Source organism: Chelonoidis abingdonii, chromosome 2, assembly GCF_003597395.2.
Source record: "Chelonoidis abingdonii isolate Lonesome George chromosome 2, CheloAbing_2.0, whole genome shotgun sequence".
NCBI lineage: Eukaryota > Metazoa > Chordata > Testudines > Testudinidae > Chelonoidis > Chelonoidis abingdonii.
The window spans coordinates 162,069,125-162,133,866 of record NC_133770.1 but is presented as its reverse complement, the minus strand read 5'-3'; the positions used below and the strand labels follow the sequence as shown (position 1 = coordinate 162,133,866).

Sequence of the window (64,742 nt, the reverse complement as noted above, 5' to 3'; positions counted from 1 at the left end):
TTCTCCTCTCTTGGTTTTCACACCTCAGCTGCTAGAACACGGCCTCATCCTCCCTGATTGAACTAACCTCGTTATCTCTAGCTTGCTTGCTAGCATATATATACCTGCCCCTGGAAATTTCCACTACATGCATCTGACGAACTGGGTATTCACCCACGAAAGCTCATGCTCCAAAATGTCTGTTAGTCTATAAGGTGCCACAGGATTCTCTGCTGCTTTTACTCTAGAATTGTGACTGGGTTTTGTCTGATTTCTGGTGAACTGTAGTTACAAAAGATCTTTGTAAATGCTGATCTAGACATTCCACAAAGATTAGTTCCTGCATGCACGAGTTCACAGAGCATCTGGACTAGCATTTACATCATGCAGCAAACGCGAGTTAGCCACCAATTAACTGGAGTGACAACAGGACCACAGACTCCAGTCTGGGAAAACCTAGGTGCTACTGTGAAGAGGGCCATATAAGCAAATATTTGGCAGGTGAGGAAACAGAGGCACCAGTTGGGGTTTGGGGATTTGCCTAAGGTACCACTGCAAATGGGTGGCAGAGAGTAGAACTGGAGCTCCTGGGCATATTCCCCCAGGCCCAGCTGCTTCTCAATCTGTGTGGCAGTATCATAATTAATGAGCTGTGTCCCCATGCACAGCAAGAGAGTGAAATATGCCTTTCATGTTATTGCAGCTAAAACTCACTCTGAGTCCCTGGCAATCCATAGGCAGCTGCTCCACCAGCTGAGTCAGAAAGGGGAGGAGGAGCTGGTCTCAACTGGATGTCATTCTCTGCACAACTCACATGTACCACAAAGGGGGAAAGGGCTTGATCGCATTCTCTAGGCGTACCCGGATCAAGGACTAGCCTCCTTGTGGCTGGTGAGCCTGGCACTCGCTGGCTCTGCCCTGCAGCTGGCAAGAGAACTTGAAATGGCAAGTGCTGGGCACTGACCTGTGCTGGGGATGAGCTCTCGGGGGTATGCGTATGGGATGGTGGATGGGGTGCAAGCTTTTGCCATGGGAATGTACTGAGCTGCATAGAGGAGAAGCAGTGGTAGAATTATCACAGAGAAGTGAGCATGCCTGTTGGACAAACCTCGGTACCTTCTCCATGCTCTGTGCTGCTCCTGTCTGTGTGTCTTCTCTATCGGCTGGATATAGGGGAAGGACCTAATCATAGCAATCCCAGGCTGTTCTCTGCTCCTCCTATCTCTGTGGAGAGGTTTAATGCGTCACGGATCCCTCAGTGCCTGCTGCATGTGTGGGAGGAAGCCCTGGCTGCTCTCCAATCCCTTCCATAACCCATCGTTATTTTTGAGTATTTACTAATATAACTGGATACTCTCCATATCCCTATAAAAGACCAAGAAAAGGGGCCCTCTTCTGCAGAAGGAAACTAGGCCAACCTGCAGGGGTTGGAGAGGACTTCCAGGCAACAAGAACCTGTTGCCTGCAGAGACAGCCTGACCTCGGGCAACTTATTACTCTACCACAATCCCCCGGCACACATTCTTGAGGTCAGATTTGCAAGAGCTCAGCTCCTACTTAGGCACCAAATGGAAGGACAGATTTTCACACAAGTCCAGGACATTGGATGCAGGTTGAGCACTAACCTCTTTGAAAATTTGATCCAAAGTGTCACAATGGGAGCTGCTGGGTGCAGGTTGGGAAATCTGGCCTTTGTTTAGATACCTAAACAGGAGCCGGGCTCCCTTGAAACTCTGGCACTTAATAAAAGGTGCATTTCCCTGTTCTGATCTGGGTTGTTTCCTGCCCGCCACCACCCAGGTTTCTACTCCACAAGACCATGATTGTTGGGGCTATATTTGTTTTCCAGCCCATTCGATCCAGCTTTGGATAGATTGATATGAAGCTTTAATCAGTGTAATATATATAAATCACGTAATTTGCCTTATTAAAACTCTGCACTCTGGATTCTCAGGATCTAGGAAATTAACTTGAGCACCTCAAAGTTTATTTGATTGAAAGAGATTATAAATAATTCAAGCCTTTTTTAAAGTCCTGGCTAGGGGATGGGGGAGGATATGCATTTCGGTTTCATTACTACCCACTGGCTGATATCGACTTTGGCGAATTCCTGTGATTCATTGGCTGTGCTCGCTTTAATTATTGTTGACGGAGCCCACTTGCTTATGAGGCAGCGTGGTCTAGTAGTCGGAATAGAATGGTAGGCCCCAAAAGCGATTGAAGGCCCTGACACCAACACGCCATGGGCACATCCCTTGTCCGTCTCTGTGCCTTAGGTTAGTCTTGCGGTCACCAGATCAGGATTCAGGAGACTGGGGTTCCACTTCCTACTCTGCTACAGACTTCCTGCATCACTGGGGGCAAGCCACTGCATCTCTCTGGACCTCTGTTTCCTCATCTGTAAAGCAGGGGTGATAATCCACCCTCTGTCATCTTTACAGTGTGAGCTCTCAGGGGCAGGGCTTCTCTCACTCTGCGTCTGTAGTGCACCTAACACAACAGGGCCCTGATCTCCGCTGAGGCCTATAAGTGCTAACGGAAAACAAATAATTTAAAAAATGTTTCTCCTCTCTTTGTCTCAGCTTTCCCACAAGTAAAATGGGGATAATGTTCCTCAGCCTCCTTCGTGAAGTATTTTGAGATCCACCACTGAGTGCCAAGCATGATTAATTACTCCCTCCCCTCTGGGACAAGGCACCAGCTGCTCAGAGGCTCAACTTCAGATCTTCTTGACTCGGAAGACACCGGTTCCTACCGTCCTCCAAACTCCATGACTGCTGTCCTTCCTCATCTGCTCTTTCCACTTTGGGTTTTTCAACCCAACCGGCCACAACAGTAAAAATGCTGCAACTCAGCCAGCCTGACTCACTGGGTCCCTGAAACAGTGTAGGCCAAAGAAATTGAGTCCCTAGGGCTGGACAAAGCATTGAGTTATCAGCATTCAGCACCACAGCCAGCTCACAGATGCTGCAGCCTCTACCCGAGGGTGATGATACTGAATTTCCTTGTGTGGTGGGGGTCAAGAGGAATCACTCATTAGTGTCTGGAAAGCCTCTGTGATCCTCAGATGGAAGGAGCTGTTGGAATGTAATGAATTATTACTCACCTACCAGCCCTATGCCAGGTCTTGGCTCCTCCATGTCCTGTCCTTATAGAGAATAGTCTTGGTTGCTATAAGCTGATAGTTGAACTTCTCCAAGCCAGCCGAGCCTCTCGCTCTTTCATCCAGTCATAGCACTGTACAGGAGCGATCCTGCTAGGCTTGGGCCAAGAATCCCTTAAGAAAGCCAAGGTGGCCATCAGAGGCTGAAAGGGGGAGACTGCCCCCTAGAGCCCGTTAGCAAGAACTTCAGGCCCTACATGTGGGATCCTGCTGTTTCTATTATGAGGAGAAATTGAATCTGGAACTGGTGAGGGGAGATAAGAAAACGTGTAACAAAGGTGTGGAGAGTGAATGTGAGCTCTCGGAGCCCAAGGAACAGAATGGAAAGTTGGGGACCTGCTGATTTCTATAATTTTACCAAATAAACAAAAGAACCTTTGAGGGGGGTAAGTGGCTGTAAATGGCCGTGCTGCTGTGAGGTGCATCAGGCAGCGTGAGGAGCTGGGGCCAGGGTCTCGAGTAAACAGGGAAGGGACTGAGGACAGAGCTTTGGAGACCTTGAGGGAGGAACAGCAATGAAATCCGGCAGCAAGGCTGCTGCAAACACCATGGGTTAAAGTCTGGGTATGGCCAGAAAAGAGCCTGTACCAATAGCCTCTTTAGATGCTCTTTCTCAGATGCCTGCACATTCTCAGCCATGCAGCTTGCTGGCAAGCCAGACTCTCCCCTGCCTCCCTCACTACAAGCACTGTCCACTCAGGCCAAACTTTGAAATCTTTATTATCAGTGAGGATGTGAGAGGCAGAAAGAACCGTATTAGATTTTCAGAATCCAGGTTACCTTGTAGTTAGAAATAATCCCCTTTTAATTTTTACAGGAGCACTGAGAGAGTGAAATATGGAGCGTCATACAACAGCATTTCTGCTGAGTGTACCTGCAGCCCATTCCAGGGGGGCATCGAACTCCAGTGCCTATTCTTCTCTTTAGCTGATGGGAATGATCGGAAAGCTGATGTTCTTCTCCCTGTCTGCTATTAGCTTGCTCTGGCTTTATGTGCTTGATAGCTTGGAATTTAGTGTGCTGGTTTTGTAAGCCAAGAGTCATGAGTTCAATTTGCAGCGAGACCCAATTATTGTAAGTGCTTAAATTCTGGAGTGATGGACACCACGAGAAGGATCTGGGTGGCTGGCTTCTCATTATCAAAATAGAGGCAGAGGGGGCTGTGGCTAGCTAAATCCCTGGAGTGGGACTCAGAAAATTTGGATTCAATTCCCTCCTTTGCAATTCCCTGCCTGCGTTGCTTCAGGCACCTTGCTTAGGCCTGGTCTACACTAGAGAGTCATACTGCATTAAGGTTTTATATGGGTAGCCATGTTAGTCTGTATCAGCAAAAACAGCAAGGAGTCCTTGTGGCACCATATAGACCAGGGATAAGCAACCTACTGCACGTATGCCGAAGGTGGCACGCGAGCTGATTTTCAGTGGCTCTCACACTGCCCGGGTCCTGACCACTGGTCCAGGGGGCTCTGCATTTTCATTTAATTTTAAATGAAACATTTTAAAAATCTTATTTACTTTACATACAACAATAGTTTAGTTATATATTATAGACTTGTAGAAAGACATTTTAACATTTTTAGAAGGTATTACTGGCACGCAAAACCTTAAATTAGAGTGAATAAATGAAGACTAGGCACAACACTTCTGAAAGGTTGCCAACCCCTGATATAGACTAATAAATGTTTTTGGGAATAAGCTTTCATGGGCTAAAACACACTTCATCAGATGCATGGAGTGGAAAATACAGTAGGCAGGTATAAATACACAGCACATGAAAAGATGGGAGTTGCCTTACCAAGTGAATCACTACAAAAATAATTTTCCCTCTGTTGATACTCGCACCTTCTTGTCAACTGTTGAGAATGGGCCACATCCAGCCTAAATGAATTGGCCTCATTAGCACTGATCCCCCACTCAGTAAGGCAACTCCCATATTTTCATGTGCTGTATATTTATACCTGCTACTGTATTTTCCACTCTGTGCATTTGATGACGTGGGTTTTAGCCCACGAAAGCTTATGCCCAAATAAATTTGTTAGTCTCTAAGGTGCCACAAGGATTTCTCATTGCTTATACTGCATTAACTATACTAGTAGAGCTAAATGGGACATGTGAAGGGAATTTTATCAGTCGAAAGGTGGTTCCTAGTGATATAGCTGTTCCTGTATGGGGAGGGGGATAACTATCCCACATTAGGACTAGTACCAATATAATTATATTGCTATATATATATATATATATATCACCCCTATCTAACATAGTTATACTGGTATAATTTTCAAGTGTAGACCAGGTCTTAATCTTTCTGTGCCTCGCTTCCACATCTGTCAATGGAGATAATAATCTTTCCTTTGTTCCTCCCTTTGTCTGTCTTGTCTACTTAAACTGTAAGTGCCAGATCCTCAAAGGTATTTAGATGTCTAGCTCCCACTGATTTCAATGGGAACAAGGCACCTAAATACCTCTGAGGATCTGGGCCTGAGCTCCCCAGGAAGGGACTATCTCTTACGATCTTCATGTTCAGCCCCAGCAGAATGGGACCCGAATCTCAGATGAGGCTTCCAGGTGCTGCTGCCACACAACCAGTGATGAAGGCTGAATCCCCTTTGCCAGCTCCAGGGCAATCCCCATTCAGATTATTTTCCCTGACACGAATGGCTTCTGGCTACGACTCTAGTCTGAGATGAGATTAGAGACAGACTATGAAGCAAACCCATTACTGCTCGTTTAATTGGTTAAAAACAAAGCACATTACTGCTCGTTTAATTGGTTAAAAACAAAAGCCACCCCAAAAAAAAATGTTTTTCAACTTGAATTTAAGGGAAAAAAATTGTTTTCCCTAAAGCCCCTTGAAGTTGTGGCACTTGGATGAAAGAAGGGTCTCCTGCTGCGCTGCTCATACACCTGTGAAGCAAGCCACTAAAATAACCATGACAATAAAGCGGAGGGTTTCATTTATAATTCAGAGGCAGCTGGAAAGTGGTTTAAAAAAAAATGGCTGAGACAGTAAAAATTGTGTCTCTTTATGCGAATCCATTTGCAACAAGAGGTCTCCATGTAACGAGTGTGACCTTCAGCAGAACGAGCTATCCCCAGCTGCCATTACGGGCCCCACCAGAGGCCTCTGCTGATGAGAACAGACCCATTTCCAACCAGCATGTTAAAAATACTCTGCTGTGATCTCTCGGAGCCTGACCCAAAAGCCCTTGAAGCCAAAAGGGGAAAAAAGACAAAGTCAATGAAGCAATGCTGATTTACACCAACTGAGGATGGGGTCTCTAATTCAGAGGTAGTGTGGCTCAGTGACTAGGACTGGTAATTCAGAAAGCCTGGCTTATATCCCTCACTTTGTCACTGACCTGCTGCATGACCTTGGACCAGTCACTTGAACCAAGATCCTCAAAGGCATTTAGGCACTTAACTCCTGCTGATTTCAGTGGGAGTTGGCTGCCTAAATACCTCTGTGCGTCTGGGCCATCCTGTCTCTGCTTTTATTTCCTCCTCTTTTATTACTCTTTTGTCAGTTTAGATTGCAAGCTCTTCATGGACTGGTTCTTGCTATGTGTATGTACAGCATCTAGCGCCTGATCCCAGCTGGGGCCTCTGGATGTGACTGGAATAGAAAGAATAACAGGGGAGACTTTCAATAGACTTTGTCTCAAACAGGCCTTTAGTCAAATAATATAAAAAGCTAAAGTTGTTTGCAGTGGTGTTGTAACCATATTGGTCCCAGGAAATGAGAGAAACAAGGTAGGTGAAGTAATATCTTCTTCAGACCTGCAGAAGAGCTCTAGGTAAGCTCAAAAGTTTGTCCCTTCCACCAGCAGAAGTTGGTCCAATAAAAGATATTAACTCCCCCACCTTGTCTCTTTCATACAAGCTTTTGGTGTCCCTAACCTCTGTTTGCCGGAAGTTGGGAATGGGTGGCAGCGGATGGATCACTTAATGATGACCTGTTCTGTTCATTCCTCTGGGGCACCTGGCACTGGCCACTGTCGGAAGACAGGATACTGGACTAGATGGACCTTTGGTCTGACCCAGTATGGCTGTTCTTGTGTTCTAAGTCTTTCTGGGCTGGGCTAAACATTGACTATGGTAAGGAGATGAGGGAGAGCTGTAGGGTAGAAATACCTTGGAGGGAGAGGAGTTATTTAGGGCCGGGAGGGGGGAGGAAGGAGGATGTTATTAGGGGCCATGAGAGAGGGAAAAATTAGACTGATTATCTGGGAAAACCTCATGCCCGTGAGATCAGTTGTGATACTTGAGCCTACAAAAGTGCACTAATTGTGAGCTCAGCAGGTGAGAAGTGAGTGAAAGTTCATGGAATGTCACAACAACATCGAGTGACAAATGTTGGTGGGGAAAGTTGCAAAGTGAGACAGAGTGAATTAGTCCAAACAAAAAGGCCTCCTGCTATATATAATTCAAGAACAGTGTTGCTCAGATCATCCCTGGTAAACAAGAACTGCGGAGACCTAAAATCAGTTAACCAAAACCTGTGTGTTGGAAATGAGACCTATTGGTGGTGGACAAAATAATGAGTGGATGGGCTGTTCCACCCACCATTCCCTTCTGGGGTTATTAAACTTTGGGGGGGATACAGAACAGCAGACTGAGGCTACTGCTACACTGGATGAAGAGGAAGGAGCAAGCTTCACCATCATGGCTGCTACCCTCACTGTCTCCTGGGACCCAGTACCGTCTTCATCCTAATCCTGAGAGATGTCCTGACCAGACCAGGCCAGAGAGAGGGAGCCAGATGACATCTCCACCTCCACTAGCTCCAGCTAAAACCTGAGCACCACCTGGGAGGACTAGACACTTATTATCGCCTTCAATACCAACTAAAAGATTGTCAAACGATGGGGATGGGCGGGTTTCTTTCTAAAAACTCTCTTCAGCTACAGGTGAAGGGAACAAGGGCTGTTGTTAAAATGAAAGCCTGATTCATTTCAAATGCTTTCACTCTTTTCCCTTCTTTTCTACATCTTTAATAAAAGATTGATGTAATAGTTAGTGGTGTGTTTGCCAGGGTGCTAAGCAGGCTGAGGTCTCTCTACTGACCTCTGAACCTTGTTTGAAACTGGTTAATGTTGGGCAGGGACTGGGTTATGTTAACACCTTTGGCTCTTTGAGCCCATATATTCCACCTAAATTAAGATAACAGATTTCTCAGGCTGTGGGGTCTTCTTCCCAGGGAAGGCACTTAAAGCTAGAACATACTGTAGTAGTCACAGGGAGATGGATTGGGTGATCATTCTATCTAACCTATGCTAGGTATTTCTATAGGTATTTCTAAAGGCCTCTAAATGCCGCTTTGATAGGCAGGTCATAATGGTCTCTCCATTTGCTGAACCTACAGTGAAACAATGAGCACTGTTGATGTCAATGGCGTTGAACTGGTTTACACCAGCTGAGGATCTGGCCTCACTAAGGTAATGGTTGGGTTTGTTCCCATAGGCCACTGGAGTTACACCAGTCCCACTTTAACCCAAGAGAAAGAGTAACCCTGTGGACTGAGAGGTGGGAACTCCTGCCTTTGAAGGCTCTGCCCCAGAGTCAGTGTCTGACCATGGGCAAGCCACGGCTCGGCTCTGTGCCTCAGTTTCCCCATCAGTAGAACGGAGCTCATAAAACTGACCTAGCTCCAGATGGTTGAGGATGAATTAGTTAAGGTGTATGCAATGTAAAGTGTTACACACATGCCAAATACCATTTTTCTAACAGGATCTGTAAACTACACAAGAGCTGGGCTCCCCAGATGCCTGTCCCCCCTGGCCTGCAGCCAGCCAGGCTGAAGCACATCACAGATCCTTGGAAAGAGAAGGTTTGGCTGAATAATGGATCAAAACAGACAAAGAAACCAAAATTTTAGTAGGAAAAAACACAAAGAAAATTGCAGAGGATTAGAGAACAAACTGGGGGCAGTGGGAGAAGCTGAGTTAAAAACACAAACAATGGAGTGTAAATAGGAAGGCAGGTGTCCCCCGGGAGCACACAAAGCAATAAGCTCTGAGCGCTGTTGACTTCAAAACCATTGTTGTGTCATTAATTTATTTGGGGGAAGCGGAGGCAGCAACTGTGCTTAGCTCAGAAGGGGTGCAGATGGGAGCTTAAAGTAGTGGGCTGGAGAGGGGTCCAGGGGTCAGGACTCCTGGGTTCTATTTCCATTTTGGGGAGGAGAGATTGATGTCTAGTTGTCAGAGCAGGGAGTGTCTGGGAGTTAGAACTCCTAGGTTCCATTCACAGCTCTGAGAGCAAAGTGTTATCATGGAGTCAGAGCTCACAAGTCAGTTATGAAACGTCACTCATCAGCAATGTTTCTTTAACTCTGTGGTTGCTGGTACACACCCAGCTCCCAATAAAAATGGGCATGTGAGTACTAGACAAATAGACCACATGCTCCAGTGTGAGGGAGATGTGGGTGGAAGGCTCTAATAAGGCTAGGGAGCTTTTCTGTTGACACACCCTGTTCACAGGTGTTAGAAACCTGCACAGTCCTGCTGGGTCACGGTGCCAGGCACACCTTTTTACATCCACCAGTGTATAGGAGAGTGGGTGGGACCTTCTGCTCACGGCAAACCAGAGGTAGATGAAGGGACCCATAAGACCAGCTGGGCTTGAGGGGACATCTCTGTGCAGGGTTTATGTTGGGTTGCAGTTTGAGAAAGCCAAACCCTGGAAATGGGCACATCTGACCTTAGCCAGGGTGTGAGGTCTCTGTCTGGCCGCTTGGCATTGGCAGGGGAGTTGGGGAGAGATGCTGCTTCTCAGGTGGAGATTTGAGGGGAAAACCAGCAGTGTCTGGGCTCATTCCTGCTCCCTTTCTGTTTGTTTCCTGATAAGCTCCCATTCCCTTGCTCTCTTCTGGTCCCGCTCCTATAGGGCCCTGCATTAGATGAGGTTTTCACCCTCAATCCTACCTCTGTCTCTATCACCGTTTCCCCCTACTGATCAGCCCATTATGGAGATGGGATCAGACCCGGAGCTCCAGTCTGCAGAGAGCCATCCCCACTGGCCCACATCCAGGGCCTTGTGTCACACCTGCACTGAGCTGCATTGGCTGCTAACCACTGATGCTCCTCTCCCACGGACCCAGCACCATTGACCCATGCTGCCCTTTTAAAGGGAACAGAAATATCCATTCCAATCAGGTTTCATAGATTTTTTCCCTCTCTCTCCTTTCTTTTCTCCTGTATGTTCTATTTCAGAACCTCATGTTTAATTATGTTATCTGAAACCCTGCTGCAAAGGCAGTTTCAGCCCAGTTCCCCTTCCCAATGGCGCTAGAGACCTGGCTGAGCATCGTATCATGGGCCAACACTGCCCTCCAGTGGGAGAGAGGCAGGCTGGCTGCCCATATGCTATCAGCTGAGAAATAAACCTACAGTTTAGATGCTCCTGGGCTGAGGAGGGTTGAAGACGGTGGGATTAATGCCGAACCCCGGGCAGGTTTGCTTTGCCTGGCTCTCCCCTTTCAGAGGCAGTGAGACAGTCTACTTTGGGGATGAACCCTCCAGGGAGTGGAGCAATGGGGATGCACCGCCTGGGGCAGCTGGCAATCAAGTCCACAGTTGTAATGTCACAGATGAATTATGCCTGGCACCACCTGGGCCAGTGACTCGCCAGAGCAGCACTTTTGCTGCCACCACATCTGCCCCCTCCCCAGCTGTCAGTGAACAGGTAGAGTTGACCCGGCTGGCCTGCTCCATCTGAGTCAGTGTCCCAGCCAAACTGTCCTGCCTGTGTCAATGGCATGTGTGAGATGTGCTATTGAAATTGCTCTACAGAGACAAATATCACACCTGCCCCTCTGCAGCATGGCCAGTTTCACCTGTGGGCTATCCTGCTGAACCATTGTCTCAGCTTGACATCCCACCTCTTCAGCCAATGTCACACCTGAACCTCATGCTTGGCCCTAAGCTTTCATCTCCTCCCGTGAGCTCACAAGGACACTGCATATGTCACAGGAAGATGGCATCAGGCGTGCTGGGGAAGGAAGGTTCATAGATTCACCTTAGATCATCTCTGAGCTCTGCAATACCACAGGCGGTTACATTTCACCCAGTTATACCTGTATTGATCCCCGTAACTCGTGTTGGACTAGAGCATAACTTCCAGAATGGCATCCCATCTGGATTTGATGACATGAAGAAACAAAGGCTCCACCACCTATAATACTGGGCCAGAGAAACTGATGTAATGGGGAAAGAAGCCACAGGTCACTTCAGCAGCTGATTTAAATGCTGTTTTTAATAGAGATGCCCAGGAATATCTTCTGGGGACGGGAGAGTAACACAGACCCTTTGGGACAGCATTATTAGTACTCTCTATATTAACTGCCATCACCGTGCTGAGTGCTGTCACACAATACATAGCAATGCACAGACCCCTGCTCTAAATCTATACAGCCTAGGCTAAGGGAGAGGGCACTTGAATTCTATCATCCCCCCCTCCTGGACAGCCAGGCCCGAACAGGCTTTCAGTCACTAGTGAGATGAGTTTGACAGACTCAGCTTTCACCCTAAGGGACAGCTGAAGAGCAAAGGCTCTTGGAAATGTCCACTCCGGCCATCTCCAGGGCTAGAGAGCTGGCACAACCCGGGGCCAACACAGAAAGTCCTTTCTCTTGTTCTCTTTCCTCTTCCCTCTCCTCCCTTTTACTGCACATTCTTCTTCTTGTTCATGAACCTCAGGGCCACATTGTCGTATTCAGTTTCCCCAATCCAGTCTCCCCCTTGCCCGGCAAGCGGAGGCAGGGTGGGCATGGCCATCTTGGGCACAGAGTAGTCATCCCGCTGGGGGTTGTAGGGGTACTCATGACCCACTGGGTCCTCTGCAGTGGCCTGCAGCTTCCAGGCCTCCCCTTTGACCTCCTCAGGCTCATCGTACACGGTGTGGGCAGACAGGCCCTCGGGCTCATCATAAATGTGCTCTGGCTTGGTCTGAGTGGGTGGCTGGCTCCGCTTCCTCACACCCACTTCATCTATGCTGTCATACAGCACGTACGGGACCTCTGGCTCCTCAAAGCCGCAGAGAAAGCTGCCAAACTCTGTGGCCATCAGGGACTTGGCGATGGTGTCGAAGGGCACAGCATATTCAGACTCAGGTCCCTCTTTTGCCTCTTTTGCCTGAGCCACCACCTTCCTCGCCTGCTGCAGGGTCTTGGCTCTGCCCTGCAGGGGCAGCCGTAGGGAGTCACATGGCTCCGCGTAGGGCAACTCGGAGTCAGCAGGGGAGATGAAACTGCTTGTGGGCTCCCCGGACAGGGGGAAGCTGTTGGTGAGCTTCACTGATTTGCCTTTGGCTGGCTTCCCCTCCAAGCTAGACTCCAGGGAGAGGCATTTGGTGCTGGCCATGTGGTGCAGCAGGGATCCCCCAGCTGAAACCCTCTCCTCGCCATCCCTGGCTCGGCTCACGGTCCTCAAAGGAACGGGAACTCTGAGGGCATCGTCAGCAGGGCTGACCCACCGCGGCTCTTCTGCTCCAAGGCCCCTCTGCACGTTGATGGCTGACTCAATGACCTGGAAGATCTCGTTGCCCTGCGTGGTCTCAAACTCAAAGTTGCCTTCTCCAGAGGTGCATCTTCGACCAGCTTCGAAGGAGAAAGTCACCTAGCACGGGTGCAAAACCAAGCAGGGTCATATCCCCAGCACTGTGTGAGTACAGCAGCCCCTGCCACATTGAGGATAACAACATACTACAGCTGCTAACTAACTCTCATTGCTTTCAAGTGCAAAAGGCCTATGCTAGTGACTGAAGGCTCTAGAATCAAATCCAACTGATGACTCATACTGAGGGCTGTTATACCTGCTCCCCACATGGCAGTATTTGTGCCCCATGGATAATTTTCTCATCTAGCTACCTGATGTGTTTGTTCCCAAGAAAACTCTCCTTGCCTGCCTTGATGTGACCTATGCAAGAGGGACAAGTATGTCCTGACACAAAAGGGGGCTCAGTCTCCCTGCAGGAGCTCTGGCTTGTGCAAGGGGGATGTCACAGCTACTCCAGTCCCTGCCTCCCCCAGCAAGACAGTGCACATGTATTATCTTGGAGAAGCTCATAAACTACCCCAGTTTTAGCAGGGTGCTGGCTGTGGGGAGAGCTTCCAGCTCCCAGTAGGTGAGGCTCTAATGAGCAGGGCAGGAGCGCTGGCTGTGGGAAGCACTCACCTCCCAGGTACTGGCAGAAGGGGCTGCAGCAAATGGCATGTGAGTGCCAGCTGACAGCTACTCCTGGCCCAGTCCTTCTGACAGGAGGATGCTTGACTTTTAACAAACTTCCTGCTCTGATAGCCCCCATCCCCACCCTTCACATCAGAGGAGCTGTTCCCTCCCTCTGGGTCTGCATTTACCTTATCCCGTCCAAATCGCCGCAGGAACTTATACGGCCAGGTATAGAGCATGCCCCCCGTCTGCAAGTCCTGAAGCTCCAGGGCCTCCTCCTCAGCTCGGAGGATGAAGCTGCCCCAGAGGCGGCAGCGCTCGGTGGCCTCCGTGGCCCTCACGGTCACTTGGAACTCCTTAGTGGCCGTGGCTGCAAAGGAACACATGCTAGAGGTGATCCTGCTGGCCACGCTGCAGCTCACAGCCCTTCCGCACGGCACCTCGTGAATTTTGCATGAATACATGAGCTCCCCAGGTCTCCCTCATGCTGTCAGCCCTGCTGCTGGGAGACTGCGGCTCAGCAGCACGTACCCCAGCAAGCCTGTTATCTGCTAATGTAGCAACGCAGAGGTGGGGGGGGTGCAGTTACCATCAGGCCTGGCTGTGTCCTACATGACCAGCGTGGAGTAGGACATGCCACAGAAAATGCAGCTGAGCGCTCAGCCTGACAGGGATCCAGTACGGCCCAAGTTCATATGGGCCAGTGGCACCATCATACAATGGTTAGACTGGGGATGATGGCATGTGGCATGGTAGGTGGCTTACCTCACAGGGGGTGAGGGGCAGGTGAGAGGCTAAAGATCAGGGAATCTCCAGCCTTCTTGAGAGCTGATGGGTATTAGTGAGGTGCTGCCAAGAGTTTCCCTCAGACTCAAGGAGGCTTTGGGACCAATTCATCTGCCTCTGGCTCATTCCTGGGGCTCCTCAAAACCCTCTTAAAAGGCAAATGCTTTTCCCTTGGGATGCACAGCACTCGAAAGCTTATGCTCAAATAAATTTGTTAGTCTCTAAGGTGCCACAAGTACTCCTGTTCTTTTTTCAGAAACGTCCCAGAAACTTCCCCTCTCCCCAGAAGGAGGGGCAGAGAACCCCCACAACCCCGGATTCCCCTGCAAGATCTTCACACGCAGAGTCACACTTGCGCTCCCTGTCCCAGACGCAGACTCACAGTTGTGCACAGACAGATGTGCATATGCAGACAGCATCTCTCACACACAAACCCACTTCCCCCATTTCAAACCGCCCAAGCTGAACGCTACAGTGTGCTCGCCTATCAGCTCCCCGCAGTTTGCTTGCTTGGCATCACAGCTCTGTCCCATGGCAGTGGATTGGAGACAGCACTCGCTTTTCAGTAGGAGATCAGCTGACTTGATTCCTCATCTCCTGTAGCACCCAGGACCTTGGGATGTTGGTAAAGGGCTTTCCAAGAACTCTTTGTTAAGAGATCAACAGTGCATCAGTGAGGGGCTGTGCCCCTAGTCGGAGAACCAGGCCTGCTATCTCTGAACTCCTCCATGCAGCACGCCCACGGACGTAAATTCCCCTCTCTTCCCCCTACTGCACCATCCTCACCCCGGCCCTGCGGTGTGACACTGCTGGCACAATGCAAGGTGAATTTTCCTCGAGATGAGCCCACCACATCCTTCCTGTTCCTGCCAAGGCTCCCTCAGCTTAGCAAGTGGGGACAAGAGATGCAAATGCTCCCGCTGCCAAGCCGCATACCCCTCCTGCTCAGCGCAGGTGCTGTAACAACCACGAGGCCTCACCAGGATCCTTGTGTCCCCCAGCTCTGCCAGAAGCAGAACATGGAGCATGTCACTTCAGCCGCCTGAAAGGGCCACAGAGCTGGGATCTGCTAGGGCTGTGCCCAGCCCTGCACTCACCGAGATCTTTCAGCAGCCACCGTGGGAGCCAAACTCTGATCCAAATGCACGTGAGATTCACACTGTGCTTTCAGCTGTGTGACGTAGGCACATGGATGGCAGACTTCCAAAAAGCCCACAGTGCTGTGATAAGGGGTGCGGGTGACTCAGGAAAGAATGCTCTCTCTGGGTCAGTGCCCTATGCTCTCGTGTGATGACGGAGGTGATGCGGCAGAGAATAAAGTCAGTGACTTAGCAGGGGGCACTCTCCCCTTGGAGTCAGTGCTGACTCCATTACCCCAGAAGGATTGGAGGAGGGGTGGGGGAGCTGTCCAATCTGTCTGGACCACACTCACCACCTGAGCATGGGATCTGTTAGAGAGGAGGGGGCTGATTCTTGCCTCCCCCTGGCGCTTTGTGCCATCATTCACAGCTGGGCACAGTGGGTGCCAATCTGGAATTCGCCACTCAAACCAGAGCTCACGTTTGGCACTCACTTTGCCCAAGTGTAAATGACTCTACCAGGTGAAAGACAGAGGAGAAGCAGGCCCATCCTCCATCTTTCAGAAGTACACAAACCCCAGGTCCTGAGCCCAGGGCACTTCCCCCAAGGACAGGGATATTCTAACCCAGTGTCCTGTCCAAATTCCAGTTTGGCCAATTACATCCTCCATCTCCCTACATGCTCCCTGCAGTTTCAACTGGATCCTGCTTCTTCTCCCCTTCCTGTCTTAAGCTGCCGGGTAGGGTTCCTGGGCCTCTATTTACCAGCTGCCAGGTTCCACCCTGGAGGCAGCAGCATTTCAGCGGTTCTTAGGTTATTGGTTTGCAAAGAGCTTTGTGAGGGAAAATCCTAGGCATGGTATTTATTCTTATTACGAGGCCAGCTCCCCACTGAGAATGCAGGTCAGCCGCTCCCCAGCGCCATGCTGGATGCCGGCAGCCTTGGGACACGACTTGCACCCCCACTCCATGTAAAACAGCCCTCTATAGCCAGGGCACAGTCCAGGCAGCAGATCTCCCCTGCTGTCCTGCCAAACCAGCAAGACCATTCCCACTTCCCTACCACCTGACTTGCCCCGAGTTCAGCTCAAGGCAGGCTTGTCTCCTGCAGTAGTTTGCGAAATGCGATGCAGCTCAGCACAATCTCCCTGTGGCTTATCTGCTCCCTGCAACATGCCCCTTGGCCCTCTCTGAGAAAGAGGGAGGTGAGTGTGCTGCCTTCTCACTGGCTGATAGGAGAGCAGATCAGCATCCTCCAACGGCAGGGACAGGCTATCCCATTCTCCTTTAGAGGGTGGATAAAAAAAAGTGACTCACCATCTGAAGAAGCCTGAGACAGACACAGGCTGGAGATGGGACCAAGGGAGACGTGCAGGCTGGATCAAGACACTGGGCCAGACTCACCCCTGGATTTACATCAGTCATGAATTTGGCCCTTTGCTCTCAATTCTCTGCCAATGCTGTTGTTTAATACTGCAGACAAAAGGCTTCCTTGTGTGTGTGTATGTGTGAGAGAGAGAGAGAGACTGCGCCTGCTCACACATATGTACATGGATGTGAGTGTGCCCATGCAAGTGAGTTTGTGTGTTGTGATACAGCATGGCCAGAGGGCAGCATAAGAGTGTTAGCAGGGGGCCTTATTCCCTGCCAAGGGAGGAAGGTTTGCTTTAGATTAACTAGAACAGCTGTGGCCAATTAGAGCACCTGACTCCAGTTAGAGCACCTGACTCCAGTCATGGGATATAAACCCCTGCTTCAGTCAGACAGGGGGTGGTAGTTGAAGGAGAAAGGTTGGATTGGAGCAGAGTGCAGATTGCAGAAGAGAAGAGTTTGTCCAGAGAGAAATAGAAGGTTTGGAGGAGTGCTGCGGTGGATTGGGAAGCCCAACAGAAACCCTAGGTAAGGGGCACCAGGCTTGTATAGAAGAGAGGCGAGAAGCCCTTCACAAGCTGACGGGTATGAGAGGGAAGTAACCCAGGGGAAGAAACCGCTAGTCAAGTGGTTCACCACAACCCCAGGGCCCCTGGGTTGGGACCTGGAGTAGAGGGCGGGCCCAGGTCCCTCCCTCTCCACTCCCCTCCTCCAAGGACACTAGGGGAGTGATTAAGAACTGGTTCAGAGGCAAGCAATATCGCCCTGAACCTACCCCAGAGAAGAGAAAGCACGAGACCCAGCAGAACAGTACCGGCAATTTGCCACAGTGTGCGTTTGCATGTGAGCATCCCCAGGTGTGCAAATGTGCAACTGTGTGCATATACATGAGCATGTGAGTTAGCAAGTGTGCTTGGCATGCCTGTCCTCAAGACAGGAGCAATGCCCTGGAGTGCGGGTGATTTTCCTTTGCCAGCCACCCTATGGGTTCCTGTAAGGCAGGGACTGTGCTCTGGGAGGATTAGTCTCTGCTTCTTTCCCAGCTGTCCGTGGGGCCTTCCACTTCCCTGAAAGGGTCCCAGATCCATTACTCAGGTTGCCTGTGACCTGAAGAGGTTGCTATGTTGATGATCGAGCAGGATGTTCGCAACAGGCCTACATCTGCAGGTCAGTTGGTAAACTAAGCCTGAGCCAAGTATGTGTGACACCAGCTTTGTTAGCTCCCCACATGCCTTCCTAGCAGCACACAGGAGGCGGCAAGACACAGAGATGAAGGCAGAGGGAGAAAGTGCCCCTTCTGGCCCCTGCATTTCAACCCTTTCCCTATATAAACATTCCCAATCAGAACACTTGGCCCTCAGACAGGCCCTTTCCTCTGAGGATCCCTGAGCTCTGTGCAGTGCTTCAGTCACATTACCCTCATTGCACGAATGGGGAAAGTGAGGCATAGAGAAGCGACTGATCCACAGTCATCCTGCAAGTCAGCAGCATAGCCAGAGCCTCAATTTCTCTTTCCACGTGGCTGCCAGCTGTCTCATTCTCCCACCCCACGCTCCTCTCCCTTCACTCAGATCACCCAGCCCAGCTGTGCTACGTGGCATGCAGGGTTGATAGCCTGTTCCCGTGGCATTGTGGGAGTGGATGCAGGGTTGAGGGGCTCTCATGGGAAATGGTACAAGGCCGACAACGGTTCTAAGCGCTCTGGACAGTTGCGAACGGCCGGTTATCAGAGCAAGGCACAGTTCTACCAAACCACAAAGCAGGAAGCACAGGAGGGCTATTTATGAAGCTGATTTTCCATTACACTTCTTGCAAAGAGCAGGGCTGAGCTGTTGTTGCAGCCATGTTCCGTTTCAAAATTAGCAGCATCGCTCACCTGGCTCATGGGCTAAGGCTCCAGGTTTAATCTTTAACTTAGCACAATGGGCTCCTGATCTGTGACTAGGGCTCCTAGGCAACACAAATAATCATAGCCAAGTGATACTGACAAAGGTCTCCTCTGAGCTCACCGTTATATTCCTTTCCTTCCTACTTGGGTACAGTGCAGTGCTCCAGTGAGCCTGGGATGGTGGGCCAGGGAATTTCTCCTTCCTGATGTCTGTAGCTGCCTTCCCTCTATCTGTCAGGGTGAAGCTTTGCACACAAGTTCAGCATTACCCCTTTAGTTAAACTAGTGCAATTATGTGGCCTGGGAAAACTCCCTTTGTTCTCCCACTCCTGGCGGCTCATGGCTCAGAGGGGCTGGGACCCACCACCCTGCATGCAATCTGGTACACGAGTGCAAAGTGGGTGTGAGCATCTGCTACTATGACTGGGTAGGACCAGACCTCCAGCTGGCAGAGAAGAGGAAGTCAAGGGGACTGTGCTGACTTAAACTATATGAGGTTCTGTTGCCATGGCCTGAGACGCGCTAGCAAGAACTGTGTTCAGAAACAGTGATCAGGAAGAACGACATGTGTGAATGGGTCTCCAGCACCATTGCTGCTAAAGCAATTCAGACACAGTCTCCCTGGCCTGGGCAAATCCCAGGACCGTGTTCTGAGAACCATGCTACGGATTCTCTGAACATGGCTGTAACTGTGGCTTCAAATGTGGACACAATTCTGATTCTCTGCAGCTAGTTCTGCAACAGTTTCGAGTGTGTTCCCAATTCGCTGAGGGGCACTTGGACCCAGAGGCTGGCTGCAGGCTTCTGGTGTCTAATGAAGTCACGTTCCCCCACGCGAAGAGTGTCACAAGCAAAAGCTTGATTCCCAAGGGAAGGGGGTGAAGTAGGAGATAGAAACAGGTTAGAAGACCCCAGAGAATAAGGGTCCCCCAAGAGACCAAACATGTCACAGGGTGTGAGACTTGGGGAGCATTGCTATATTCAGCCTCATCATTATGTCAATTTGCTGCTTGGTTATGAGTCAGTGGCATGGTGGTGGTGATGTGAATGAGGTGATGCTGATGGTCCCTAGATCTCTAGGCTGCTGGTTTTAGCCCCAGTTAGGTCAGCTATGCAAGTAGCAGGAAGTTGTTACTCCATGAGAGCTGGTCAGTAGTGGAGTCTACTTAGAAATGGGACCTGGTGGGTTTAAAAGGCAAAATGTGCCAACGTGTGCACTAGGAGGCAGGTCTGATTGCTGATAGCCTGGGAACTGTGGGGTTAATGTGGGGCAATGCCATTGAGTCTGCCAGTATGCAGAGGAGAGCAAGGAACAAAGGGGCATGTGGCAGCCAAGCTGGGGCTGGTGGTGAGAGATAAGGGGCTGATCCAAAGCTCACAGAAATCAATGAGAATCTTTCTATTGATTCCATGAGCTTTGACTCAGGGCCCTAGGGCTCTGGGATATTAAGCTCCCACCTGTGTGTGCGACTGTCCCCCAGAGTAAGTACAGGGCTGGCAGGCAAAGGAGAGGGCATGTCCCTTTTTGGAAAGAGGAGGCATGATCCTACATTTCCCATCAGCCCCAGCAAGAGCTATCGAGATGTCTGCTCCTCTGTAAGCACCCAGCAGGCTCAGGGATCGTGGCTGAGTCACACTTGACTGTGGTTTCGGATTCCGCCAAGGCAAGGAGTTATTACTCCATCACCCTCCTGCTGCCCCCACCCTCTTCCTTGCTTCCCCTCAGAAAGAAGAAAGCAAATCCACTTCAATCACTTTGCTGGGGCTTCATCTCTGCTGTGCCCTGCCTCTGCCCCGCTGTGCCCACTCCACTCATCTGGCTGGCTGGTAGGCTTTCGCCACACATCGCCTGTCTCTCTGCAGACACACATATTCATCCTTATACCCACACCATGCACATTCAACTACCAGTCTATCTGATTTCTCTCTCTCTCTCTCTCTCTCTCTCTCTCTCTCTCACACACACACACACACAAAACTGCATCTATTTACCTGCCTGTTCATAGCGGCTCCATCCATGTCTCTAGGTATCTCATCTTCTAGCCTATGAGTTCTACAGAAGTGAACAGACAGGTCCAGTCTCCAGTGTCTGCTGACCCAGCGCCTTCCACCAGAACTAGATGCACTTCAAACACACATGCACGCACGCACATGCAGAGCCAGGCTCTCTCATTCTCACCCTACCTTTGGCCCTCGAGCTGTACAGGGAGTTCTCCTCCATGGATAGCGAAACTGAGTGGCTGTCCTTCCCCACTGCTGCCTTCTGTTCATCCCTGCTCCTCTGGAACCCGCAGGGAAGAGAAATGGATGAGCATAGGGCAGCCCAAGTCCAGCCATGCTGATCTGTGCCCATGTGGTGTCTCCTCCCCAGCGCTGAGATCCAGATGCCAGAGCTGATAGAGAGGGCGTCCCCCTTCCTGCAACCTCATCTCCCAGTGCCTGGGGCTCTTTGTTGAACTGCCAAGGCTCCTCTCGCTCCCCAGACCAACAGGGGTTTGGAGACCCTGTGAAGGACACAGGGGATACCAGAGCTGGCCTGAGAGAGCACCCTGAGGACTCTGAGAAACACTTCAGCGTGTCCCAAACCTCAGTACTAATGGGCAAAGCTGGGCCATCCATTCTCCCTGGTACCCTCCAACACCCACCTCCATGGAAACCCCAGCTCTTGGAGTCCCTGATCTCTCCAGGGCCCCCTTCCTCCTAGATCCTTGGTGCCCAATCTTTCCAAGTCGCCCACCCCCTAAACATCCCCGTCCAGATCATTGGCATCTCCCTCACTTCTAAGGACCCCTCCATATGCCCCCATTGCTTTCCACCACCACAGGGAGCACGCCACCACTCTCACCGCAAAGGCCAGATCGCAGAGGGTGAGGACCCAGTTGGCCACCTCGGTGCTTTCAGCTGCCAGCAGGTAGCGCTTGTCCGTGGTCTCCAGGATGAAGGCGACAGTCTCCTTGGGGCTGCTGGTGTCCCCATTAGCCTCAGCCACATGCACACAGTTACTCAACTTGATGAGTTTCTTGCCACTCTCAGCCTTCTTGGGCTTCTCGGAAGTGGGAGGCCCAGAGCCCTCAAAGAGCTCCAGATGGGCACAGGAGCAGGCGCTCTCCCGATGCAGCACTGCCCAGAACTTCCTCCATTTCTGACCGGGGGGAAGGAAGCAAAATGAACAGAAACATGCGGGTGTTAGTCAGCAATGCCTGACTCTCATGCACTAGCCCAAGGCTGCAATGTCTGGGCTGTAAATGGTCTCCCGGGGACAGCTGGTTTGTTTTACATGGAAAACGAAAGCCATTCCCATGTCTTCATGGCAAAAAAACAGTTGTGTTTTTACATCAAGACGGACCTAGAGCCATGGACTATTTTCACTGCAATCAGAGGTGTGTTTGCATTGATAGCTAGCTCAATGCAAACCCTACGGGAGACAAGCCTCCCGCAGTTTTTACCTTGGTGTAACTAGTGGAGTTTAACCATATATCAGCATAAACTGAAGTGCCTTCTCTCCACTAGGGTTTATCAAAGCAAACCCATCTCTTATTGCAGGGATGACATGGTCCATGTCTCCACCCTGGAGTGCTGTTTTAAAAAGGGCCATGAGGGTAACAATTTCAAAAGCACCTATGCCTTAGGAGTCCAAATTCCACTGCAACAAGTCAACAGGATTTGGGCTCCTAAGTCACTTAGATCCAGATCCTCAAAGGCATTTAGACACTTAACTCCCATTCTGTGACTTAGAGGCTTCTGAAAATTTTCCCTTAAGTATTTACTTTTAATTGGCTCCTGTAAACATCCCAGACAACCCTCAAAGACACTAAGACTCAGGGTGCATCTACACTACTCGTGGAAGTGAGCCTCCCAGCCCCGGATGACAGATTTGGGCTTGTGTGGCTCACACTATCACATTAAAAATACCTAGGTTGAGGCTACAGAGGTCTGAAGCCTAGGGAGGGGGGCTGGCAGCAGAGCCCAAGCTCCAGCCCCAGCTGCAACTTCAAACTGCTATCTCCTGTCTTCACAGCTATTCTTAGCACTGAAGCACAAACCCTGTGAGCCTGAGTCTGTTGACCCAGGCTTGGGAGCTCGCTTCTTTGTTGGTTGCTGGCTGTGTAGCGGTACCCTCAAAGGGCTGGTCTAAACACACATATGCTAGACAAAAAACACCAACACTGGTTTTCATTCAGACCTTTTGTTGTGTTGGTGCAGGTTATGTTAGCTTGAAGGGCCAGAGACTCCACAAAGTCTGCTGGAGACTTCACTAGTGCTCTTGATTTTATGTGGAAGGAGCTCAGATACTGTAGTGATGTGCAGCAGGATAAAATCCTTTGATAGATAGATAGATAGATTAGATTAGATTAGATAGAGGGGGTGTATGGAGATAGATGAATAGATAGATACTCTTTACCTGGACTCAGAATGGTTATACAGATAGCTATGTGTACATGCCCTGAAATGGCTCTGTCAGAAATACTATTGCCAAGTTGACCTGCTGAACTGCTGCCAAGACAGCAATTTCGCCCTGCAAATCATAGAATATCATAGAATCATAGAATATCAGGGCTAGAAGGGACCTCAGGAGGTCATCTAGTCCAACCCCCTGCTCAAAGAAGGATCAATCCCCAGACAGATTTTTGCCCCAGATCCCTGCCATTTGCCAATGTCCTTGCTAAGGACCAAGACCTGAGTCTACTGAAGTGAATGATGACAGAGCTGTAGTTGAGTTCAATGGCAAAAAACTTGCCCCAGTAAGATTTCTGACCCAAACTGTAAGAGTTAATGGATTAACTGTTTTTAAGTAATTACCTCCATTCTGAGATATTAGGAGGGGAATAGGGTATGTGTGTTCATTCATAAACAGACTCCTCTCAGCTGCCTTACTGTTAGCTTCTGTAATTTAAATATCCTGTGTTGATAAGAAACTGCTATTCTTTCAGAAGTGTCCTCATCTCATAGTTTTTATTATGAAAGATTATCCTCTCTAGACAATATAACTACCCAGAAAACTAATTCTGTTTTACAAAAATTTTCTAGGTTTTGAAATCTGTTTTCATTCTGAGGAGGAATAAAAATTAGACCTTTTGAAATTTCTTAGGAAGAAATATGAGCTAGAGAGAAACCCACTCCAGAACAGCCAGCAGAGAGGGCACTCGCCTGAGCTGTGGGATACCCAGGTTCAACTGACTACTCTAAATAACGCTAGCAGGGACTTGAACCTGAATTTTTCACATCCCAGGAGTGTTACCTAACTACCAGCCTATAGTGTCAATCTCACTCTTGGCATGGTCCAATGAATATTTAGCTATACAAAGTGAAACAGCCCCAACAGAAAAGTGACTGTAGTCTGAATCAGGCAGAGTGCCTATGATCTCTCTCTCTCTCTCATTTTTTTAATCAGAAATTCCATTCTGAACTTGACAAAAGCTGTATTAAAACTTCTGTTTCTGAAAAGTTTAAATTTCAGTGAATTTCTATTTTTGACATGATGTTTGGGCTCATATTTCTTATATTTAGTCTTGGTCTAGAAGGGAGGGTTTCGGGAAAGCAGTGTCCTTTCTTAGGGCCCAGTTGATGCCTAAGTGCATGACCTAAAGGATCCTGAAGTGAAATGGACTCTTGCCATTGACTATCATGGGCTTTGGATCAGGCCCTAGATTGTTTCCGATTCTGTAAAAACAGGCAGACGTCACTGCATCAGGGACACTTGCATCATGATTTTGAAGCTAGCTCAAAAACCAGAACAGCTGAAGACTTCCTTTTTGTTACAAAATGAACGTTTAGATTCTGGAGAATAAGTAGGCAGAAGGAAATAGGGTCCAATTTACCTCCCCACTGTGCACCAGCTGAATCAAAGCCCTCACTTTAACTGAGAAGAACCTGACCTTTCTGTGTACATGGCTCTAGAGCGGTGCCAAGGACAATCTGCAATGTGCATATGTGGTGCACCAAACAGCTTCCCCATCTCCACAGTGTCGCCACAGGCTATTTGCTTGGGTTAAACTTTCATGAGGGGACAGCTGCCACAGGTCAAAGATGATGGTTATCTGGTATCGGGCCTGCTCTGCTCTAATGTGTTACAACGTCACAATCATCTTCCTTGGGTGGGGAGGGGAGGCCAGGATGCTCTGTCTAGCCCAGCCTTGGTGGTGGAGGGGTGTTTCACTGAGTGGGCGGAGAGCTATTGACAGTGACAGAAATAGCAAGGGTTGCAAACATTTGTTTGGTTATCTGCTAAGAAGATATGCTCCATCTGTGCTCGCGGCCTGTTAGCTAGGCAATCACACACACGGCGCTGACATTTGCAGACAGGGGGGTTACTATTCAATTTCACGTGTACATCTAGCGCTGGTGATTGGAATCTGCTGCTTAGCCACGAAACTGAAGCCAAAGCCAGGCAACCTTCCGGACCCTGGCCTAGAGCTGTTGCCAGTTTTGGCTGGACATATTCCTGAAGGTTTCATCACATGAGCTAATCTTTAATTAAAGATTCATATTTAATTCCTGGAGACAATCCTGGAGGGTTGGCAACCCTAGGGAGCCACTTGGAAATAGCAGAGGAACTCCAGCCCCCCTTTAGGCTGCCCACCCCCAGAGGGCTATGATTGTTTACTATGATTGTTTTGTGCAGTACTATGATTGTTTTGTGCAATGCAGACTCTTGAGGGCAGGGATCTGGACTGAGATCCTTTCTCTCTGGCTCCTGCAGGCAGCACACGGAAATGCCTTTCGGTTACCACTAGCATTGGCTACATTGATCAGCTGACCAACAGGAGAAAGAACCTGTTTCTGTGAACAAACCCGTGAGTTCTCCCATCTCTAAATGTGGTACAGGGGCCTAACTCCCTTCTCCTTCACGCTGGAGTAAAGCAGGAGTCACTCCATAGTTACACCAGTGCAAGAGAAAGGGGAAACTGAGGTTTCTAACTGTGGTGCAAAGGAGCATTTCCAAAGAAAAGGTCTGGGGGAAACAATCACCTCTCACTGTTCGTTATAGGCTAGACATTCAGCTGGTGTTAATCAGTGAACCCCAGGGAGCTTAGGCCAGCTGACACCCACTGATGATATGGCCCTATGTCTTTCTTTGAAAGCTAGGCCTGGGCCCAGGAGCCAAAGCCTGCACCTGGTTCTGAACTTCCCGGAGTCTAGGGGGATGTTGGACCCAGGAGTCCATTTAGGGCCCATCTCTATTAACAGTGCACTTCCTGCATGCCAGGGCTCACGCCCAGGTATCTAAGGGTACGTCTACCCTGCAATAAAAGACTGCGGCGCAGCTGCAGCTGGCCCGGGTCAGCAGACTCAGGATGCAGGGCTCAGACTTTGGAACCACAAAATTGCAGTATAGATGTTCCTATGAGACCCCACGGGGCGTAGGATCTCAGACCTTGGGCTCCAGCCCAAGCATGTACCCTGCTTTTAGCCCCACACGTCCAAGTCAGCTGACCCCAGCTCTGAGACTCAGTGGAGTGCAGGGTTTTATGGCAGTGTGGACATATCTTTGGGGGTCTCACTGTGAGTTTCCCCTGACAGCTCAGTTCCCACAGGATATGGCAGGCAGTGATCTGGGGTTTGAACTCCCATTTTGGTCTGGCTGCAGCATTTCCAGAGGAATCTTCCCAAGAACTAGCATGTGCTGCAAGCAGGTGAAAACTAGCTGTGCAGACTTCTGCTTTCAGGGGAGCTCTTTGCAACCTGAGCCCAGCCCGGATCCTTGCAACCAGATCATCTTGAGATCTGCCCAGAAACTGGGCAGGAAGTACAAAAGCTCCTAAAATGCTGCAAAGAAGCAGGGGAATAGAGCCAGGGTGGGGGAGAGCTAGGGGCGCCCCTGCAGCAGAGCAGGTGGGTGTGAGCAGAGATGCTGAGCACAGGGGAGGTCCTGTGACACTGTAGATCAGAACTGAGCTGAGGAAGCAGGGGTCTCCTGCAAGGTAGGAGCAAGCAGGGAGTGCAGCGTGTCTGGGTGGGGGAGCTCCTGCTGCAGTTGCAAAACAGCGGTGCTGGTTTTTTTTTAAAGCCCAGCCTATGTTTATGCCAATCACTTTCAGGTCTCTGGCAAGTTGCCTGTGTCAGTGCCATGAAGACAAATCCCTGCTGCCTTCCTCTTCCCCTTCCCCAGCATAAATTGTCCCTGTCTCTGTACTGAGAGTCTCAGGCCCTATATGCCTTGAGCCAAGAGACAACGAAAGCCAGAGACCTCAGCTTCTGCCTATGCCAGGGCTCTCATCGGGAGGGGTGTGACTCATTCCTGGGAGTCACCGGGCATAATGAGGGATTTCTACAAGAGGGAGGAAGATCTAATGAGCTGCAGCTTGTGCCCAGTTGAGTCACCAAGGCAGCAGATGGGTAGCAGAAGGGGGGATGCTGGAGGGGGCACATCACAGTAGGATCAATGGGGTGAAACTGGGCAAGGGACTGTTTAGGCAGAACATCCGGGGGTTCTTAATGGGTCAGAGAGTGTGAAGCAGGGACTCGTCTCCCCAGAGAGGCCCATACATAGGGCATTTAAACCCCTAGGAAACCAGTCTGGCTCTCTAACCCTACTGCCATTCCCAGCCCAGGTACAGCATAGCAACGAGGCCCCGCCAGGGATGAGGGGCCAACCCTGCAAACTGTCCTGCTTTGCAATAAGGCAAGATGGCGAACTAGGGGCACAGAGGCAGGCGCTGTCTGAGTCCAGGATGGAGGAAGCCCAGGCCCCAGGCAGGGCGTGGGAGGCCCCAGTCAAGAGCAGCTAGAGGCTTCAGGAACCAGCCTTCAGCCCCAGCAGAGATGCTCAAGTCGGTCCTTACCTTCCCGAAGGTTTGCTGCTGCTGGAGGTACAATAACCCCTGTTTTACAACCATCTCATCCATCTTCTATCAAGGAGCATCCTCTTGCACTGTCACACGCACTTTCCTCTCCCAGCCCTCTCCTCTATCACTCTCAATCTTTCATATCTCCCACCTCTGACCCATGCTTAGCACCTCTTCCTCACCTAGCCCACCCCACTTCTAGCTCCGGTTCCCTACCCTTCAGTTTAACTCATTCCCTCCCCAGACGCCTTCCTGCTTCTGCCTTGAGGGCTGGGTTTGTTCCCGATCTCACTTCATGAGCATGTGACGTGTGGCTGGGTTGTTTTTTTTTCCTAAACATATACGTTTCACACTTCAACTTCCTGTATTTGCGATCTTACCAAAAAGGGCAGCTAAAGACGCTGTTGTTGAGTGTTGCTATGTCCGCAGACAGACTGCATACTAACACACTGACATACAGTCAGACTGTACATGCAAACACAGAGATACACACACTGACACAGAGAGACTGTACGCACTGACACACAGATACACAGACACTGACACACTGAGGCTATACGCACTGACACACAGAGACACACAGACACTGACACACTGAGGCTATACGCACTTGCACACAGAGACACACAGACACTGAGGCTATACGCATTGACACACAGCCATTGACACACTGAGGCTGTACGCACTGACACACAGAAGCACACAGACACTGACACACTGAGGCTACACTGACACACAGACACACAGACATTGACACACTGAGGCTGTACGCACTGACACACACAGACACACAGACATTGACACACTGAGCCTGTATGCACTGACACACAGAGACACACAGACATTGACACACTGAGACTGTATGCACTGACACACAGAGACACACAGACACTGACACACTGAGACTGTACGTACTGACACACAGAGACACACAGACACTGACACACTGAGACTGTACGTACTGACACACAGAGACACACAGACACTGACACACTGAGGCTGTACGTACTGACACACAGAGACACACAGACACTGACACACTGAGGCTGTATGCACTGACACACAGAGACACACCGACACTGACACACTGAGACTGTACGTACTGACACACAGAGACACACAGACACTGACACACTGCACCTGCCTCATGATTTACTTATGAGCTTTAAAGAAACAGCCATCTCGTCCTTGATGCCCGCTCCTCAGAGCAGGTAAATGAGGTGGTTCCAGGGAAATGGGGCAACAGGCAGTCATGCAAAGCAGGAGACAGCAAATGTCCTGGTGCTGAGAGACATTGGCTTCACTTCCTAGAGGCTGGATGCCTGTCTTTAACCACAGAGCAGAGCCAGTCAAGCAGTGGCAGGCTAAGCTCCTGCGCCTGCAGGCAGTGTAGCCAGTCTTTGATATTGAGGGACAGTGGAAACAGGTCACTTACATTTGATGCAATGGAACAAGATTTAACTTGGTGCTGTGTGCTGCTGCTCTGAGAATCCTGGGCTCAAACAGTGTGTGTGAGGGGATCCTACACCCTCAGACAATGGGGCTGGGACACATTAGTTACAAGAGAGACCCTAGGGCAGAAAGTGCACACATTAGCTAACTGCATGGGCTTCCCTGCACTCTACTGGCAAATGGGGCTGGCTTGAACCCTCTGGAGACGTAAGGAAGAGTCTGAGCAGAAGCAGCTGGCATGCGCTTTGCATGAACTAAGCACCCTTTCTACCTGCAAGCGTAGGTCTACATCTGTTGGAGCACCCTCTAGTGGCCAATTCACCCCTCCCGTGTTCTCTGTGGGTCTGACAATAAAAATAATAATAATGACTGTCACTTGTATTTGAATACCACTGCGACTGGAAATCAGTTTCCACGTGTTGGGTTCAGGAAACCCATCAAGGCAAGCTGGTATCTACATTCCCTCCTACTGTCAGGCAAGAAGGAGTGATGACATTCTGTTGCACATTCTGCTTCCTTCATAGCAGAGCACCTGTCATGGCCTGTATCCTCCCGGGTCACTAAGTATGTGCTGCTTGAGGCAATCCTTGTAGCAGAGCTTGGGATGGCCTGTCTTCTTACTGCCTTTTTGAAATGAACTGTACAGAACTCTCTTAGGCAGTCGATTGTTCCAACTCAAGTCATTTTCCTCGGTGCTGGCATTGTTGCTAGCCGTAGTACTTCATCGTTGGTGATTTTCCTGGGTCATTTGATTCCCATTATGCTGCTTAGGTGGTGTTGTGGCAGGCAGTTAAGTTTTTGGATGTGGCACCAATCAAGGGGACAGGTCTCTAACGAGACTGACAATAATGCTGCATAATGTTATATTGCGTCTTTCACCTGTAAGTAACCTATAATACATTGCAAACAAGATGTCCAAGAATCACTTCACCCATCCCCCACCCCCCCTTCCCACTGAAATACAGACACCTCTGAGATAGGAGGCAGCAGCTATGTAATATGGCATCATTACACAGAAATTTTAGGACAGCAAGTGAAGAAGAATTCAAACCCAGTTGAAACCACCAGGGGGATTTAAAGAGGCAGAACAGAATAACAGATTTGGTCAGGACACCAGGGTTAATGCAAAAGGCCTTATTCTGATTTCAGTTATGTCAGTGTAAATCTGGAATGACTTCATCAACTTCAGTGGAGCTATTCTGTATTTGCCCTGGTGTAACTGAGATCAAAGTCTGGCTCCGTGACTCTTAGGGAAAGTGCCATGGGATCTTTAACAGCCCACTGTTAGCAAAGAACTTGGAATCTTCCATCTGAAGATGCCCCAATGATTATTCCATACAGCCTCCATACACACAGCTTGTTTCTGCAAACCAATTCCAGAGGTGCTGTATTTTACAGGGACAAGAAAGCTGACACTGAAATCACCCCACTTGGAGACAGCACGCTGAAGGCACTTTGGTTTATTTAGAGAGAGGCTCAGAGATGCTGTTTCTCTTTCCTTCGTTTCACTGGTATACGGAGCACCCTATGAATAGGATCCATATTTCACCAGATGGCTCAGCCAGAGATATCAGAGCCATGACATTCCAGGTGTCTGTGGACTATCCAACCTGCATCCCTTCCCTGGCATATTGAGCATCCTCAGAATACCCTCAGAATATCTCTTCCCCATGCTGGGCACCTGGGGGACCAAAGATTTATACCATCTTATTAGCAGATTGCACAGCCAGATGCTATCTGAGCTGTATGCTTTTGCTGGCAGATTGGGCAGCCGAGGTAAACTCATCCCATGCCATTGGATTGACACATTAGGCATCTGGTGAATATATCTTGTTCTTTGTTGCTTCAGTCACACTGGGGGCATCTGTAATATTTCTGAGCCACACTGATTCTCTGGGAGCATGGGAAACTGGGAAGTATGTGGTCCACATTCCCTCAACATCCGGATGACTACCCAGGGACTATCAGACCAGAACCGCTTCATCAGTATATTGCTAAATCCCAAGTGTCATAAACAGATAGCTAAGGGTTAATGTCTTTTTCACCTGTAAAGGGTTAGCAAACAGTGACCTGCAACACCTGACCAGAGGACCAATCAGGAGACAAGATACTTTCAAATCTGGGTGGAGGGAAGTTTGGGTGTGGGTCCTTTGTTCTTGGTCTGTTGTCTCTTTGGGCTCTGAGATTGACAACACGTATCTACAGGCTCTCTAATCTTCTGTTTCCAATTTGTAAGTACAAAGGTAGACAGACAGTATAGTCTCTTAAATTGTTTTTCTGTATTTGCAAATGTGTAGTTTGCTGGAAATATTTTAAATTGTATTTTTTCTGGATAAGGCTGTTTATCCATTTTCTGTAAAGCTGAGACCCTGTAATATTCCATCTTAAATTTACAGTGGATTATTTTTAACTCTTTTTGTTCTTTTATTAAAAACTTTCTTTTTTAAGACCTAATTGGATTTTTTACTCCTTGTAAATGCTACAGGTATTGAGTCTTACTCCCCAAGGACTGGTGGGAGGGAAGGTTAATTTCCTCTTTGTGTTAGATTCAACAGGAGCTTGAAATTCTGTAATTGCCATCTGTGAGGGGACGAAGGGGGAGAGAAACCTGATCTCTCTGTGTTTGTGTTTTCCAAGGAATGAATGGCAGGGTATATTCTCCTGGTGTACCCAGCAGGAAAGATCTGGAGAGGTAAAAAGAGGGGGAGGGAAATGGTTTACTGTCCTTGTTGTGAGACTCATAGGGAATCTGGTCTTGGGGGATCCCCAGTTGAAGGTTTGTGGGAACCAAGAGTTTATCAGGTACTCAGAATCCTGATTGGTGGCAGCATGTCAGATCTAAGCTGGTAATTAAGCTTAGAGGATTTCATGCTAGTACCTCATTTTTTGGACTCTAAGGTTCAGATTTGGGAAAGAATACTATGACACCAAGAATATCTGATCTATACTCCCGTTACTGGGACACAGGGCGGCCTGAATACTGAACATTCCGATTTTCTATCTGCTGGGGTGAAGGGAAGAACTTGCACTGCAGACCTGATGCTTCTTTGGCATATTTCATTTTAACTTGAAACATAGATCGAGCCACGGGACAAGAGACCATCACCACCAGGCCTGAATTCCAAAGCTCAGTTACAGATCCGAATCTGAGCTTTCCCAAAATTTGAGGACATGTGAATCCAGTGTCCCCATTGGGTCCATTGCAGCCTTCAGATCCAGATCCATGCACAAATGTCTCTAACGTTTGGGTAGGTTTGACTCCAGGGTAGTTGTTTGAGCCCATTTCTAGGTAACCTAAACGAAATTAAACCAATCATATTTTATTGTTTCAGTCACTTTATTTCTAATAATAATTACAATAATTTTTGCATGATAGTAGAGACCACAATGTGCTCAGTCTACAGAAAAATATAATCCCTGCTGAAATGGGACACTGACACTTGAAGGTCGTGTGAAAGGCCAGTTACTCTGTTCCAGGTGTTTGGAATAACAGAAGTAGTCATTGGGCAAGAGGAAAAGGGTTTTGGGGAGCAATCACAGGTGGGAGAGGGAAAGTGAGTGGCCATCCCAGACCACTGTCCCTTTAAGCCCAGCTGTGGGTCACACAAAGGCCATAATCTTTATTTGTTGCCATCCTTCCAGAGCTTCCTCCATGAGGCACAGCAGCAGGCAGCACACCTGCTCCTGTCTGCCTGGGGGGTCCTGAGTTGGAATGAAGGGCTGGGGAAAGACGAGATGGTGCCTGAGGTGGGGAAGTGTTATCCAGATTTTCCAATGAGTTCAAACCAGTACAAGGGTCTTTGCAAGGGACATTTCATATCTGGGGCTTTTCAGGGGGGCACCAGGCTGTAACTCACACCAACACACCCTCTTCCCCAAGAACGTGGAAGGGGCCGTGATTGCCCAAGAAGTACCTGTGTAGGAGCACCTTGTACTCATCTTAATATTGTACAGGGGATTTACTGCAAAGACCTTTGGCAAGTGAGCATTCACATACTCTCGCTGTTAGAGCAGGGAACTGGGAACCAGGACTCCTGGGTTCATAGAAGAGACCTATGCAAGATTCTTCCCTATTGCCTGATTTCTGGAGTTTAGTCCTAAATGTCCCAAGCAATCGAGCTCCCAGACCACCTTATAGATCTCACTGTCGGGAAGGCTGTCTTGATATTCCCTTTCCTAGTACCATTACTTGCATTCCAAGTTCTTTGGGGCAGGGACTGTCTCTTTGCTATATACGATGGGACTGCGGGGTCTCAGGCTACTGCAGAATAAATAATAACTAGGATTCCATTCCTCCTAGTGAATCCTCTGTATCATCATAAATAAGGCTTCTCCTTTCTGTGAGTTCACAGCCTTCCGATATTGTCAGGCTGTTAGCACATCCCCTTTCAGTCATTGCTTAGCTAAACCAGACGGATTCAGCTCTTTTAATTTTTCCTCACCTCCTTGATCATCCTTGTCATTATTCTCTGAACTCCTTCCAGTCTGTCGATGTGCATCTGGGAACGTGGTGCCCAGGACTGAACACGATATTCCAGATGTGGTTACCTCAGAGACATCAGATGCCAGAATCTGCAGCAAGCCTAAGCATCCACAGCTGGGTCCAGGTTTTCAGAAGAGCTTCAGCACCTGCTTAAGCACCTAATTAAAGGGCAAGCTTTTCCGACAATGAAACCTGGCCCACAGAGAGGGACTAATGCCTCTCTGCTTATGACTGCATGACCTTGGGCAAGTCACTTACTTGCCCTCCCTGTAACTCAGTTTCTCCATCTGTAAAATGAAGAAAATGATATGCTCCTGTGAGGCTGAATCAGCAAATGTTTGCAACGGGCCGTGATGGAAGGCACTGGAGCCAGGCAAAGTGTTATCACTGCAAGAAACCACAGGAGATCACGTTCCCTCATCAGCTGAACATAACTAGGAATGAAATTCTTTGGAATCATTTAAAATATACATGAGACCCAGGCTCTTCTCTACCCAGAAACAGGCTGTTATTTAAACCCTCACTGCAGATAGGATATAAACTGTTACAGGTTTCATAGGAAGCATCTTTCACAGCTAATCATTTTCTTTCCTTGAGTGTTTGCAAACCAGATACAGCCTCCTTTCAACTAGGTGCTCCACTCGCCAGACTGTTCTGTTCCCTCACTCCTGCCCCATCCCTTCCACCCTCTGCATCGTCTGGCAAGAGGAAAGCCCAGGCTGCATTAGGATCCTGCAGATGCTGGGACAGGCTTGCGTACAGTCCTGCTTCCGATGCACTGCAGGGGGATGCAGAGAACCTGTGCATCTGCCTAAGGTTCCCCTGAAATGCATCCAGCTCCAATCTTCTCCCCCGTCTCCTCCTGGCTCGGTTAGAGAGAAATCATGCCAACTGTACTCCCCAGCACTGCACGCACATCATTTTTTGTTCCCCTACAATCCAGCCCTTACCATCCCTGGAACACTGGAGCATCTTTACAACTGTAACCTGAGCAGCACTCCCCTGTTCCCCAGCAGAATGTGGAGCATTAAAATGAAGGCCCTGAGTGACATTCACCTGTGTACAGAAGGTGAGAGAAAGCCTGTGCTTCTCTTAAGCACAGCCTTCTTGCTGGCCCTTTGCACAGCAGGGACTAAGTGGGACTGAAGCGATGCGCAGGCTTTGTATTGACCCCGCTACACAGAGTGGAATTTCACTCCTCTGTGGAAGGGTTACGAGTGCAAACACCTGATCCTCCCTTCCTGCGAGAGCACCACATTGCACAGTAGCTCTCCAGAGCACAGCTGTGTTACTGCAGCATTCGGTAGCAGTAAGAGCATCTAGTCAATGTCCGTTTGGCTGCTTCAGTTGAACGGTCCCTTTGATCTCTATGAACACCATTGCCTCAATGAAGGGTACGGGGTTAGGGCATGCTAGGATGGGGCACTTCCTAACCCTCAAGAGACCGTTTACCCATTCCCCAGGCAAGCCAGTGGCAGGACAGTCAGCTTCAGAGCTTTCTTGCTCATATCCTAATGTCCTTCATGAGAGACCTGGCCCATGGCTGTTGGCATCCAGGATCCGGGGCATCTCAGCTCCAGCCAGAGGAAGCTGGAAAAGCCCTGCCCTCCAGGCTCATCTGCTTCCCCTGTCTTGTTGTGGACCATTCTGATTTCTGCAGCAGGGTCAGTCAGCCAGGGGCAGGGATGGCACTACATTAGTAATAATCAGAGTAATCCTCCTCTTCCTCGCTGGCTGTGGGAGCCTCTTCTCCTGAGTTCACTGGGGAGCTAAACAGGGCAGGAGGCGCAGCTTCTGCAGCAGAACACATAGGGCAGGAGAGAGGGATAAAGGAAAGGGAGAGGCAGGATCAGTGAGAGGGATAAGAGAAACCCAGGTGGGCTCTGTAGCAATTGTACCAGTTTCTGCCTCTGCCCATAATATAGCATCTTGGGAGGGTGTTTCTGACCTAGGCCTTTCCCCACTGAATGCCATGCAGCAAACCTGAGACTGGCCCCTGCCTCTGGCTCACAGGGGAGATCTGCAGACTATCTGCACATGGGCTGGCAAATCCTGAATCTCCCTCCTCCTCCACCTCTCTTCCTCTGGAATGAGTGGGACAGGGGCCCAGCCTCAGATCTTATAATTTACTCTCCAGTTTCCCCTAAAAATGGGGACAGAGCCAAGGATTTCATTGCAAAAGGCCTTCCCTCCCTCCCAATCTCCCTTTTTCCCTCTTTCTGTCCCCCTTCCCTTCATCCCCAATTGCCTTCATCTCCCTTCTCCCTCCTCCTTTCTCCTTGTGTCTACCTCTCCCCGTTCCAGCAACTCTGCTGGCATAACACGGTGTTTTCCAGAGAATACATCAAATCTCCAGACTGAATCCCACTTGATGGTTACATGGATGCAACTCAGTTGAAGTCAGCAGAGCTGCCCAGGTATAAACGAAGGCAGCCTAAACCTGCCCTGGCATATGAAGCCATGACAACCAACATTTCATTGCAGCCAGGCCTGCCTTTAATTCTCTGGGTCAAGGATGGAGCTTGGGACCTTCAGGAGGCCTCATACTGAGAGTGCAAGACTGTTTCTTTCATCTCTTGTTTCCTTGCATGCTCATAAAGTGGGCAGGGACACAGGTACCTGCACTGAAGACAGGAAGAGTAGCTTTGGCAGTGGCATTGCCCAGCTTGTTGTGTGCAATGCAGAAGTAGGCACTTCCGTCCGTCTTCCTCACCCCTTCAATCTGCAGCCAGCTGGACAGCTCATATCTCAAAGGGCCACCTCTGGACTGAGAGCAGGAAGAGAGTTAGGACAAATGAGTTCCACAGTCGATCGCCAAGCTGGGCCGGTCAGAAAATGGCACACACCCAGAGGGCCTCCAGATCTTACTGAGCATGGAGGATACTCACCGAGATGGAGATAAGTGTGTGATGCACCTGGACAGAGGTGCATGTCAGGGTCACTCATGAGGGTCGAGCTGAGTTGGGTTCATTCACTTAAGCGGAGCTAAGTCAGGGTCATTCACCTGCATGGAACTGCCTCAAGGACCCTCACCTGGGTGGAGCTGAGCTGGGAGACCCTTTGCCTAGGCGGGGCTGTGACAGTGTCACTCACCTGGACAGAGATGTGAGGATCATCTCAGGGTAGAGCAAATTCTTCTTCATCCTTCCTCCATTCCACGAGGGCCATGGGGTAGGCAAAGACCTCACACATGAAGATCACATCATGGCCCGACACATTCACCTGGTCTTGGGGATGGTGTTTGATCTGGGGAACTGCACAGAATCCAGACAAAAGGCCGAGGATTTTAGAAGCTCAGGAGGTCAGAACCTAATCTGCCTCCATCACCAGACAGAAATGAACCTCCCTTAACAAGAATCATACAAGTTGCTGCAGGAAGCATGGCAGAAATTTAAACAATCAAAGCATCTTATTAAGCAGCAGCTACTCCTATCCTATCTAGCCACTCACTCTGCCTGGTCAGCCTACATGGCTAGGAGACAACACAAGTCACCTTATACTGTAACGAGTGCGGCAATGAACCATGCCTTCTGCCTGATCCCAGTCCGCCGTATCAGAGGAAACAAACAATGTGAGAAATACACTGAATTCATTGTTGATTTTAGGTGTCACTAATGGGTCTGAGCCACAGAGTTCGGATTCGGATCCAGGTTGGAATTTCCCTGAAATCTAGGAGCAATCAGATCTGCGATTTGGCTTTTGGCCCATCTCTAGCCATTAATAATAATCACTACCATTAGCTTGCATTTCGCTAGAGCCTTTCATCCCAAAGGACCCCTGTGCTACAGGCAACTCTTACACACAGAAGTAGCCCCAGGGAAGCCAGTGGGAAAACTTGCATGAGTAAGGGCTACTGCTGGTGTGAGTAAGGGTTGCAGAATTGGGCTTTCTATCTCTAACCCCCACATATGATACATAAAATACATATGGAGCAAATACACATGTGGCACACACATAACCACATTTTAAAGTGCCATATCTCCAGGTGGGGTAAAGCAGCACTGCTGCATTGACTTATCTCAGATGACGATCTGGCCCCATATACTTATGTACAGTACATATGTATGTTATCTACTTATGGTGCATACAGATATACCCAGTAGATACATTCACATATGGTACATACATATAGTACTAATACAATATACCTATGGTACATGCACATATACAATAACATGGTACATAAGACACTGTGTACATATATCCATAGGGTACTTGCATACAATATGTATATATACAAAGAATACATAGAGACCATATATATGGTACACACGCACGGTACATACATAAATCATAACTCCAGTGCAGCTGCCTGTGGATGGGATGGGGAATGGATGTGTTTGTTTTTAATGTACACATGCACCTGAATATTCTCTCTGCCCAACCTCCTTTCATTATAAATCAGCACCTGAAGGAATCCGGCTCTGGCCTTTAACGCACGCCTGGGAGCGGGGTGGGGAGCTAGCTCACAGAGGAGCCCAGCGCACAAGGAAACCTGATTTGCAGGACAGCTCTGACAGCCCTTTAGGGCATTCAAGTCCCCTGATCTCTTGTGTGGATTGATCAAGGAAGGAGGTGAAAGGGTTTGCTGGCAGAAAGAGAGATTGAGAGGCTCCACCTGCCCAATAACAGCCTTGCTGAGAAGCCCAGAATGCTAAAGACTTCCCTGAAGGGCCCTCCCAGCCATCCAAGCTGTCCAATGATAGATGCCTGGCCAATGGAATCTGGCCATGGCTTGGAGGATTAGATGCCTCCTGTGCCATTCTTCACATCACCCCAGGTATGCTGGAAAAGTGGCCGGATCTCTCGTCTATCCCTGGGCCACCTTCCCCCTCCCAGTCTCTCTCCAAGCAGCAGAGGGCAAGCAAGGAGGTGGGTCGTTACCTGCTAGGCAGGGCCCATCGCTGGTGATGCTGAGGTTCTGCCCCTCTCTCTCACGCACGGCCTCCTGGAACTTGCAGATGTTCTGGTAGGTGATGTGATCGGAGCCACACACAGCCGCCTGGGACCTGCACACACATTGTGGCTCGGGGATCCCCCTATAGCCTAGCTCCTGGATGTCCAACTGGCACTCTAGATTCTCTCCGCACCGCCCATAGAAGGTGCCACTGCCATCCAGGTCGCAGAGCTGCCCCTCAGCATTCCCGCACTCCAGGCAGCAGCCACAGTGGTCACACACCAAGCCTGCTGGGCAGGTTGTGGCTCTAGGGCACAGCTGTGGCACGCACTGACACTGTCCTTCTGCACCCTCTTCTGCCCATGTGAGTCCAGTGGGATGCGGCAAGCAGGAGGCTCCATGGAAGGACCCATCACCAGCAGTAGCAACATCCTGCAGATTATCTCTGGGTGCCTCTTCTTCCCTGCAAGGAACATGGCACCAAGTCTTTTCTGACCCACTGGGAAGCGTGAGCTGGGTGCAGATGGAGCCTCACATCCCAATCCTCTAGTTTCCACTCAGAGCCGAACACTAATAACTCCAGCAGCATGAACTGCCCTCCTCTCCCCGCCCTCTTCTCACACCCCCATGGCAGGCAGGCTCTGGTTTCAATCAACAGCCAGAACAGAGCAAAAGGAAAGAGGATGTCTTTGGAGGGATCCAATCCAGAGACCATCTGTGTCCCACAGATGCTTCCCATTAAGAGTTACATTGCAAAGGGAAATAAATGCAAAAGGATCTTGCCTTGTCTTTGTAGTTGGCTGGATGGGTTTGTGAGGAGGAAGCACATGGAAAGGCCTGCTTTCTCCTTGGTCTCTCCTCCTCTCCAGTTCTCTCTGTTTAACTTTTTGCTCTTTCACCCTCACTCTTATCCTGTCGTCCTCTTTATCTATATTTATGGCAATAAGCGCTATATATAGATAAAGCTCCTTGTAGACTTTGTCTGGGTTTTTCAGCCATCCTATAGACTTCTATAGCAGGGACAGAATTCGCTATTCAGTCCTAGCGGAGAGATTTACAGCACCTATAGCAAGGTGATCTATTCAGTTCTATGGGGCTTCCCCCTAAGGGTTCTCTGCAAGGGTACACCTACCCTTGGAGCTGGGGGCGGAATTTCCACTCTAAGGAGACATGCTCCCATTAGCTCTGAAAAGAGAGTGTAGCCAACATGGATGAGCGGCTGGACAGGCTAGCTGCCCCAAGTACAAGCCTAGGGACTGGGCTGGGGATGTACTCGGGGCAGCTAATCCATCCTGCCACCCATGCTGCCATGGCTACACTCTGTTTTTAGCATTCTAGCCATATGAGAGCTCACACAAGTGTGTCTTCCAGCTCCAAGTGAGGCCAGACCCTAAAAGTATTGCCGCATTCTCCTGTAAGCTCCCAAACCCTACAAGTCTCCTACCTGTCTCATTCTAGTATAAATCAGGAGCAGTGCCACTGGGATCAAGGGAGTTACACTGGTATAAGGCAGATCAGGACTAGGCCTCAGCTCTTGCATTAGTGACAGAGTGTGGCTGGTGAAACACTGGAGTATTTTAAAAAAGCAGTGGGGTTTTCTCTTTCTGTCTCCACCCTTTATGTTTCTCTTCTCACCCTCCTCTCTTTCCTTCAGATCTCTTCCCTCTCCCTCACACTCCTATGGCCTGATTGTGATTCACTACCACACTGATTAGTACCTTACTCCACAAGCAGTGTCACTGGCTCCATAGGGGCTATTCCTGGCTCAAGGTATTATTCCTTGTGCATAAGGGCAACCTGTTTCCTTTCTTTTCTCCAATCTCCTTCCTCACTGATTCTTCCTTTCTCAGCTGTCCCTATTTCGCTGAGAGCTCCCCTATTCCCAGGATTCTCCATAGCCCATCTTGTCTTTGCAGATGCTAAACCCAAGGTTGATCCACTGCTATATGCAGCCACAGAGTGATCCTGGACCTTCCACCTTCAAACATAGCCCAGCACAGTCCCTGCAGGGAAGGGAGAAAAATCCTCCCTCCTCTTGTATTTATCTCTGCTGCTAAGTTGTGCAGGTGGCACCGTCAGAGACAGCAGGTGTGATTGTGACAGCTTGCCTGACGGAGACTAGCAAGCAGCTGTTCTTCCTTTCCCGGGGGCAGCACTGTGTGTTCAGCCCCTGGCCTCCATTCTAGCTTTTGTGTGGAATGAGACTTGATAATTGAGGCCAGACTCCTTCTTGCTGAGCTGCTCAGATCAGAGGGGAAATTTACTTGCCCTTCACTTTGCTTTGACTTTCTCAGATTCCTTTTCAAGTTCCTGCTGGCCCCAGATCAAGGTCATTTGGGCAGTTTGAGTGATGATAGAGCTCTTTCAAGAAGGAAAGACAGCTGGATGTGGGGCTGCTCTGTTCTTTGGAGAATTTTCCAGGAAGAAAGCGTAGGGAATGGAGATAAAAAAATTGGTGGAAGGGAACTACTCTCTGTGTCAGTTGAGGCAAGGATTGTAGGCACAGGCAGGCTGGGTGGTATAGAAGCTAAAAGTGCTGAGATCTCTCATTGCTGGTGGGCTATGTTCAGAGCTAGGAAGATTTCTGGGGCTGACAAGAATGCAAAAGGTCAGAGCTTATTGTTGGGGGGGTACCACAGACCATATGTCAGATCTACAAACTCTGATGATCAAAGTCTTCATCTCACCTTTGCCCACATACATCATATACCTATACTCACTGCTTCCAAGCTCCTATTCTGCCCATGCATGCCCTGTAAACCTGACATGAGACAAAAAAGAGATACCAAGAAGGAAGTTAAAATAGAGATGCAACTACTGCTGTCTATTTGCAGGGTGCCTGCCATGCTGGGTCTTTAAATGCCATGCAATGAAGAGCAAATAGAAAGCATTTCAAACCTAAAAAAACCAGCCAGACAAATAAAGCACATGGCTATCTAGCAAAATCATGCCACAACCCAGCAACAAAAGGACAGACTCAACTCAGTAGAAGGAGGGGAAGGGGTGAAATTTTGATCCTTTGCTGTACCTCTGAGTTGTGTATGTGGCATCTGGATATTGTGCTCATGGGATAGATAGATAGATGATAATCTGTTCCTAGGATATGAGGCTAGGATTTGTTGTTTGCCTTTTGCTTTAAAAATGTAAGACTTAGCTAAAGCTGCATGCAGCTCAGAGTTGGGGGCTACAGGGCCATACATACTACAAGGTAAAGCCTACATTTTCAGCAATGACCTCTGATTTGGAACACCCAACGTGAAATACTTCCTGGACTCCAGTTTTGAAGAGTACCCACAGCTCTGACTCAAATGATTGTAGGTTGTAAAGGCTCAGTCCCTCTGCAGCTCAGGCCCAAGATGTCTCAGGTTAGGCACCCAAAATTAGTTACCTAAACTTAGAGGCTGTGTGTGAAAATTTGGCTGCAAGTAGCCACTCTCCAACATCTTCCCTGAGCTCCTTTCCCTAGCGAGTCCTGTGCTGGCACTATGGTTTTCTGCACTCTTGAACATGGTCGCCTGGAAGTTCCCGATGTTAATTTATTTATCAGGAGCCATATAATTTTCTACATATTGTTGCATCTTGGTCACTGCATGAGACAGTTCCTCTATTCAAAAGTACAAAGGTTGGTTTAAAAGTAATACTATATATAGTTCATAATTAGCAATAACCCAAATATGATTAATACATTTAACAATACAATTTAGATAGTAGCGGCCAAGCATTCGGTTACATCACTCATGGAACGTTATACAGGGAGTTGGTTGTGGAAAGCAAATATATGAATGGGTGAAGATTGTTCCACAGTAATTGAGAATTTAGGATAGGTTGTCCGTTAGAAAATACAATCCACCAGGGAAGTGTTTCCATCCACCGCTGCCATCTATTCCTTCCCCAGGTGAGAATATTGACTGAAAGATACAAACATCTTGCGTCATAGCCAATATTCAATCTGAAACCATGAGGGGGCACCAAAGTTTACATCATCCCTGTCGTGGAGTCATGGTTTGCTTGAAACTAGCGAATGTGTGTGTGTTGGGCAAGTGGGACATGGGGAGGAGAATAGGGCAAATTAAAAAGTAAAAATCTCCTTTCCTTCCACGCATGCAGTCTCTGGTGCTGACAAAGATCCTGAAATGCTTGGCAAGGTGATGCTATGTACTTAAATGAATAGACAGAGAGATTATGTCAGCCAGGCTAGGCTCACAACCAGAATGGCAGAGGTAATGTCTCTTGTATTTATAATGACTTCATAAACAAAACAGCCCACTGATCACATCTGGTTTTAGGTAGAGGAATGGTTCTTAGGGGTGTAGATGTATGGTACTATATAAATAAACAGCAAACAACAAAACAACAATACTAGAGATGTTTCTATATAAATGAATATGTAGTTTGGATTGGAAATTGCCAGTCACAATTAAGGTGGGTCCTGCAAGTCAGGATAGAGGAGCAGTGTAGGTCTGAATAGCAAGGGGGAAAGGAGTTGTACTGTATAGCTTGGTAAAGTGCATTAAACAAACTGGGGTACGAAGGATTGGAATAGTGTGTGTGGAAGGTACAGATCAGGGTGCAAATATCTCAATGTTGGTGAGTGAAGAGCCAAGGGAATAGGATAGTACATAGGTGAGGACTAAGGTACATTACAAGAGCCATGTATGTGAGGAGGGTGTCTCAGCTCTGGGCTGGGGTAGGCAGTGCAGTGCATGGTCAGATACAGTGGTACAGCAGTACCCCAGGCACACACCCGGTGGGGAGTGCAAGACAGAGCCAGATGCAGTAGCAGGACAGTGCCCCGGCACGGGGCAGGGGGAGGATCCAGGGCAGGTCCAGATGCAGTGGCAGGGCAGTGCCCCCAGCACGGAGCTAGTTGGGGATGAAGTGCATGGTCAGATGCAGTTGAGGATGCTGTGCACAATCAGATGCAGTGGCAGAGCAGTGACACTGGCACACGGCAGGGGGGGTGCAGGACAAGGCCAGATGCAGTGGGAGGGCAGTGCTCCTGGCACAAGGCAGGTGGGCAGTACAGTGCAGGACCAGATGAAGTAGCAGAGCAGTGCCCCTGGCATGGGGCAGGGGGAGGGTGCAGGGCAGGTCCAGATGCAGTGGAAGAGCAGTGACTCTGGCACACGGCTGGAGTGGTGGTGGACAAGGCCAGATGCACTGGCAGGGCATTGCCCCCAGCTCAGGGCTAGTTGGGGTGCAATGGCCGGTCAGATGCAGTGACAGGACAGTGCTCTCGGCACGGGGCAAGCGGAGGGTGCAGGGCAGGCTGCCCCTTTGGCTCACAGTCGACTCCCGGCCTGTTGCTCCGGCGCTGCCTTTCCAGTGCGTGGCCCCTTTAAGAGCCATGTAAACAAAGCCTAGTCCCCGTCCCTCCCCCGGCTCCTCTCTTAGCCGCCGACGTTACTGCGTCGCTTACGCCGCCGCAGCGGACTGCGCCATTCTCTAAACCCCGCCGCCCCAGGGCTGGCGGCGGGGTCCTTTACGTAAAGTGCGGGAGCTGGAAGGTGCAGCGCGCAGGCGCGGCGGCCCGGCCGGGGGGAGGAGAGAGGAGCATGAATGGAGCAAAATGGCGGATCATGTGCAGGTGAGGAGGGAGCGCGCGGGGGAGGGGACAGCCGGGCCGCGCGGCTCCGGCGCGGACGCGGGAGACCGGCCCGCGGGAGCTGCTGGGGCTGCGGGGCCCGGCTCCCCCCGGGGGGCTGCGGGGCAGCGGGCACCTGCGGGGGTGTGGCTCGGATCTGGGGTTTGGGGGCCCCGCTGCAAGCGGAGCCCCTCCGCCCCCCGTCAGGCGTGGCGCCCCCAGCATGGGGCGGCGGTGCCAGCATTCTGTGTGGGGCGGGTTACGGGCAGCCCAGGAGACTGAGCACCTCCCCCTAGGCCCGGGCCGCCTCCTGCTAGGGCAGCTCTCCTCTGATAAAGGGGGGGCTTCCCCCCCATTCTGGGGCACCTGGAAGTAAAGGGGGGTATAGACCCCCCCCGACTGAGTGGTGCTTGTGCATTGATACCCACGACACACTCACACACGTGCTCTGTGCAGACTGGTGGGAGCCAGGGGAGAGGCCTTGCAGACCAAGGGGCAGCTGGGTGCTGGGCCCTCCAGGAGCAAGGGGTGCCTGAGCACAGACTGCACCCAAGGTGGCAGCTGGCGGGGAGAGCATGGGCTGCATTATGTTACCTACATGTAGCTTTTGCTCACTTTAGTTTCCCAGGTGCCAGCAATTAGCAGCAGCTCAAGAGTGGTGGGAAACAGGCTAGGGTGGGCAGCAGCATCGGAGGGAGCCTATCCTGCAAAGCTGGTGGCGAGAAGGGGAATTTGGGGCACAGTTGCCCAGGATTGGAACCCTCAATCTGCCATCAGCTACCACAGCTGGGCACTAATGCCTGAAAGCACTGTAAAGTCAGCGTTACCTAGAGTACCTGGTCACTCTTAGTGTCAGAGGACTTTGAAGGTCTTCCTGGGTTATTTTATAGGCAGAGACGACTGGAAACTTTTGCCTGTACTTTGCTAAGCCCTTCTGGTGTTCACCCCCTTTCGCGTTAAGCGTAATAAGGGGCTGCCAACTCCAAAGTGAGAAGAATTGAGGGAGCTTCAAAATTGACATGGCAGAAGTCTTGGCTTTGGGTCTGACACCATGGCCTGGATTATTTGTCTCCCATAACCAGGTAAATAAAATGTCTGCTGATGTGAAGTTCATATGGTTTGAGACAGTCGGATTCTGGGCCCTATTGCCAGGATCCGTGGGGTGAAATTAAAAAAGGGAAAATGTAGCTAGAATATCAGAAAGAAACTTTCTGCCTTTGATATATGCCATATGGTGGTATGGTCTCGCAAGGGAAGCAGTGGAAATACCTTTATTTGTATGTTGTACGGATTGGACGAGTCTCTGAGGTGTATCAGCAGTGGAGAACAATGGCCAAGGATTGGAGGAGCTGACCTGATAGTTAACTTTCCATCTTGAACTTCAGTGATACTTTATTGAAGAACATAGCAGTGGTTGGTAGTGGTAGTGTTAACTAACATCAAGGTTTTTTTTAACTGGATCAGTGGTCCCCAACCTTTTTCAGCTGACAGGCACCAGACGAAGGACCATGGCGGAGGTCTAGCATCTGCTAAAATGCTGCTGAAATTTGGTGGCATTTTGGCGGCGACACCTCCTGATGATGCCGCTTGTCAGTGGCAAGCGACATCATCCAGAGGCAATGCCACTAAATTTTGGCAGATGCTCGACCGCCGGCCAGGACGCAGGCACACCGCATTGGGGACCACTGAACTAGATGGTATTGGTGATCTTTTTCTGAAGGCTTTCAAAGCAGCTTTAAAGTGGCTATTGTTAAACATTTTATTACAAGACATTGACAAATTAAAAATCATACGTAAACAAGCTATCATCAATCACTAATAACATCATAAAGTATTAAAAATGAAAGCTTCAAAATTCCATTTCACATGATATGTGTGTCCTTCAGTTTTTTTATTTCTCTTTGCTTGGATATCTAAAATCAGTGTAGTCAGTTTCACTTTTACGTAAGAGTCAGTTTCTCTTTCAGGGTCTTACTTTTGCAGTGTTGGTGAGAACTATTTATTTAAAAACAACTGTTTCAGTTGGATTCAAAATAACAGCTTGTGGAGATAAATTTTGTAAGATCTCTAAATGTAAACTTTGAGCCAAATCTAAGCTGATAGTGTCCCTGTTAACAATTTACACAGCCACACTTTCATGAAGAACATTGTAAAAGACTCATCCTGGAATTAGAAATATTGCAGCAGAATGATAGTATAGAGGAAATAATGTTTTCCCAATATAGTGATGATTTAATTTGTGATTATATGCATTGTATCAGAATACAAAAAAAAAGTTTTTATAGTTACTTATTATTCAGGTAGCTGTTAAATATATTCTGCATCTGGTACCTCTGTGAACCACAAGGGTGAGTAGTTTATTAACTCAGAATATAGCCTGTGTAATTCTCAGGTTGAATATAATCTTGTGGGGTTGAAATAATCTTATCAAATGCAGCCTAGATAATCTGTTGGGGATTGCTGTGTTACTAAACAATTTACGTGCCATAAAGACACTGGAGAACAGCTGTATTCTTTCGTTTGTCATTAGTGACACATCAGCTTCACAACTTAACATGTGACTTTACGGATAGACCCACAGAATCCGGTGACACAGTGTCTCTTGCTGTCCTTGTCGTTTTAAAACAGGCTTTTTCTCTTTTAAATATTGGGTCAAGCAAATGGAATTTGGGGCCACAAGAACAGAATTCATATTGCTAGCTTCGAGTGCACTAGTTAAACTTTAACATAAGAAGCTTGAAGATGTTCCACTCCAATGGAGATTTATTGCAAGTACTGTTAACTTGTTACTAAGCTACAGGAGACTTATCAGAAGGCATCAGTGCAATCTTTACAACTAGTGCTAATGAACAAGTTGCATATCTGTAATGGAGTTTATTTTATTTTTGTCTTTTTATTTTGCTTTGAGGCAAAAAAGTATAGCACTACCTCTGAGGAGGCACTTCTAGCTTCCTTCAAAGCTGCCTCAGGATTTCTGGATTTTTATGGCTAGGGGAAAATCACTGATTAGGTAAGTGGATTCAATTCCTGTTTGTTATAGTGGGGTTTTTTGGCGGGGGTGTTTTTTAAACAAAACAAACCAACACACTATTTCTAATGCTGATCCAGTTGTTTGGATATTTTGTGAGTAGGCTGTCTGGGGCTTTGTTATAAACTATTCTTGTTTAAAAAAAACTGGAACACCCTTGATACAGGGAGACATTGAATATAAGTTTGGATGAGTGAGAGCATATAACCTGAGACTTGATTCTGTTTTGGATGATAGTGTTTCAGATAACTGATATCTGGATGATATAGTATATAAGACTAGCAGCAGAATGGCCATATTTTGTCAAACTTCCAGTCCAGTTATTAAATATTGACTCCACAGAGTTACTGTCATTAGAACTTGCATGTTATACTTTACAAAGTGCAAAAGTTTAGATTCATGTATAATTATGAGTTATGGAGTTTACAATATGATGCAAGTTGATGAAAGTGGAAGCAGAGTTGTGTTCTTCGAGACCACAGCTGAAGGACTATAGCATCATGTTATGTAGCTTTTTAAAAAATGGAACTCTGTGAATATAGAAAATCCCGCTTCTTTTCTGAGTGCAATCCACGTAGTCAAAGCCAGTTGGGATAGTTTTCTGCTGGACAGCTCTTCAGAATTACTGTGCAGGGTCTAGAAATGAAAAGGACTGTAACAGAGAATTCTGTGTCATTGTGTGTGGCTCTGGAAAGCTATGCGATCTTAGACGACTGGTATAGATGTTCTTCCCTTCCTGCCTTTGATTAAGTTAATGTTTCTACTTGCTTTTTTCAGTCTGTGAATGTCCTTCTAACTTCAATATATGCGATGGAAACAGGAGATGAAGAGATATCATTAGAAAAAACTTTGTGGGGAAAGTGGTGATAAGTTTTTTCTTCTCCTTGGAAACAGATTTGCTATACAGTATTTCTCTTGCTTAGATCTAGGATTTGATGTCATACTGTAACCTAAAATGGGTAAACTTATTGGGAGATACCTGATGAGTTAGAATATGCTTTTAGGGAAACTGTTGATGTAGGGCAAGGGTAACAACGTGCTTCTGTGGCTTTGTGTACTGAGTTGTACCTGAAGGTTCCCTTGGACCTGAATATAAGACCTAATTACATCAATTAAAAATTGTTGCCTCACTTTTATTGGTGATCATGTTATTTTTACCTGCTCTGAGTAACCTGACTTGTAGGTTTATCGTGCAAGATCTTTTGAAATGTAACAGATCAGGTACTGTAGGGGTACCTTCATAGGTACAGTAGGTGGTCTGAGAGAACTTAAGTGACTGCTTGCATATGAAAAACCTAGGGTCAAGTGATATAGCAGAAGTAAAGGGATGTTAGCCATCTGATTGTAACTTCTAATTAAACTGGCAGCAGTTAATTCAAATCAGCAAACTTCCAACTCAGAAGAAGCCTATATTTGTGCCATAAGATCGATTCAGATGTAGAGCCAGGTCCTTGAAGTTCTTTGGTGGGAAGCAAATGAAGAGGCAGGATGAAATACTTTCTTTCACTGTAAATTAAAGCCCTCTCACCTCAGAGCTATTGTATTGGAAACAGTGGAAAAATGTGGTTGGAGACACTCTAATAACATCTGTCCTTGGATGAAAGGAGGAGCAGAGTTAAGAATGGAAAACTTGAGACTGAAATCAAGAAAAATGACAGTTTTTCCCATAAATATATTGGCATGTAGTGCATATAAACTGAGGCATGAAATTGAAGTAAGTGTTAAAAAAAACAAAAAATACCTGTGTGCATGCATGCTAATAGCCTCTTATGTGTGATTGTTAGGGTACTGTTTGTTTGGGGTTTTTTTAATGAATGTCTTGCAGGGCCAATCCCCTGCCACTCCCAAACCCTAATACATCAACAAAATTCAGGAGCTATTTCTGTATTCCAAAAGGGCATTGTCTTGGATCAAACACAAAATCATTTGGCTCTGGGAACAAGTAACACATTTTGCCCCAAGGGAAACCCTGGAGACTAGATGTGTATTTCCTATTTGCTATCTCTGTAACCTCATGTTTGCTTGGTAAAAGAATCACAACCCAAGAATCACTACCCAACTATAATTTTGCGTAGAATACTGCATTGTTTGTTTGTTGTTGTTTTTAGTCCATGCTTTTACCTTCGGCGTGTCTTTGGGCTGTCTGACAGCTCTTGTGAAGGACTTTTCTCAGAATAGTCTGAGATCTGCTCAAGAACCAGGGGAAGAATACACAGTGCAACTTAAAATAGTGTTAGGAGCTTTTCTTTCACAAACTAGATTTTTATTTTACTGTCCAGCCACTGAGCAACAGAATTGCTGAATAACTTGTGGCAAGTGGATCAGAATGGTGTTTTAAACGGAACCCAGGAATTCATGGATTTAGATACATAAATTTTTGATACTGTGATTATCATCATTTCAATGTCAAAAGTCTGAAAGTAAAACAAGGGGAAGCTCAAGCTCCAGCTCCTTTTCAGCTTGGGGGACGAGATCACTGCATAATTTGGTTAGCCTGCCGGGAGGCTTGTCTTATAGAATATGCTACTCTCCTAGGAAGCAGGTAAAACATGTTTTGTAAGAGACTGCTGATCTCAGAGGCACCACATATAAAGGCATGTACTCCCTCTATCCTCTGTTCAGATGATCGTGTCATGAAACAGTTATGTCTGAGAGGAGAGTGGAGGAAAATGTGTTGGCTTCTTCAAAGTTTTTCACACTCGTTAGTAACTCATTGAGACAAGAAGGATTTCAGTGAAATCCTATCCTCCATCAAAATCAGTGGGAGGTTTTACCACTGATTTCAATGGGTTCAGAATCTTGCCTTCAGTTTCTAGGTAGGAATATCTTCTATAATTCGTCTAAAGATTTCAAAGCACTTTACAAAATTAAGTCTTGCCTCCCTCCCCCCCCACCCCATGACATTGAGGCCCATATTACAGAGAAAAAAGGCACAGTGTAGTGAAATGACAAGGTCATACAATGAGTGAGTGTCAGAGCTGAGACTAGGCTGTGTCTGTGATGTGATGGGCGATCACTCGTTACCGAGTACGCTCATCTTCCATGAGAGTTATGGGTCCTCAGGTGGCTAATAAGACCAATCCTGCACCTGCACTGCCATTTTCAGTGCTAAAACTTTAGTCGTTCAGGGGTGTGGAAAAACACCCCCATGAGGGACAGAAGTTTTAGTGCTGAAAAGCGCCAGTATAGACAACGATGGCTCCTGGCGATACAGCTACCGCTGCTCATTAGGGGTGGGTTTTTTAAATCACTGGGAGAGCTCTCCCCCAGCGATAAAGCGTGTCTACACTGCCCATGTCACAGCATGGCTGCGGTGTAATGTGGGCAGTATAAACATACCCTAGAACTCAGGAGTCTGGGACTCCTAGCTCCTGTTCTAACAGACTGTGTTCCCTCCAACACTAACACCGTTAGGGCAGTATTAAGAGAACACTGAACCCTCTGTAATACAGCAAATCACTTCCTTTACTGTTCATATTGTCCTGTTCTTGGTTTTGGGCAGTGTCTTGCTATGAACTGCAGTTGGTCTGATGCTCAGACCAACTATAGCAAAATACAAAAAAGTCCAGACTTAAGAGGTAAAATATTGTTTGCTGTTTTGATTCAGCTGTGTGATTCAAAAAGACACTTGTAAATTATCCGTGATGATCTTTGAGACTAAATTGTTTGTGTGTCTTAGTTGCCTGCATTTCCTTTTCAAGTCAACAGAAGGGAATACTTAACCTTAGAGCTTTGAATTTAGCCATGTACGCTGTGGACAGGGGCTATGCAATTCTCCAAACACAGCTTAGCCAGTACAGATCTGGAGGATCTATACAGTTCTCACTGTACCTCATGCTTGACCTCCAACAGGCTCTCTGCGTTTCCCTATGCCAGCTAACTGTGGCACTTAGATTTTTTTTTTTTTGTCTAAATTAAATGGTGGTTTTGTGCTTTGAGGGAAATAATTCCTGAAGAATTGCATAATTGTGACCCCAATCAGACTTGAATAAGATCTTTAGAGGAGCTGCAGTGTAGTAAGGCCATTGTATAAAGTACTAAATTAATCCAGCAAATGTGGCTGTACAGTGCAACCATAAATATGTGCTCCCTGTAGTGGCCTTCACTGAAACATGCAAAGTGAACCCATATAGTGGTGCCACATAAATGGGTATGGTAGTATCTACTACATTCTGAGGTTTGGTTGTGTTGAATGGATATTTAGTATGCAATTACAGGTGCTTGCTGGCTACGTTTTTATTTGTTAATGCTCACCATGTTCTTGATTGCCTACTGGGCTTAAGCAAGCTTGTTATGAAGAAAATATTACTCATAATATTTTGATATTGGGAGTTGGAATATAGTACAAGGATAACTCCACCTGCTGTGTCTTTTGGCTTGCATTATTCTGAGTGCATGTGGTACTCCTGGGGGAATCCTGCATCTCTGCACATGCGCAGAATTCATGGGCCCTGCAGATTCCTTTGCTTCCCCGCAGAAAAATGATTTCTGATGGGGAAGCAAATTAAGCCACACGAGTGGTCATGTGCCCCTCCCCGGCAATGCAGGAAGGTCGGTTTGGATGTCCAGAGCAGCCAGTAGAGACGTAAATCACCACCAGAGGGTATGGAGGGGGAGCTGGGCAGTCGTGTGTGTGTGAGAGAGAGACAGACAGACAGACAGAAGCTGTCCCTCTTGCTCACTATTGCAGCACATTTGGCATGGAGGGGCAGGACATCGGGGTGTTTCTGAGGAGGGCGCAGGGCAAACTCTGTCCCCTCAGGCAGAGCGGTGTGTAGCACTCTGCCTGCTTAGTGAATTGTTCCTATTGTTCTTAAAGAATTCCCCCTAAGAGTATAAAACGGGTGTAAAAATGTTAAGGCTCCTTTACATTGCAAGTGGACAGTTGTAAAGGACAGTGTGGCCTTATAAATGCTCATGGTGCTTTAATGATTAGAACTGGTCTACATTTTTGAACTGAGAAAATTTCCTATCAAAATATGCTCCATGAACTGTTTGCTACTGACCTTTCTGGAGATGGTCAGTAGCCAATATGAATTGTGAGTTTGAGTCTCCAGCCCTCGTTTGCTCTTCAGTTGCGTATGATGTAACACGAAGTATATGGCTGCATATATTTGTTGACTAAACTAGAAGTAAAGGGTCAATACTAGCTACATTACTATTAGATGAGAGGGTGGTCCTCCAATACTCCCCACTCCCATTCTCCATCCATTGTATTGTAGTTCAGATATGTTACCAAAATCAATTGAAACCAGTGTGATTATATTGCTTTATTTTGACAAAATATGCAGAATTTTTCAGAATTTTTAATTTTTTGGTGCAGAATTCCCCCAGGAGTAATGTGGTGAGAGATTCTCAGATTTGCATGAAGATAGGTGATAGATAAGATTTCTGGTTGTTGCTTTTCTCTGCCCCGCCCTTCCTCCTCAAGTGCACACTGGTCCCTAGAACTTTTGGTGAAAGGTAGTTAGTAACCACCCAGTTAGAAAGCATCTCTGCTAATGTCAGGACTGCAGCTTGATATGGAAGCAAACGTTATATCTGAAGTCTGTTCCTTGCTCCCTATAACTAATGTGATAATTTTGTGAAACACTGGGGGGCTGTGTTTGTCCCTTCGTTATCAGAACCAGGGCATCAGCCTCACATTTAAATAGTCTGTTTCAAAACATGAATCTTTCACATGAAGTGACAGTGGACTTGATTTTTGGGTTAAGTTGGGCATCCTTAAGTCTGATTGTCCCCAGTGGGAACTGAAGCTCATTAGCACCTTGCTGGAGGCATTCAGTACCTTTCAGGATTGGGCCCAAGAACCTTTTTTTTTTTTTTTTTTCCCCTCCCCATGGTAAAGCGTTTTGGGAAGTAAAGGAAGGGTTCTGCATCTGTTCTTTAAGGCACTCAGCCCCTTCACTGTGCTGTGAATGTATATATAGAATGAGGATAGTGATTGTACCTGCTCAGTTTCTTAGAAAAAAGATAATCAGTTACTACATTTTAGAAAAATGAGTTGATGTCACAGAGTAAAAAGTGGGCTTGAGGGTCATTCACATAGCAGAGCTAACAGATTCCAATTGATTAGCCAGGCACTGCAAAACAGAAAATATGCTTTAGTAACTAATTGACAGTTTCAGCATTTTAGAGTGCACTTGTCAGTGACAAAGCTGGGGGTAAGTATGTCTGCACTGCAATAAAACACCCATGGCTGGCCCAGGTCAGCTGACTTGGTCTAGGGGCTATAAACTGGCAGAGTAGATGCTCGGTCTGGAGCCCAGGCGCTGAGACATCCACAGAGAGGGAAGGACCTATAGCTCTAACCCTCGTGGGGCAGAGCATCTATACTGCAGTTTTATGCCATGCAACCTAAGCCGTGTGAGCCTGGGTCAGCTGATCTGGGCCAGCTGTGGGTTTTTCATTGCAGTGTAGGCATACCCGCTGTGTCTAACAAGGTATCTTGTTACTTCTCACTGGTCTGGGTTGCATCACATCAGCTGCAAACTTCGCTAATTACAGCTGGGCATGGAATGAAGTACACTGCTTTACATCACTTTTTGTATCCAGAATGCAACACTTGTTTTACATCACAGCTTTCTGTTGACACTGTGCCATTTTAATTAGTGTTACATTGTGTGCCCGCATAATACTCTGGCTGCAGAGTTCTAGAGAACTGAAAACTTACCCTGTGTGTGGCATACACCTAAACCAACAGCCAGCTTGTAGTAATAAAAGCCATAAAATTGCATTTCAGTACTGTAATCTCTGCGGATGAGAAGTATGGCTCTGAATTCACTTCCCATGCCCTTGTTTCTAAGGTGACTTGGGCTGCTCATGTGTAGAGCATTTTACCTTGTCTCCCTTTTAACTTTTTTTTATTTAAAGATTAATTGTTATTCCAAACCAAGACCTGTTAAAATTAGCATCTAGCCCTTCTTCTCTCCTTGCCCCATATTGCTAAAGTTTTTTAAAAATATATATTTTATTAAAAACCCAGGAACGACATAAATCAAACAAGAAGTTGTATGCAAGAGCAGGACAGGCAGAATGTGTAATTGGCTGGCTATCTAAATCAGGTACATTGAAGTTGTTTGAATGCAAGTTGATCTTCATTTGATTTCTAGTGATGGAGAACCGGTCGCTAGTAGCACATCTGTATAAGGGGAGACTTTTCAAATGGGAGTTGGGTACCTTTGAAAATCCCACCTTGTCAAGTTCGAGGCATCGATAAGACAATGTACATGTGTTTAGCTAGACAAGCAGGAAGATAATGACAACGTGGTCAGTAACAATGACACTATTCCCTACTCCATTTCATGCTTCAACTGCCCAAGTACAAATCTCTGATTATCAGTTTGTTTTTCTAAATACATGGAATAGTCATGCACTTTCACAAGGTAAGCGATTGACTTTCTATAGCCACTCCCATTCCCCAAGGTTGTCCTTTTTTGTTTTAAAAGCTTTTCTTAGATTAAAAATCTTCCTGCTCCCTTCATCACACCTTGTGTCATCATGGAATTCCTCTGCTCTCTTTTCTTTTCTCCTTGTAATACTTCATGCTCTCAAAGTACTGTACATATTCCAGGTTCTTTACAAAGATGGAGGGAGATGTTACAATCTCCGTCTTACAGAAGAGAAAAACTGAGACTGGCTAAGGCACTAATCCAAGACTCCGCAATGATTTAGTGTAAAATTTGGGGTGAAAACAAGGAGCTGCAACCCCACTCCTGAGTCCTTTGAGCCACATTTCCTTTTGTGCCTCCTTATAAAGTCAGGTATATGCATGTTGAGAATGTACTCACTAACATCTTTAATCACTTGTACAGTCTTGGGTTTAATTGGCTGATAATTCAAGCAGCCACTGGCTGGCCTGTGATGTGCTTTATAAAGGTGCAAGGTTGCCTTATAAATTGAAACTATTAAGTCCAGTTCGCAGCCAGGTGTCCTCTTTGTTTAAAAAAATAAAAATCAAATCTGAATAATCCATTGTGACTGGACTGGAAGGCATTTGCAACCAAAGCTTTCTGTGCAATTCTATGTTAAATTCTTGAAAATTGATGAAAAATGTAAAGCTCTTGAAATATTTTGTGATCATTTCTATGATGCTCACTAATGTGAAATCTCTTTTAATTCATAAATGCCAGAAAATGTATATTGACCTTGTAACTCTCAACACTTAATAGAGGAAAGAATTTAACCTGCTATATTCAAACTGTATTCCTATATATTTTTGAGTCTCACCAAAATAATTTTCCCCAGGTGGAGGTAAATATTGGGTAACAGGTAAAGTGCATTCTTCAGATTTCTTTAAAATACAATATTGCCTCTGATTTTCCATTTATAAAATGACTTCTCAGCATAAATTGTAATGCTCCCCTTATCTGCTATCCAGTAGATCATTGAATGGAAAGGAGGGCTGGAATTCTCTAGGTCAGCCTCTATTCATTAAGCTGGAAATGACCCATATTGTTTTCTATAACTTTTTTAACCCTTTTCCAAAGCCCAGGGATGGGATGGTATTTACCAGTGGTGATTTTTACCAGGTAAAATCATGGGGCTTTCTTACTGCCCCAGGAAAAACTAGTTAGTCCCATGTTTTAAAAACTTTGGTAAAGCACTCCACTTTACGTTTAACTTTAGTTACTGTATTCAGATTGTGGTTACATAAGGCTGTAGATGTGTAGATTAATTTAATGTACAGATAAAAAGTATATTTGGAGTGGATGTTATACTAATATATGTAACTATAATACTGAGCATCAGAATGTCTGTTTTGGTTCACTGTTTTCTCAAGGAAGTTATACATGTCACGTCTCATTTCATTTTTCAGTATTATGTAAAGCAGTGGTTCTCAAACTTTTGTACTGGTGACCCTTTCACATAGCAAGCCTTGAGTGTGACACCCTCTTCCTCACCCCAAATATATAAAGTGTTTTTTTGATTTATAACACCATTATAAATGCTGGATGTAAAGTGGGGTTTGGGGTATAGGCTGACAGCTCGTCCCCCCCCCCCCATGTAATAACCTCACGACCCCCTGGGGGTCCCGACGCCCGGTTTGAGAACCTCTGATATAATCCAAAAAAAATTGACATTTGTTTATATGAAAACAACATAATACGGCGTTGTAGGCTTTGAAGCACTAAGCAATCAGGATCATGCAGAGTTGCAGACTTCCGGGCCAGGTTCATTTGGCCACGCAGCATTCTGTAGGAGAAGACCAACTTTGGTGTAGCAGAGAGACCAAGCCTATTCCTCAGTTTTGAATGGAAGTACTTGAAGTTTGGAAAGATTCATTTTATGCTTGCTGAACTTGCTAGACACTGATGTGATTATTTTCCCCAGTTTTCCTGTTAAAACAGGTATTTACCAGTGCTCTGTTCTAAACTAGTTTTTCCTGGGAAATTGCCAGACCTACCAAAGCCACCCATTTATGGGGTCGTAACTACAGTAACTCCTTGCTTAATGTTGTAGTTATGTTCCTGAAAAAATGCGACTTTAAGCGAAAGGATGTTAAATTAATCCAATTTCCCCATAAGGATTAATGTAAATGGGTGTGGGGGGAAGGGTAGGTTCCAGGGAATTTTTTTCACCACCACGCTCACACACAGTATAAGTTTTAAACAATTTAATACTGGTACACAGTGATGATTGTGAAGCTTGGTTGAGGTGGTGAAGTCAGAGGGTGGGATATTTCCCAGGGAATGACTTACTGCTAAATGAGGAACTAGCAATCTGCCGAAGCCTCAAGGATTAACATGTTGTTAATGTAGCCTCACACTCTACAAGGTAGCAGGAATGGAGGGAGTGGAGACAGCATGGCAGAGGCAGAGAGACACACCATGTATATGAGAGATGTGCATTGCCCTTTAAGTATGCTGACCCCACTCTAAGTACCCTGCCTTTTTTAAATAGATCAGCAAGATGAGACAGCAGCTCCTGCCAGCAAGCTCCCTCCATCCTGAGCCCTATCGTATGTGTCCCCTGCTCTATGGAAATGGAGTAAGCGGGGTGCAGGAGCAGGGGGGAAGGGGTCACCCTGACATTAGCCCCTCCACCCCCTTGCACAGCAAGCAAGAGGCTGTGGAGAACAGCTCCAAGGCAGAGGGCAGGAGCAGCATATGGCCGTGGGGGGAGGGACGGCTGAACTGATGGCAATTGATAGCCTGCTGGGTAGCTGCCCCACGGGGAACTTAGGGGAACAGGCAGCTGATGGCAGGTGTTGCCAGTCCACTCTGGTTCCAAGCCCCTTACCAGCTAGCTGCAACAGGCTGTTCTTTCTGCAAGCAGTGAACAAAGCAGGTGGCTGCCAAATGATGTTATAAGGGAACATTGCACAACTTTAAATGAGTGTGTTCTCTAATTGATCAGCAACGAAACAACGTTAACTGGGATGACTTTAAGTGAGCAGTTACTGTACACCAGTGCCCAGCAAATCCATCCTATGATTCGATAAGTTCATAAAAATATCTTATTCAAGAAGATAAATGTATCCTTTTAATAACTTATTGTAGTTATCAGTGGACCACACACTTTCACTTTTTAATAAGATCACTATAAAAACAGCAAACACCATTTTCCTGTTAGTGAAATGCTGCCACTTCAGAGCCATCTCTTAATCCCTCCATCCTTTTCATCTGTTGCCAGTAAAATGAGCTCTTCATTGGTATACCTTCTACACTGTGCTTTCAGATTTGTGAAGGATTTATTTTTCTCCTGCAGTGGTATTTTCTGCATGGTTCTCAAATATATCTCTTTACTGGTCTATCCAGTAACTTGTCACTTTGAATTAATAGTATTGTTTTCTGTGTTCACGTTAGGTAGAAGTGAAGTGTTATTTCTACATCATCCAAGTGTTTTGGCTTCACTTCCTATTTGAATGCTCTGTGCTTTTGTATCATTAGCTGGGTGTGTTTGTGAACTTGGTGATTACAGGAGTTATAGTCCTTGAGAACACTGCTAAAGAAGAAATATCAGTAGAGGATAATGTTCTAAAGTGCCTTTAGTTAAATCAGTAAGTTAAAGATAAGTTTGCAAGCTTTGCTGAGCTTCTGCAGTTTTATGGATGAAGAGGTACAGCAGTTCATGGAGGTTTTACACCTCCAGGGTGTTCACTGGTTATGGAACTCAGCACACATCTCAGGGGTGGCTTTTTTTGTTTTTTGTTTTTGTTTTTTTTAAATCTGGATGAGAGAGCAGCTCTGCACCCCTAAGGAATCTGCATGGTGCATGGCTTGGGCTTGTCAATGCAGAGTGCATGATTAAATGTTGGCTTCTTTGTAACATGTTCCTATTTAGGTAAAAAATTACTTCTGCCGTATCTTGAATGTCTGGAACATACTATCATTCACCAGTGTGACTGTGAAATGTATAGCAGGGGGAGACTCTGCACTTCTAATTGTTGCACCTGAAGGCTGGCTTTTGTTTGCACAGCTAAAGCCCCAAATGTTATCTGTAGCTCGTGTTAGTTGAGGAGGAAATATGATCCAGGAATTTGGAAGCCAGCTTGTTTCTTCATGGCAGCAAGCGTTACTAGTACTGTAGTTGATTCATCTTATTTTCCCATTGCAAATACCAAAGCCCAATGAAATTCCTTATCTTCCATTCCTGTCTGTGTCCCAAACACAGTGGAAGAGTTTACAAAACCTTTTCCCCCCTCTTTATAACAAAATGCAAGTTTGTATGGGAAAATTGATCTGTGACTTCAGAAGCAGTTCACTCCTAAGGTAAGGTAATAGGTAATAATTGGAGATGTACCAATCTCCTAGAACTGAAAGGGACCTTGAAAGGTCATTGAGTCCAGCCCCCTGCCTTCACTAGCAGGACCAATTTTTGCCCCAGATCCCTAAGTGGCCCCCTCAAGGATTGAACTCACAACCCTGGGTTTAGCAGGCCAATGCTCAAACCACTGAGCTATCCCTCCCCCTCCTATAAGACTTCTTGCTAGGTTTGCAAAAGAAATCTTATTTAGTTAAAAACTAAGTTTTTTGGAACTGCAGTATTCGCAAATGATGCACTCCAGGGATTATTTTGCCAATTTACCAGTCAGAATATTATCTTCCCGAACTCTTGATTGGTTTAGGGCACTGTGTGTGGTTTCAATCCATGTCAACCAAGATAACCCATTGTTTCACAGCTGCTCCTTGTGCTTGCAAATGAATGGTGATGATTCTGTCCAAGCCTCTGATGTGTTAATGGATCTGTGGTTCTTCACCAGAAGTGAAGAATCACAATGAGCGTTTGCTGTATTTGTCCAATTTTGAGTTATAAAAACAAAGGTTGCACATCTTCTTCCAACCCTGCCACTCAAGATGTCTAAAAAGCAATATGTATTTGGATTTTTCTAAAAATCAAACTTATTTTCTAAAACGCTTTTAACAGCTAGATGTCTCAGGAATAGATTTCTTTGTAACAGGAAAATCTGAAAAGTATTTCCGACTACTTTACAAATGTGTGTAGTTAAATATTGGTAGTAACTGTAGAAGTAGCCTCTGTGCTTGGGAATGTCTATGAGTAGGGCCCTACCAAATTCACAGTCATGAAAAACACGTCCTGGACCATGAAAGGTGTATGCTCTTCCCCCCAGCTCCCCTTCCCGAAAATCTGGTCTTTTGTGTGTTTTTACCCTATACTATACAGATTTCACAGGGGAGACCAGCATTTCTCAAATTGGGGGTCCTGACCCAAAAGGGAGTTGCAGGGGAGGGTCACCAGGTTATTTCAGGGGGGTTGCAATATTGCCACCTTTACATCTGCACTGTCTTCAGAGCTGGGCGCCCGACCAACAGCCGTCACTCTCCAGCCGCTCAGCTCTGAAGGCAGTAGCGCAGAAGTAAGGGTGGCAATACCATGCCATGCCATTCTTACTTCCACGCTGCTGCTGGCAGAGGCTTTGTATCCCATCCAGCAGCTGCCATACTCCAGATGCCCAGCTCTGAAGGCAGCACTGTTGTCTGTAGCAGCACAGAAGTAAGGTTAGCAATACCACAGCCCCCGTACAATAACCTTGCCGCACCCCTCCACACAACTCCCTTTTGGGTCAGGACCCTATAATTACAATACCTTGAAATTTCAGATTTAAATACACCTCTATCCCGATATAACACTTTCCTCGGGAGCCAAAAAATCTTACCACGTTATAGATGAAACCGCATTATATCGAACTTGATTTGATTCGCCGGAGTGCGCAGTCCTGTGCCACTTCTCCCCCCTTCCCCGGAGCAGTACTTTACTGCATTATATTCGAATTTGTGTTATATCGGGTCACGTTATACTAGGATAGAGGTGTAGCTGAAATCATGAAATTTACTATTTATAAAATCCTCTGACTGTGAACTGGACTCTGAATTTGATAGGGCCCTACTCATGAGTAGCCTGGATCTTAGCACCTGATTTACTGAAATGGGGAACGTTTACTTGGATTACATAGGATTATATTCCCTGTTTTCATAAAATACTATGGAGTTATTAACTTGTGGTTAAAAAGACACCAGAGACTTAAAAAAAGGAGCTTGACTTGTCCAGATGATGGCATCTTTCATCTGATCACTGTACTATATATCCGGCAAAATGGTTTCACTCCTGCATAAACAAGTGATGCTCACAATGGCTTCACTACTTGCCTTGTTCCAGTTCAGCTCGAAGTAGTGGTTGACCTTCATCAAATGTAGTGGGCAGGAATACAGGGGAAGTGCTAACTTCTACAGGAATTAATTGGTTAAAATCAATTTTATTAAATAAGGTAGTGTCTCACTTTCATGTAATGAGGGGCACCAAAAGGTTTCTTAAAGTGGGGAAAATAACTAGAGACCCTGACAAACATCATTCTTGTGAAGGAGTTTACTACTGAAAGAAACAAGAAAGAAACAGAAGGAGCTTACTACAAGAAAGAAACAAACAGAACTCCACTGGCCATCACCTACAATCCTCAGCTTAAACCTCTCCAATGCATCATCAGTGATCTACAACCCATCCTGGACAATGATCCCTCACTTTCACAGACCTTGGGAGGCAGGCCAGTCCTCACCCACAGACAACCCGCCAACCTTAAGCATATTCTCACCAGCAACCACACACCACACCATAGCACCTCTAGCTCAGGAACCAATCCATGCAACAAACCTCAGTGCCAAGTCTGTCCACATATATACGCCGGCAACACCATCACAGGGCCTAACCAGATCAGCTACACTATCACCGGTTCATTCACCTGCACCTCCACCAATGTTATATATGCCATCATGTGCCAGCAGGGCCCCTCTGCTATGTACATTGTCCAAACAGGACAGTCCCTACGTAAAAGGATAAATGGACACAAGTCAGATATTAGGAATGGCAATATACAAAAACTTGTAGGATGAACACTTTCACTTCCTGGACACACAATTAGCAGATTTTAAAGGTATGCCATCCTGCAGCAACAAAAAATTTCAGGGACAGACCTTCAAAGAGAAACTGCTGAGCTTCAGTTCATTTGCAATTTTGAACACCATCAGCTCAGGATTAAACAAAGACTGTGAATGGCTAGCCAACTACAAAAGCAGTTTCTCCTCCCTTGGTGTTCACATCTCAATTGCAAGAAGAGGGCCTCGTCCTCCCTGATTGAACTAACCTCATTCTCTCCAGACTGATTCTGGCCTGCATATTTATACCTGCGTCTGGAAATTTCTATTACATGCATCTGACAAAGTGTCTATTCACCCATGAAAGCTTATGCTCCGATACATCTGTTAGTCTATAAGGTGCCACAGGACACTCTATTGCTTTTTACAGAGCCAGACTAACATGGCTACCCCTCTGATACTACTGTCTGAACATCTAAGTGCCTTGCAGTGAGGTATATTTTTAATACGGATTATTTGGATTGATGATCTAAATTTTAGTTAAGAGTCTGGACTTTCAGACTTGCTTCATGTAAAACTTTTAGCTAGATTAAGCTCCTAGTCTATGTAAGTGCAACTAAGAATTGTTCACATTATACATAGTTCTCACTTCATAAGTTTCTAAAACAGGGTAAGTTGCAAAGGCTTCTTTTCCTCTTATAAGTTCTTGTGGTACTTATGCATAGAGCCTTGTATGGATACAAAATTTGTATCCGCATATAGTCTGCGATGTGCAAACATGGTCCACAGAGATCTGCAGATGTGGATATCTGCAGATTTGCAGGTGTCAAGGTTCCTTCCCCACTCTGAACTTTAGGGTACAGATGTGAGGACCTGCATGGACACTCTAAGCTTAATTACTAGCTTAGATCTGGTATCGCCACCACCATCCAGAATTTCAGTGTCTGGATCACTCCCTGTCCTCCCAAAACTTTCCCCTCCCTAGGTAGCCTTGAGGGACTTCACCAATTCCTTGGTGAACACAGATCCAAACCCCTTGGATCTTAAAACAAGGAGAAATTAACCATCTCCACTCTTTTCCCCCACACCAATCCGTGGTGAGTCCAGATCCAATCCCCTTGGATCTAAAAACAAGGAAAAATCAATCATATATTAAGGGGGGAAAAAGGCTTTTAATTAAAGAAAGAAAGAGGTAAAAATCATCTCTGTAAAATCAGGATGGAAAATACTTTACAGGGTAATCAGATTTATATAGCCCAGAGGAACCCCCTCTAGCCTTTAGGTTCAAAGTTACAGCAAACAGAAGTAAAATCCTCTCAGCAAAAAGGAACTTTTACAAGTTGAGAAAACAAAAATAAGACTAACATGCCTTGCCTGGCTGTTACTTACAAGTTTGAAACATGAGAGACTGATTCAGAAAGATTTGGAGAGCCTGTATTGACATCTGGTCCCTCTTAGTCCCAAGAGCAAACAACCCCCAAAACAAAGAACACAAAAAAGACTTCCCCCCACCAAGATTTGAAAGTATCTTGTCCCCTTATTGGTCCTCTGGTCAGGTGTCAGCCAGGTTTACTGAGCTTCTTAACCCTTTACAGGCAAAAGAGGCATTAACCCTTAACTATCTGTTTATGACATCAGGGCTCTACTTATGCAATGGATCAGGTTACTGCTCCATTAAAGCACTATGATTTGAGTCGAGCTTGCAAAGTCTCTGCTGTGTTTATTTGGATCTTGCTATTTCTAAGTGTGTCACAAAACTGCAAACCCAGAACACAACTGGTTAAAATACATGTTGTTTCCAGCTGATCAGACAGAACTGGAAGTCAGTTGATCTGCTCCTTCATAGGAGGGATTCTTTATCCATTTCATTCTATGGGACTAAATGGGCCTTTGCCATGCCTCTCTTTTTTATTATTCATTATTGTTTACACTTGCAAATTGGGATGCAGTTTGCTACATATGTAAGTGCCACTAGCATAAGCATCACCTACTCACCGAAGGCACACTTTTATATTACTAAACTAGGCACATGCTTATCATTCCTCCTTTTAATACCCTGTAACCAACTGTCGTCCTTGTTGGAAAAACAGAGCTAAGCCTCAGTGAAATTATGCTGTGATATTTGTTTGCTTCTGAGTAGTTTATTGAATAGTTCTGCTGTTGCATGTCAGCAGTTTCACCTCCTACTTACGCTCTCTCAGTCTTGTTCTTAGATTATAAGCTCCCTGGTGCAGGAGTTGCCTCTGTTTATGAGCAATGTAGAGTGTTGAGTGCCTTTTTGGTCCTAAAGTATTAATAAACTGTGGTAGCTCATTTATGGTGGGTGTCGGTGAAGGAGGGCAGGTCTTGCAGCATGTCGAAAACTAGACATGTACCTTTTTGTCAGTTTTTATGAGTGATCTGCCCTGGAAACACTACACATTTTACCACTCATAAAGAAACTCATCCGCTGAGCTTGCATCTCAGGAAAATCTGTGCACAGCACAATCCCATGCTAAATCAGAAATGATACCACAAATCATTGTTGGATTCCCAAGTCTGGTATTTGCTTCTCTGGGTCAGCAAGTGCTGAGAATTTTGTATAGGAATTATGTTCATCACCTTGTAACAGGTGCCTCAAGTTGTTCTACAGTACCTGAGTAGGAGTGGCATTGCCAGACTCTGTAAAAGAAATCCCATCCAGTCCACCTTGGTTAGAAAAATGTTTGCTTTAGGGGAGAAAATGGGGAATTTTTTATTGATTCCATGAAAGATGCAAGGAGATGCCTATGGATACTACTACAATAAATAATTGTGATGTGCTGGAAGTGCATAAATAGTAGGGCTGGCAGGTGATTTTAAAAAATTAATCTCGCACTTAATAGAATACCATTTATTTAAATATTTTTGGATGTTTTCTACATTTTCAAATATATTGATTTGAATTACGACACAATACAAAGTGTACAGTGCTCATTTTATATTTATTTTTATGACAAATATTTTCACAGTAAAAAAACAAAAGAAATAGTATTTTTCAACTCATCTAATAAAAGTACTGTAGTGCAATCTCTTTATCATGGCAGTTGAGCTTACAAATGTAGAATTATGTACAAAAAAAACTGCATTAAAAAATAAAACAATGTAAAACTTTAGCGCCTACAAGTTCACTCAGTCCTTCAGCCATCGCTCAGACAAATAAGTTTGGTTACAATTTGCAGGCGATAATGTTGACCACGTCTTGTTCTCACTGTCAGCTGACATTGTAAACAGGAGTTCGCATGGCACTGTTCTAGCTGGCATCACAAGATAGTTACATGCCAGTTGCGCTGAAGATTCATATGTCCCTTCATGCTTCAACCACCGTTCTAGAAGTGCCAAATGCAGCATACATTTCCTCAGTTATCTCAAACGGGAACTGTCAGCATGGCTAAGTCAGAATCCATTGAACTAAACCTGCTTAAAGCTTATTGCAGCCCTTGTATGCAAAGAGTGTTTCTTAAGCAACCATGTAGTATAGGATCAATTCCACAGCCATTTCCTGAAGGCTCCTTTTTCAGTAGCTGCTTTTTTGGGGGTATTTATCATTTGAAGATGATCACACACTGTTTATATTTGATGTGTGGAAAAAGCTGGTGACAATTTTACTTTTATGCTTTCTGTCTTAACTTTTTTTTCAGTCTCCTGTTTATGCTTTATTACTCTGTCAGCTCCACAGATATTCATTCTCACTGGGAAAGCACGAAAGCCGAGACGTTTTAAAGAACGGGT

At 46.9% G+C, this 64,742-nt stretch overlaps 2 protein-coding genes and 1 pseudogene across 4 annotated transcripts in view; 1 reads left to right on the top strand and 2 right to left on the bottom strand.

Annotated features, from left to right (window-relative positions):
• Positions 1 to 11,377: 11,377 nt before the first annotated feature.
• On the bottom strand, positions 11,378 to 27,508 carry DOK2 (docking protein 2). Its single transcript, XM_032800897.2, has 5 exons — positions 27,216 to 27,508; positions 21,278 to 21,574; positions 20,617 to 20,713; positions 13,497 to 13,678; positions 11,378 to 12,756 (listed from the first exon to the last, which is right to left on the bottom strand). The coding sequence occupies exons 1-5, from the start codon at positions 27,276 to 27,278 to the stop codon at positions 11,803 to 11,805; spliced, it is 1,593 nt and encodes a 530-aa protein (XP_032656788.1). The 5' UTR covers positions 27,279 to 27,508; the 3' UTR covers positions 11,378 to 11,802.
• A 5,491-nt stretch (positions 27,509 to 32,999) lies between these two features.
• Positions 33,000 to 40,753, bottom strand: LOC116836916 (kazal-type serine protease inhibitor domain-containing protein 1-like; annotated as a pseudogene).
• Positions 40,754 to 43,443: 2,690 nt separating this feature from the next.
• XPO7 (exportin 7) overlaps positions 43,444 to 64,742 on the top strand; it is an 83,207-nt gene continuing 61,908 nt past the window's right edge. For 2 of the 3 annotated variants that reach the window (XM_075062762.1, XM_075062761.1), the window contains exon 1: positions 43,444 to 43,637. In XM_075062762.1, the coding sequence (XP_074918863.1) occupies positions 43,620 to 43,637 (18 nt within the window). In that variant the 5' untranslated portion in view covers positions 43,444 to 43,619. Of the gene's footprint in view, positions 43,638 to 44,524; positions 44,717 to 64,742 lie in introns of all 3 variants that reach the window. The other variant, XM_032800899.2, reaches the window with a different exon arrangement.

Bases quoted from the DNA above. Each gene is read 5' to 3' on its own strand.
- DOK2 (XM_032800897.2), bottom strand. From the start codon at position 27,278: ATGGATGAGATGGTTGTAAAACAGGGGTTATTGTACCTCCAGCAGCAG. The intron at 21,575-27,215 runs GTAAGGACCGAC...CCCCCCGGTCAG, and splicing joins AGCAGCAAACCTTCGGGAAG to AAATGGAGGAAGTTCTGGGC. The intron at 20,714-21,277 runs GTGAGAGTGGTG...TGCGGGTTCCAG, and splicing joins TCTGCGATCTGGCCTTTGCG to AGGAGCAGGGATGAACAGAA.